Consider the following 72,089-nt stretch of genomic DNA (forward strand, 5'->3'; position numbering starts at 1 on the left):
AGCACAATGTACTTTTTATTTTTTATTTTTTTTGAGATGGGGTCTCACTCTGTCACCCAGGTTGGAGTACAGTGGTGCAATCTTGGCTCACTGCAACCTCCTCGCCTCCCGGGTTCAAGCGATTCTCCTGCCTCAGCCTCCCGAGTAGCTGGAACTACAGGCGCATGCCACCGTGCCCAGCCAAGTTTTGCATTCTTTAAGTAGAGACAGGGTTTCACCATATTGGCCAGGCTGGTCTTGGACTCCTGGCCTCAAGTGATCCGCCTGCCTTGCCCTCCCAAAATGTTGGGATTACAGGTGTCAGCCACCACGCCCAGCCCAAGCACAATTAATACCTCCTTTTACTCTGTAAAGTGTTTTAGTTTGGAAGATGAATTATATGGCACCCCTGCCACTGTGACCATCAGAAGAGCCCTTCCAAAGGCTGCAGACTGGTTGAGGCCCTTGCACTAGAACTGAGTGAGCAAATGAGCTGCAGAAAGCATGAGCCTAGAAATGTGGGAGGCCTCAGAGGGGATCAAGAAGCTCCACGGTGACATCCTCCAGGAGACAGAGCCAGCAGGGAGGAGGAGGGCAGGAAGCCAGGACAGTGCCTCAGGGTTGCTCCTAGCAGCATTTTACTGCTACTTGGATTTTTTGAATTAAAAAATTATGATTGAGTCATCACACATTTTTCTCATGTTTGTGGTTTGGAAGATCATTCCCTTTCCCCTTCATTTTTTAGTAAAATTCTTGAAAATGTCTGCACCAGTTGTGCTAAAGGGAAAAACTGGTGCCATTGACCACAGTGTTTTAAGGGCAGAAGGACAGTCCTGGGCCTGGGCTGTGAAGCTGGGGATGTGTTGGACAATTCCCAAGGAGTGGATAATAACTCAGGGGGAGAGGCAGGACGAGTGAAGTTCTGTGATAAGAAGGGGAACTGGAGCTGGACCTTGAAAGGTTAGGGAGGACTTGTGGAGATGAGAGTGGGGAAAGGTAGGTGTCCCAGAGGGAGCAGCATAAAGCAAAGATACTGTATGAGTTTCCTATTGCTGCTGTAACAAATTCTTGCAAACTCAGTGGCTTAAAGCAACCCAGATTTACTATCTCACAGTTCCGTGGGTCGGAAATCTGAAATGGGTCTCACTGGGCTAAATCAAAGTGTCAACAGGCTGTGTACCCTTATGGAAGCTCTAGAATTGAGTTCTTGCCTTTTCCAGCTTCTAGAGGTGGCCCATGTTCCCTGGCTCATGGCTCCCTTCCATCTTCAAAGCCAGCAACAGCTGGTCAAGTGTTTCTCACATTGCATCACGTTGACTCTGACCACTGTCACCTCCCTCTCTCATGTGATTACGCTGGTGTTTACACTGGGCCCCACCTCTGCATAATCCAGGGCACCCTCCCCACCTCAAGATCCTTAATTTGACCACATCTGCAGAATCTCTTTTGCCATGTGAAATAACACATTCACAGGCTCCTGGGACTAGGGAGTGGATGTCTTGGGTGGGGGGCATTAATTTGTCTACCACACACGCCAAGTAAGGACAGTGTCCTTGCAAAATAGGAAGAGTGAACAGTCCATTCCCCTGGATTGGAAGGAATGTATGAGGGAAGATGTAGAACCAGAAGGATAGACTGGAGATTGAGGAAGGGAGAGAAATGTTTTCTCAATTCTCTTCAGAGGGCCTAAGTGGCCATGGACCACATCCTTTGCTCAGGCTGCTATTGTGATGCCAGGGTGGCAGCCATGGGGCAAGGTCAGCCGACACCTCCATGAGGCCCTACGTGGTGGAAAGGCACAGCCTTGTAAACTCAGGATCCTGAGGAGCTCAGCTCGTTAAGAGCAGATTCTCATCTGGGAATCACCTTTGCTCTTCAGCAGCAGTAACAGAGCCCTTTTTTCAAATTAAATTCATATGTAAAACAAATTAAAGCAGAGTCATTCAGGCTGATACAGGGCAAAGGGTCCCCAGAACCACCTAGTCCTCTGCCCACAGAGGCTCCTGGGGCACATCCCCAGGATGCAGGACACACTGGGAAAACCTGTAGCAAAGTTCAGAAGGCTGAGTGGTGAACAAGGACTCAGAAGGGCTTGGAGGAAATGAATGTTCTAATGTGTGACGGAATAATATGGAAGTAGTTGCTCATAGCAGGGTTCACACATGGTCTTAGTTTGAGCTCCGCCAGAAGCTGACCCTCAGATTACGATTTGAGTGCAAGTAGTTTATTTGGGAAGTGGAAGGAACATGGGTAGGTGAAGAAGAAAGCTATTTGAGCACAGGAAGGCAGCTAGTAAGTGTGTGCTGTCATGCCAGCTACTGCAGTATGGAACTCGTGCTTAAGCTTAAGAGGAAACTCTGGGAAATGGTGAAAGGTGACAAAGCTGGGGAATTCACACCTGCCAGTCATGGCTTAAGGACTGGCCCAAATGGCAATTCCCTGGTTCTTCCCACTCCTTCCCTCCTGCAGGCAACAAAGATGGCTGATGGCAGTCAGGCTGACACCATGCCCTGAAATAGCAAGGGTCTCTGAGGGGATTTGGGTGAACACTTTCAGCTGCCTCAAGATGGTCTTATCAATGAGTCTGGTGACAGCAGAAGTGTCCATTCTGCCTACTTCTCCATCACCACCCATCAGCGTCCAGTTTACGATGAGACCACCCTGCACCCTGCTCTGCAGACCTCAGACCAACACTGACTTGGGGGACAGTTGTCATTTTTGGCTGCCTATTCCCCATGGCCCTCACTGCAGCACTGAGTTTTTCTATCACAAAATGATTTCCCCTCCATTGTGTAGGGAGAAAGAAGGCCTTCTCAGAGTCTCTGTCTCTTGGTGATCTGAAATGTCCATCTCCATGCGATCAAAAGGCATCCAAGTCTGGGCACAGAGAGAAGCATTCCTAATTCCAGAAGTTCCTGAGAGAACAGGGCCAGCTTTCTGGCAGAACAGAGATGTGAACTCAATGTCCTCTGGGAAATTAGCTTTAGTTCTGTACTGACAGCCTGTAATTATACTGACCAGGCTGGGGTACTTGAAATGATGACAAAGGCATGAATGAAAAATAAAAGATCCCTTTGTTTTTATGCTCATTATGCCTCTTTTTGATGACTATGCAAAAAAAAAAAATGGCTTTCAAACAATTAGCTTAATTAGCAGATTGTATTTTCATTCCTGGCTCCAAGCCATGTGCTCAGCAGTTGATGATAGCTGGGTAAGGATGAACTGGCCCTGCCTACCTTCCTCCTCCCACCCACCTCCATGTTCCAGAACATGGCATTTGGGGTTGGTCTTTACCTTGGCTCATCTCCCAGCAGCCCTAGGGCTGAGCTCATTGCAGTCTGTGGGCCCAGCTCTGCCTGGACAGCCCTGGCTCCTCAAGACAGGAGTCTATTTGTTTGAGGGAGGGAAGGAATAGGTGGAAACCAAGCTTCCTAGTCTGATAATGCAATCCAGTATAATCTGGTCCCAGCCTACATTCCAGGTCCACACACCCTTCCTAGAAGCCACCCCCACTCTCTGGCTCCATGTCTCTGGCCTGCTGTCCCTTCTCCCACCTTGCTTGTGCATCCCAGATTCTACCTGTGCCTCAGGGTGCCTTGCCTCCCCCATGAGGTCTTTCTTGTTTCCTTTAAGGCCTTTTGCCTGCACTTCTCCCATTATCCTCACCACTTTAAAATGGATTCAATTAAAAAGGCAATACATGAACTTATTCTTAATAGAAAGCATTAAGAAATACATAATTATCTGGAAAAAAAGTATGAACTCCTCCACCACTGCCTCCCCACTCCCCACCCCTTCCCTGAGGTAATCACTGGGAACAGTCGACCACACACTGAATGTTGTGTAGTGCTTGCTTCTTTTGTTTGATAGAATGCATCTTGGAGACTTTCCATATCCAGGACTTATAGGTCAGCTTAACTCTTTTCAGTGGTTGCTGAACTGCCCCATCTGTTACCAGCCCACTACGGATGGTCATGGGGTTACCGGGAATTTGTAACTAATGGAGTTAGAGTGCAGGTGTTTGGGAATAAATTTACTCCTTTTCCTCCTCCTCCTTTCTTCTTATGGAGTTAGAGTGCAGGTGTTTGGGAATAAATTTACTCTTTTTCCTCCTCCTCCTTTCTTCTTCTTCACCCTCCTCCTCTTCCTCCTTACCCTCCTCCTTTTGTTCCTCACATTCCTCCTCCTCCTTCTCTCTCTCTTTCTTCTCTCCCACTTCCTCCTTTTCATCCTTTATACAATTTAGAGGTCTTAAGTCCATTCCTAAAATGTCATTCTCACTCCTTTGCATTCTGACTTTCTTCTCACTCTAAATTATATATGCATACAAATATTCTAATTCTGAAATATTTTTAAAATATGGACAAGTGTAGAGAATAATATAAAACACCTACACGCACATTTAACAAGCAATAATATTTTGAAATACAGGCATATCTCATTTTATTGAGCGTTGCTTTATTTTGCTTTGCAAATACTGTATTTTTTACAAATCGAAGGTTTCCAGCAACTCTATGCCAAGCAAGTCTATTGGTCTCATTTTCCCAACACCATGTGCTCACTTTGTGTCTCTATGTCACGCTTCAGTAATCCTCACAATATTTCAAATTTTTATTATCATTATACATGTTATGGTGATTTATGATCAGTGATCTCTGACGTTACTATTGTAATTGTTTAGGGTCACCATGAACCACACCCATAGAAGAGAGTGAACTTAATAAATGTTGTCCGTGTTCTGACTGCTCCACCAACCAGCCATTCTCCCATCTTTCTCTCCTTGGGCCTCCCTATTCCCTGATTCACAACAATATTGAAATGAGACCAATTAATAACCCTACTATGGCTTCCAAGTGTTCAAATGAAAGGAAGAGTTGCACATCTCTCACTTTAAATAAAAAGCTAGAAATGATTAAGCTTAGTGAGGAAGGCATGTTCCTCCTCATGCTGAAATAGGCTAAAAACTAGGCCTCTTATGCCAGATGGTTAGCCAAGCTGTGAAAGCAAAGGAAAAATTATTGAAGAAAATTAGAAGTGTTACTCCAGTAAACACAAATTATAAGAAAGGGAAATAGCTTTATTGTTGGTATGGGGAAAGTTTTAGTGGTATGGGTAGAAGATCAAACCAGCCACAATATTTCCTTAAGTCAAACCTAACTCTCTTTGATTCTGTGAAGGCTGAGAGAGGTGAGGAAGCTGCAGAAGAAAACTTTGAAGGTAGCAGAGGTTGGTCCATACGGTTTAAGGAAAAAAGCCATCTCCATAACATAAAAGTGCAAGGTGAAGCAGCAAGTGCTGATGGAGAAGCTGCAGCAAGTGATCCAGAAGATCTAGCTAAGATCATTGATGAAGGCATCTACACCAAACAACAGATTTTCAGTGTAGACCAAACAGCCTTATATTGGAAGAAGATGTCATCTAGGACATTCATAGCTGGAGAGGAGAAGTCAATGTCTGTCTTCAAAACTTCAAAAGACAGACTGACTCTCTTGTTAAGAGCTAATGCAGCTGGTGTCTTTAAGTTGAAGCCAGTGCTCATGACCATTCTGAAAATCCTAGAGGCCATCAGAATTATGCCAAATCTACTCTACCAGTGCTCTATAAATGAACCAACAAAGCCTGATAGCACATCTGTTTGCAGCACGGTTTACTGAATATTTTAAACCAACTATTGAAACTACTGCTCAGAAAAAAAGAATTCCTGTCAAAATATTACTGCTCATTGACAATGCACCTGGACATTCAAGAGCTCTGATGGAGATTTACAAGGAAATTAATGTTTTTTTTCATGACTGCTAACACAACATCCATTCTGAAGCTCATGAAATAGTGAAATAAGTAATTTTGATTTTCAAATCTTATTATTTCAGAAATACATTTCATAAGGATATAGCTACCATAAATAGTAATTCCTCTGATGGATTTTGGTAAAGTAAATTGAAAACCTTCTGGAAAACATTCACCATTCTAGATGCCATTAAGAACATTCACAATTTGGCCAGACACGGTGGCTCACGCCTGTAATCCCAGGAATTTTGGAGGCCAAGGTGGGCAGATCACCTGAGGTCGGGAGTTTGAGATCAGACTGACCAACACGGAGAAACCCCATCTTTACTAAAAATACAAAATTAGCTGGGCATGGTGGTGTATACCTGTAATCCCAGCTACTCAGGAGGCTGAGGCAGGAGAATCTCTTGAACCCAGGAGTCAGAGGTTGTGGTGAGCCAAGATCATGCCATTGCACTCCAGCCTTGCCGACAAGATTGAAACTCCATCTAAAAAAAAAAAAAAAAAAAAAAAATCACAATTTAAAACAGGAGGTCAAAATATCAACATTAGCAAGAGTTTGGAAGAAGTTGATTTTAACTGCCAAGGATGACTTTTAGAAGTTCAAGATTTCAGTGGAGGAAGTCACTGCAGATGTGGTGGAAATAGCAAGAGAACTAGATTTAGAAGTGGAGCCTTAAGATGAGACTGAATTGCCGCATTCTCATGATCAAACTTGAATGGATGAGGAGTTGCTTCCTGTGAATGAGCAAAGAAAATGGTTTCTTGACATGGAATCTACTCCTGGTGAAGATGCTGTGAACACGGTTGAAATGACCACAAAGGATTTAGAATATTACATAATCTTAGTTGATAAAGCAGCAGCAGGGTTTGAGAGGATTGACTCCAATTTTGAAAGAAGTTCTGGTAAAGGTAAAGGACTATCAAACAACATTGCATGCTACAGAGAAATCTTTCGTGAAAGAGTCAATCAATGAGGCAAACTTCATTGTTGTCTTATTTTAATAAATTGCCACAGCCACCCCAACCTTTGGCAACCACCAACTGATCAGACAGCAGTCATCAGAATCAGAGCAACATCTTCCATTAGCAAAAAGATGACTTGCTGAAGGGTCAGATGATCATTAGCATTTTCTCAGCAATAAAGCATTTTAAAATTAAGTTATATACATTTTTAGACATACTGTCATGGTATACTTAATAGACTACAATATAGTGTAAATGTAACATTTACATGCACTGGGAAACCAAAAAAATTGCACAATTCCTTTTGTTCTGATACCTGCAATATCTCCATGATGCCTGTATGTCTTCAAATACTAAAAAAAGAAAAGAGAATGGAAACTAAAATCAGTTGCAAGTAAAGCTAAATCCTCTCCCTGTGCCTCGTTTCTCTCCTCCTGACATTTTTTAAGTACTCACCATTCTAATGCTGTATATTTTTTTCATCCTTGTTTTCATAGTTTGCTACTATGGTGGGGGGGACAAAATATGAAGATATCTAAGAGCCTGTATGGAGCATGGCACCAACCAGAGTGATAACCAACCATATACCACCCAGCTTATCCAGCATTGACCCCTGAATGTTAGTTCTGCACATAAGTAGTCTTTCATGAGCAATGCATTGTTTTGTGAGTCTTCAAGAGATATTAGCACACTCTATTTCCTTTTGCAGCTTGTCTTTCACTCAACATTGTGCTTTGAGATTGCTTCCTGTAAATACTTATAAGTCTAGCTCACTCTCATTAACATCATGCTTTCTTGATGGGGAAAGGAAGGAAGTTATGTCCAGGAACCCGGGGGTCATACAAACAGAGCCTGTCCTAAAAGGGCCACAGCTGGGCCAAGAACCTCACACAAGTATATGAGATGCTTTTGTGAGGACTGGGCCAAAAAAGGCTGTAATGCCCATTGCTTCATTTACTTGCAGAATTTGAGGTTTCATAAAATTTGGGAATGCCTATTGTGAGAAACAAACTCACTTGTCCAAACCCAAAGAATGGACTCAGAGACCCGGAGAACAGTGAAAGTGAGACTTTTAATGACCGTCTTGCAAGATCAGGTGTGTGATGGGCAGGCACACCCAGCACAGTCACAACAAACAACTTACCCCCTAGTGCTTAGGCGCCTCCCCCAGTTCCTCACAGGCTGACTACTATGGGGTCACAATCTTCCCGCACGTCACCTATAGGTTGTTGGGCTGGGGCTTTAGGTGTTTTCTTTAGTGTTGTCTTGCAGCATTTTGTTGCAGCCCACAATGCATTGCAATCTTAGTCAGCTCAGGGGCTCTTTAAGTATTTGACTTATGACTTAAGTAGCTGGGCAAGCTGATGAGAATAGACAAAGCGAGCTATTTTGCAAGCTAGTAAACTTTCATCTTAAACTAAACTTTTTGGTTTGGGTGAGGGCAGCTAACCGGGTGGGGGGTGGGGCAGGGAGGTGCGCGACAAGAAGGCATTGGCTATCCAAGCAGAGGACTAGTGTATCCTGTTTTTTTCTGTAGTTTGCTGACCTAAACCGATTCAAGGCACTTTGTCTTGGACCACTATATACATTATTTCCTTCATGATGAATATGTAAATGTTATATTTGCTGGGAGGAAAACAAAAAATTGGGAACAGCTGGACTAGGGAGGCATTTTGCTATTTTGTAAATGGACACAGGGTCCTCTCCTGGATATCTATTGACAGTCCTAAGAGAAGAAACACCATGTCCCAGTACAGGTGGGAAGGCTGGGATGGGGAAGGGAGGCCCTCTTGTGCTGCCTAGGTACCAATCCAACAACAGCACCAATAAGCAAAGGGCCCAAAAGGGAAGACCTGAGGAAATGAGAATGCCCTGTATTAATTAGTAGAGGGGGTCTGGATGCCAAAGAGAATGGGTTATAGAGTTAAAGGGTTGGAATCTGCTGTCTCATTTGTGTAAGTTATCAGAGGGTAAGAAATTCAGGCAGAAAGCATAGGTCTAGTCCAGGGAAAACCACTAAGCAGGAGAAGTCTGGATTTAGGGCCTCCCACAAAGATATCAGTGCATCTTTTCCTCCCTGCCCCCTTTCCCACCATCAAAATCATTATTCAGGAAACGGGCTGATATTAGTCATTTATACTCCCTACAAGGAAATCTCAGGGATATTTACATCCTTCTTCCTAAGTATGGCATGAGATATTCTGTTCCTGCTGGATCAGGTCCATGCACTGGGCTAAATAATGGCAGGCAAGAGAGTACACTTCCTGTAGAGGAGAACTTGTCAACATCTAACAAAGCTAAAGACTCATTTACTCTTTAGCCAGCCTAAGTAATCCCACTTCCATAAATTCACCTTTAAGATACACGTCCACGGATACAAAACAAAATGTGCAGGAGGTTTGTTATAGTGACATCAGTTATAATAGCAAAAATTAGAAATAATGCAAATGTCCATCCACAGGGGATTTGATAGAGTGACCTACTTGTTCCAGTTTCAAAACTGGAAGTCCCGTGTGCAGAAAATTCCCTCAGTCTCAGACAAACTTTGTCCCATTTGTCTTTAAGCATTTCTGGACCAACAAGGCATATGAGATTTCTCTTGTATTTCTCTGGAATCAGCCATTTCCTAAAAGAGCCATCATTAATTTGAGCGGGGAAGGATACTGTTTATTTTTATTTTTTGAGATGGAGTCTTGCTCTGTTGCCCAGGCTGGAGTGTAGTGGCATAATCTCAGTTCACTGCAACCTCCCCCTCCTGGGTTCAAGCAGTTCTCCTGCCTCAGCTTCCTGAGTAACTGGGATTACAGGCACCCACCACCACGCTCAGCTAATTTTTGTATTTTTAGTAGAGACGGGGTTTTGCCATGTTGGCAAGGCTGGTCTCAAACTCCTGGCCTCAAGTGATATGCCCGCCTCGGCTTCCCAAATTGCTAGAATTACAGCTGTGAGCCACCACTGGTACCCGGTCAGTACTGTCATTAGTAGCTAAGATTTGGTGACTTGGTGCACTGAGGTGTTATTGCTTCTAGGGCCTTTCAGTTGACAGAGAAAAAATAAAAAAATATATATTATATAGAATATATATAATTATGAGTTTATATTTATACCAATTCAAATGTAACATTTCAAGTTTTCATTAAATCTATTGTATTTTGTGTGTAAATCACTTTTCTCTTATTCTAAAAATCTTTTGATTCTTAATAATATTAGAATATATTTACTTATTTTCTTTATTCTCTAATATACATAGAATAGTTTCAGGAATTTACTTCTTTGCTTTAATCTTACAATATACCTAAAATTTTTCCAAAGTTAAAAACCACTATTACTAGTACTAATACAATTCCAAAGTAACTTTAAATATTTGTGTGCAGTTTTTTTTTTTTTTTACTCTTGGAATATTTTTCACAGAGGACTAGAACGAGAGAACTGTATCAGAGATGTCTGAATTTTTTTTCTTTTCTCGGCATCTCTGTGTTACTAATTTGTTATGTGGTTAGGTTCCTTTAGCCAAGCCAGATATGTTTTCAATTTTAAAGTTTGTCTTTTTTTTCTTTTTGATTTAATTTATTTTGTGAATATGCAAAATTTGAATGCAAAGTCAAAATTATGTGAAAAGCTGTATTCAGAGAAGTCTCATTTTCACTCATATCCCCTCCTTCACTTTTCCCATCCCACCTCCCATGGGCAACAAGTTTTATTAGTTTCTTGTTTATGTTTCCAGTGTTTCTTTTTGTAAAACTAAGCAAATGAATATGTGTGTATAACATATGTGTGTATACATTCTTATTTCTCCACCTTTCTTTTACAGATGGTAACATACTATATACACTGTTCTGCAGCTTGATTTTTTTCCATTTAACAACATGTATTGTAGTTACTCCATATGAGCACATGGAGGTCTTCCTCATTCTTTTTCACATCTGCATAGCACACCAAGGGTGCAGATACTGTGGTGTCTTCAATGGCTCCCAGTGATTACTTCTGAGAAGGGATTCAAGGAAAGGGAGGGTAGGAAGGACAGAGGAGAGGTGAAAGACTTCTACACTTCTATATTTTATTCTATATAATTAATAATTATTTAATGTTTTCTAATAAAAAATTAATGCATTCCTCTTCTAAAAAAATAGACTTAGCCTAGGCAACATGGTGAAACCCCATCTCTTAAAAAAAATTTTTTTTTCGCTGGGTGTAGTGGTACACACCTGTCGTTCCAGCTATTTGGGAGGCTGAGGTGGGAGGATGGATTGAGCCCAGGTGGTTGAGGCTGTAGTGAGCTCTGATCATGCCACTGCACTCCAGCCTGGTTGACTGAGTGAGATGCCATCTCTAAATTAAAAAAGAATTAATTAATAGGCTTTATCTTTTTAGAGCAGGTTTAGGTTCACAGCAAAATTGAGGAGAAGGTACAGAGATTTCTCATATACGATTTGACTCTACAAATGCACGACCTTTCCCGCTATCAGCCTCCCACACCAGAGTGGTGCAGTTGTTACAAATGATGAACCTACATTGACACACCATTATCACCCAAGGTCCATAGTTTCTATTAGGGTTCCCTGTTGTTGTATTCCTTTCTTAATTAAAAGAATTTTAAGTAATGAGGATCATGGTGAGGTGTGCACTAGGAACATGTCACAAGAACCAGTTGGCAAGCCCACCCAGTGGCCAAATTTGAAACAGTTTGACAATGACTACAATTTATTATAAAACACTGAACAAACAAAGAACCACGAGACCATAGTAATAATTTTTAAAGAGATGGGAAAAAAGAAAAAGTATTGATTGCTGCCATTGAAGATAGCTAATATATCAAGTCCTTATTCTGAAAATTTATAATTAAAGAACAAAAAGAAATCTGTCCTGCCTTATTTGTGTGTAGGAACTTTAGTTCATCCCCAGTTGATTAGGGAAAGCTCTTTTTTACAGGAAAATGCCAGTTCCTAAACAGAAGAAACAATAGATTTAGAAAGGCACCGTCTGACAATCCTCCAGTATAATAACCAATTCAGGCAATTCATGGAGGTTGTCTTAGTTCACTGAACTGCTATAACAAGGTACCACAGACTGGGTGCTTATAAACAACAGAAATGTATTATATTTTTCTCAGTTCTGGAGGCTGGGAAGCCCAAGATCAAGGCACTAGCTGATTTAGGGTCTTGTGATGGCCTGCTTTCTGTTTCACAAATAGAACTTTCTAGCTGTGTCCTCACATGTTGGAAGGGGCAAGTCAGCTGTCTGGGGCCTCTTTTATAAGGGCACTAATCCCATTCACAAAGTCTCCACCCTCACGACCTAATCATCTCCCAAAGGCCCCACCTCCTAATACCATTACATTGAGCATTAGGTTTCAATTTGTGAATTTTGGGGGGACGCAAATATTCAGGCCATAGCAGACAATGAAAGGCTGTTGGAGAATACATATAGACACTGCCAAAGTATCACCCCATAGATTACAAAGGGAGAAATGTGCCTTTATAATGGAGAAATCTGGTAGTCACTAACTCAACTAAGTGATTCAATATAGCGTCCTTTACCGTGGGACAACCTAACACTACGTATCTCCTGAAAGATGGAATGTGAAGGGTACAACATTACCCAAGATGCCAAAATTGTTTAACTGAGAATCAGTCAAGCTTTTGGACAAAATTTGAATCTAAAAGAAACCCAGGGAGGTAGAAGAACAAGTCAAGTGAACCATAAAGAAGCAACTAAATTAATCTAGATATGAGACATTCTATAAAACAGCTGGCATGGTCTCTTTAAAAATAAATTCCGTGGGGAAAAAAAGTAGATTATTCTATGCTAAAATACACTAAATAGACATAACCATTGTAATGCATGAAAGTTGATTAAACTTCACTTGTTTATTTTAAAAAGACATAAAAGACATTTTGGGGAACAGGTCGGGAAATTTAAATTTGGGTCTAATGTTGGGTGATATTAGGGATTAATGTTAATTATCTTAGGAGTCACAAGAACCTTGAGTTTATGTAGCAAAATATCTTTATTCTAAGGAGATGCATGCTGAAATAATTAGGGGTGAAGTATGATGATATCTGCAATCCACTTTCAACAAAAATAAAATATATACACACAGACATAAGGCAGTGTTATGTCTGTGGTGAGTATAGGAGTGTTCTAGGTGGTGAGTATAGGAGTGTTCACAGTATTATTCTTTCAACTGTGCTGTATATTTGAAATTTTCTTATAATAAAATGTTGGAAAATGCAGTTGTAAAAGTCAAGCATCAAGCCCACGTTTTCAGTTGAAACTTTCTTTCAGAGGAACCAGATAGCCCAAGTTGCTGAGGGAAAGCTCTATGTCACAGAAGAATTGAGGTAACAGATGTAGAAGGAAGGGTGGATGGAAAAAACATCACTTCACCAGCACTATGAAAATGATTGATTCAAGCAAGGAGTATTTCTTATTACAATCATCAGACGAATGGTTGATGGGACTAAGCATTCGTATGGTGCCACAGGAACATTACACGGATCATCTCTAGTGAAGAACTCAGACTATTATCACCTTTTCCCAACAGTGAAATTTAGGCTCACTCAGGAAGGTATAGGAAAACAGCTCCGCCATGATGCAGTGACCTGGCATGACCCACACAGGCAAAGGCTTGAGCCACAGCTAATCTGAGTCTTGGCAGAACACCTTGTGATCCTCCCAGAACACGAGACGGTAAGAGGCAAGTAAAGAGTGGTTGTGGGGCCATCTCCCACCTAACTCCCTATCTCCCCTGGGAGGCAGTCATGGGAGAGCTTCTCATGGCCTCCCTGGCATTGATGAGGTATGGGGCCTTCAGCTCCACCACTGTTGCTCCCTGCCTCAGAACATTGCTGCAGAATATAACTCTACTTAGCTACAGTCTACATTTGGTTCCTCAGCGATGGGTATCCTACAACTTGCATTGCAATTATCTGGCCCCTTTTGTTTCAGTGTCATCTTTTCTTTTCTTTTCTTTTCTTTTCTTTTTTTTTTTTTCAGGCAGAGTCTTGCTCTTGTCACCCAAGTTGGAGTGCAGTGGCACTATCTTGGCTCACTGCAACCTCCGCCTCCCAGATTCAAGTGATTCTTCTGCCTCAGCCTCCCGAGTAGCTGAGATTACAGGCACTTGCCACCATGCCCAGCTAATTCTTTTGTATTTTTAGTAGAGACAAATTTTCACCATGTTGGCCAGGTTGGTCTCAAACTCCTGACCTCAGGTGATCCACCCTCCTTGGCCTCCCAAAGTGCTGGGATTATAGGCATGAACCAATGCACCCGGCCTCTTTTTCTTTTTTGAGAAAGGGCCTTGCTGTATTGGCCAGGCTGGTCTCGAACTCCTGGCCTCAAGTGGACCTCCCATGTTGACCTCGCAAAATGCTGGGATTATAAGCATGAGTCACCATGCCCAGCCTCAGTGTCATCTTTTTGGTGTGTGAGACAAGAACCATGGGTAACTGGCACCTTTAGCATACTTCCTTTCACTGTCTTAGTAGGTAATAAGCTGCCTAATCTAAAAGTGGCCTACTGTGACTTTACTGATATAGCCAGTCAGGTTTTAGGCTTGGTCTTGCCTTGTCTTGTATGTGAGTACTTGAAAAAAGGGTCGGCCGGGCGCGGTGGCTCAAGCCTGTAATCCCAGCACTTTGGGAGGCCGAGGCGGGCGGATCACGAGGTCAGGAGATCGAGACCATCCTGGCTGACACGGTGAAACCCCGTCTCTACTAAAAAATACAAAAAACTAGCCCGGCGAGGTGGCGGGCGCCTGTAGTCCCAGCTACTTGGGAGGCTGAGCCAGGAGAATGGCGTGAACCCGGGAGGCGGAGCTTGCAGTGAGCTGAGATCCGGCCACTGCACTCCAGCCTGGGCGGCAGAGCGAGACTCCGTCTCAAAAAAAGAAAAAAAAAAAAAAGAAAAAAGGGTCATCCAGGCATTATGGCTCCCCAAAGTGCTGTGCTATGAAGCATGCAGCATACTCTAGCCCAACTATGTTCATCTTCAACATGTCAGTGTCATAAAAAAGGAGACTGTGCTAGACTAAAAGACATTTAAGGACATAATCAGATGCAATGTCAGGTCCTTGATTTGAAACTGGTTTGGATAAATCAGCTATAAAGGGTATGTTCTGATAAATTGGGGAAATTTGAATATGGTTTGAGTATGAATAAAAATTTATCTAAATATAAGATTGGAGCCAAGTGGCTTACTAAACTGCATAGTATGATTTTATTTTGGTTTTAAAATGTGTATAGAAAAATATCTTAAAGGGTGTATCAATCACCAATTGCCACAATAATGCTGTGTAACAAAATAAATTTCAGTGGCATGCAATAATAAGCATTTACTTCATGCTCTCTCATCTGTAGGTTCTCTGTAGTTATCTAGGCTGGCCTTGACTGGGCTGAAGGTTGAGCCTAGGTCTACTCCATGTGCCTCTCATCCTCCTTGGACCAACTCCTACCTGAGGCACATCCTTTTCTTGGTGAGAGGCTAGAGTGCAAATTGGCAAGGTCAACTATGTGAGAACACATCCAGCCTCTAATTGTATACTGTTTGCTAACATCCCATTGGCCAAAGCAAGTCACATAGCTAGGTGCAAAATCAAGGGGCAGAGTGATTTAGTTCACCCACCACAAGGCCACGACACAGTGTGGATATATAATACTACTACAGGGGAATGGAGAATTGGTACCCATATTTTAATCTACCACAAAGGGTATGCTCTAGACCAAAGTTACAACAGTAACAGTTAAGTAGTAGAAATATGATGTTTAAATTTTTAAAATTCTTACTTATTGGCATTTTTCTAATTTTCTGTAATAAACATATACTGTATACTGAAATAATAAAAATTTTAGTTTAAAACTTAAACAAGTAAACAGCTACTTAGAAGTTCCACCTTATCACTCCAAGCCCTCTACCTCCAATTTCATATCAACTGGGAAGACATTACTCTATTTAATTAAACGTACCCACTTCTGGAGAGGCTGTTCTGTTCCAGGCACTGGGGTTAGGGAGTGGGGGATTGTGGAAGGGTAGGGGAAGGAGACTTCTCTCTCTCCAGGCCACTAGATAAAAGGTCATGTTTGTTCACATTGGGAGGGTGACGGCAAGGAAGGATGCCAGACCGGTTGGCCTGTCCCTGGGACTTGTCTCAGGACCTCCAGGAAGAGATTCTGAACTGCAGGCCCTCGTGTGTGTCTCCCATTTGTCAACACTTTGACCTGATCCTTTCAGAATCCACTTTGTGAGGCCCCAGCCTTGGAAGCCACTGCCCATTGCCAGAACATGGGGAGTAGAGCAGTGAGCACTGAGTGGGCCTGGGGCCGCCTTTTTCCCTGGCACACGTCCTGAGGAGGGGAGGGTGTGGGGGCACCAGGCAGAAGATATGCCACTGCTGCGCTAGTTCTCTCTCCCCAGAAGCCCTCACTCTTGATTTGCTCAGGCTGTTCCCACTGCCTGGGATCCTGCTTCCCCTTCTTCTCTTCCTCCTTGCATCTTGATTCCAGTGTCACCCTCCAGGCAGGAGAGTCTTAATCCTCCTCACACCAAACGATCCCCTCCTTTCTCTGTCTCTTCTCTATCTCCAGCCTTGGGTTTCAGCCGGCTTTGCTCACACTTCCATCCCAGCAGCCATGGCTTGGGCTGGGGCTCACAGCCCTCACACTCAAATGCTGTTCACTCATTTCATTAGACAAACATGCTGAGTACCTACTATGTGCCAGGCCCTGCTTTAAGGCCCTGGTATGCAACTGCAAATACACCATTCTGGTGGGAGAGATAGAAAACAAAAAGAAGTGATTGGGAAATAATTAACCCATGAACAATCTATATTGGTGTCTGTGTCTGTCTCTCCATGAGACCCAGACCCCACCTCTGATCTCATTTCTAGTTTCTGGTGCAGGGTTGTGCTTATAGCTTGTGCTTACTCACCACTTGCCGAGTGATCAAGTGAATAGACCGCAATCAGTTGTGGATGGCTTGTGTGGATATGATAGCCTGGTGGCCTTAGACCATGGAGATCAGCTCCTTCTAGCTAGCCATTCACTCTCAGAAATAGTCAATGCTTCCCTAAGCCCAGGGCTGAGCCTGGGTTGCCTCAATTCCCCTCTAAAGCACCCCACACACATAGCGCAGAAGATGGCTGCCTGCCCACTGACCCACTACCAGGATCCCTACCCTTCTGACAAAGTTGAGTGTGCCAAGGGCAACCTTGCCCCCAGGACTATAACAACAACAAATATAAATCCCTGATATGACACTTGGGCCTCTCTCCAAGAAGCAAATATTCAAGTCAACAAGTGTTTATTAAGTACAGGCAGATGAAACTCATATAGCTCCCCATCAAGGAAGCATGGGGTGGGGGCAATAAGCAGACACAGACATGGAAAATTTCAATATAGTAAAGATTAAGTCATCAAGGACGCTTCCAAGGCCTATCAAGACTGGGCTGGAGGACTGAGTTGGCTGGAGGGCATGAGAACGGGCCAGGCACAGGATGGCCAAGGGTGCTCCCAGCAGAGGTGGCAATGGGAGCCATGGCAAAGGCTGGGATGCCTGTGGCTGGGGAATAGGCAGCTAAGCTGTCCAGTGTTTCTAAAGAATAAGATGCCCAAAGGAAGCCCTGCTTTCCCAAGACAGGATATGAGGGACTTTCTTGAATGATTGCTAAGGTGTGTGACCTGTTCTGTCCTTGGCTCTGCTGGGTGCAGTGCTTGGGACAGGATGAGCTAAGATGCTATCTTTCTTTAATTTAAACATTAAAAAAAGTTCATTACAAAAGATATACATGTTTATTATGTAACATTTGGAAGACGCAACAACCCATAAGGAAAAAAAAAAAGTCACCTACAGTCTTCTCCAAGAGTTAACAACGGCTGATACTTTTTCCTGAGAGTGGAGCACCCAGCATTTGACAGGTCTCACAAGAACCCTAAGAAGCAGGTACTCTTAGCTGCATTTGCTAGATGGAGAGAGGGAGGCCTAGGAAAGATAAGCAATTTGCACAGGACCACTCATTAGCAAACGAGAGCCCACATTCCAACACAGGCAGCCTGAGTTCCAGAACTCTTTCTTAACCATTAGGACCATTTTGGTTTACGGCTGCAGTTCCAAACTAGTTGCTGGGGAGCCCCAGGGCCCTGCAGTAAACTTATGGGGTATTTCAAATATTTAATGGAAATACAGCAATAGCTATCGACCACAGATGAACTACTGCTATTAAGTTGTTTGGGTCCAACTACTTAACAAATAAAACCGTTGGGTTTTTATTTGGTGGGGCGGGGGATGGTGAGGCGTGTCTAGGGGCTTCATAAAGAATTGCTGAGATACTAAAGTTTCCATGAGCTGAGAAAGTTTCAGAACGTCCAGCTGATAGTATTCTATGCAGGTGTATACCACTTTCTTTTTCACTTACAAAATGAACTCATGACATATATGGAATTTTATAACCTGCTTTTTTTTCCTTTCACAATCTGAGAATACTTATGCATGTACTTAAGTGATTTCCTTTTATTTAGCTAATATTCCGTTGTTGGATAGATTGTTTTTCAAATTTCTATCAATAATGCTATGTGAACATTTTTGTAAATAAGGGAACCATATTGCTCAACCAAAAGGCATGCGTATGTTTAAGACTTCCAATATGTGCCCAGATTGCTTTCTAGAAAGGTCTTCTCTAACTGCATTCTAACCAAGTGCGTCAAAATAGCAGTTCACCCATAGTATATTCACCCATCTGTATATTATCATTTAAAAAATACTTGCCATTTAATAGATTAAAAATGCGTTCTCGTTATTGTTTTAATGTATTCCCTCAGCTGCTAATGAGTTTGGCAATTTTTTTATTTGTTTATTGGCCACTTGTGGTTCTATTGTGAATTGCCTATTCACATTCTTTACTCATTTTTCACTTGGAATGTTCATCTATTTCTTATTGATTTGCAAACCTCCATCCAATTTTAATGAAAAGCTTAAATCCCCAGCACAGCTGTGAGAAATGCTGATGGCTGCAGTTCTCTGCAGATCTAATTGTTTTAATAAGTTCCACTAAAGACTCAAAGCTTAATGAAGGTATAGATCTGATTTGTGAAGCTTAGAAAAGCTATGTAATTAGAAGTTTCCTTTCTCAGTCAAAAGCCAACTATATTTATCAGTTCAACTTCCTACTTTTTTCCTGTTTTGACAAATAGATTTAAATATAACCTACTGGTCTTGGCAGCATGGTAGGGAGGACATTAGAACCATATCTGGTTGTTATGTAACTCTCCAATTAATTTAGGGTCTTATTTTCTCTTTTGGTTCATATTTTGTCTTTAAAGGGAAGGCTTCAGATCTCTTTGGTTCATTTCTGCCTTAGCTGCCTCTGGAACCAGAAGTGAGGCTGTCACCTAGCAACCAGGGCTCTGCTTATAGAAACAGAAGCCTTGGCCCTGGCCAAGAGAGGAAAATCACCAGTTGGAATAAAAAGTTTTATGTTTGAACTAGAGAGCAGCCAAAGGCGCAACGCCTAGCAGGATGCAATTGCCAAGCTGTCCTCCCAGAGGAACCCCAGGCTCTCGGAGGCCCGGACACAGAGTTGCGGAGGGCTGATGGCTTCAGCCACAACCTCTGGGAGCTTTGCTCACCATCCGGAGGGGCAATGGCAAGTGGAATGCTTTTGACTTGGATCCAGAAAAGAGGTTTTAACTCCCCTACCCCACAACCCCTGTGTGATCTGATCTCTTGGGTCCCTGGTCTGTTCTGGGGGTCCACAAGGCTTGAGGCTTCCTGCAAGCATTTGGGGATGCAGGCTGCTCCCTGCCAGTTCAGTTTTATCACCTGGGTCTGAGCAGGAATGTGTAAAACCACTCCAGAACTGGGTGTGGTGGCGCATACCTGTGATCCCAGCTACTCCAGAGACAGAGGTGGGAGGATTGCTCGAACTCAGGAATTCAAATCCAGCCTGGGTAACACAGCGAGACCCCATCTCAAACAAAACAAAACAAAGACTTCAGGGGCTGCCACGCTGTGAAGCTGGGGGATAATAACACTTCCGGGATGTTCTGCATCCATCATCAGAAGTACGGAAAAGCTGAAGTCACTAAAGTTCCGGAGTCACTAAGATTCTGAGTAGAGGAAGGGACTCTAGCTGGCTGGCTGGACTTCAGTATATTGCAATCCCACCGGCAACACTGCCCTTATTTAGTAGTTACAACATTTTCCCTTGAAACCCCATCCCCTTCCCCCTCCGCACACCCCCTTCATGGACTCCCACCTCCTTATTTTTCCTTCTCTTTCTCCAGGACATGCCCTGGCCAAGGGAATATTACTGGGCCTGATCAGAACACAGGCCTTAAATATTCTTCTGTGGTTTGGCTGGTTCTTCTGCCCTCTGTTATGAAAAGAAAAGTCCCAGGTCGCCCCTGGTCCAGGGAGAACAAAGAGATACATTTTACAGACCTAAACTCAGCTGTGGCCTTAAATAGAGTCACACCAGCCAATCTCTACACCAATAAACAAGAAAAATGAAATGTTTATTGTTAACCACTAAGATTTGGGGACTATTTGTTAGGAAGCTTTATTGCAGCAATACCTAACTAATACACTGCTCATTACTCACTGTCACTGTTTCCTTCTACATGTCCTGGTACTTGTATCTTCTGAGGCCCACTTGGTCAGCTTTTCTTTCAATTCTTCAGGCTTTACCACATTCCTCTAACAAATTCCTCTCTTTGCTAAAGTTACTGGGAATGGATTTCTGTTGCTCGCAACTCAGAATGCTGACTGATAGAGTTCATCTACCAAATCTCTTCTCCAGAATTGACTATGCCTCCATCTGAATTCAGAACCTTCCTCATACGATCTGAATGGTCGTTTCCAGCCTTTTCCCCGTCTCCTTTTGTCTTCAGGGAGCCTCTGCTGCATCCAGCTGAAACAACTTGTGTCCTGAACAGGTTTCCCTCGTTCCTCCCTGGAGGACTTTGCACACATTTGGTCTGCTGGCAGCATTCTCTCCATGTTCAACTGCTGAAGTCCTGTGAACCTTCTAAACATCTCTTCTAGGAAGCCCTTCCTGATTCTCCCCTGGAACTCCCATATCCCCTCTGTAATACTGGATGCACTTGCCCTAGTTGCCCTAGTCTGGATGGTGCTTACCTTCCTCTGAAGAGCTGCTGTGGTTTATTACCTTACTAGAGGAGAGTTTATGGAGACCAGCACTCAGGGGAGTCAGAGAAATCCCAAATCTTTTTCAATCTCACTCAACCCTATTAATCACTTTCCAGTGGGATTTCCTGACACTTGAAATCAAGGGTCCTGTGTTGTCTACTTTTGTATTCATGTGCCAAGCTCAGGGCCTAGAACAAGGGTGTGCTCTAAAGGGTTATTGGTTATTTGAATGCAGGAATGAACAAATGTCCATCTTTCCTAGAATCTGAGTACATAATAGAAATATATTTCTGGCCAATCACGTGGTTCCTTTGATCTGGATGAAACATAGCCATGATTTTTTCACCTTGTCCAAAGATGAAGTTGGGTCTTGGGCAACCATCAAGACCTGGGGGTCAACCACAGACCAAACATTATTGAAAAACACCAGATGAAGCACCCAACACTTAAAATTCACTCAGTTCTTCATGTTACAGCTGATGGGACCACAATGGCTTATGCTTGCAGGCTCAGTACATATAATCCATGAAACTGAGGTTTGGTGTAGGGAAGCAGGAATCTGAAACCCATGCAGACAATAAAGGGAAGGATGGGAACTGGACTCCAGACCTCCAAATTGTCAGTTCTCTATTCTTTACAAGGATAGAACGTTCCATGGCAAAACAGACTAGAGAGCCTCCAAGCTGGGTTTTTCCATTGGGTCTTCCTACACAGCCTGTTAATAGGGAGGGCATCACCGTTCCTGTGCCAACCTCCACAGTCACAAAGGCTGCTATTCTGTGGCCAGGAGGATTCTTAAAATAATAGTGCTGCCTGCCTCTGTGGGCTGGAGCCAGCTGTCTCAGCACAATTGGTTCCTGAACGACAATTTCCTACTTCTGGTGATAATTGGTGTCATGGTAACTGGTCAGCCATGTCCATTTCTGTCCTGGTAGCCAGGGCTTGGCCAGGCAGGGGAGAGACCCAGAGTGAAAAGAATCAGGTGAGCATCATGTGATGAGATAGGAAAGACTTTTAGAAACAGAAAGATTTGAATTCATATCCTAACTCTGCCACTTGCTTGTCCTGTGGCCTCCATTTTCTCATTTGTCGGGTGGGAGTGATCACTGCACCCGCCTCAAAGAGTTGATGTGAGATGAATACTGTATCTGACATATAGTGATGGTTGGTGGATATTGTGTTACTGCATAAGATAAGAAAGAGGGCTGCCAGAGGCAGACCCTGAGACAAGGAGTTGATTTGGTGGTGATTCTAGGAAACACCAGTATGAGAGTGGGGAAGTGAGTTACAGAAAGGAAGACAGTGATACAGAGGACTTTAATGTGTAGGTTATCCCTGAGAACAGTGAGAGTTCAGACCCACTGGGCACCTTTAAGAGTCAGGGTGGAGCATGCCTCAGCATTGTCCCCCCAGCAAAGGGTGAGGAAGTTGAGGTATTTATCCACCCCAACTCCCATTCACCATTGGTCGTGGCTGCTGGGGAGTGGGGCTTAACTTTCCAGCACAACTTGCTCTTTGCAACAGCTTAATGGGCTCAAGAAGCCTGAGAAAGCCTGCTTTGGACAGCAAGTTGCAGCTGCTGGGAATTGACATATGGGGTCCATGTGCATGGGAAAGGTCAGCGTGGGGCACCCACATCATGTATTACAAGGGTCCAAAGCTCATCAGGAGAAACGGGGGCTGTGATATTACGTCTGAACTGGGCTAGAATTAGGATGCATGGCTGGGCGCAATGGCTCATGCCTGTAATCCCAGCACTTTGGGAGGCTGAGGAGGGCAGATCCCTTGAGGTCAGGAGTTTGAGACCAGCCTGGTGAACATGGTGAGACCTCGTTTCCACAAAAATACAAAAAAAAATTTAGCTGGGCATGGTGGTGAGTGCCTGTAGTCCCAGCTACTCGGGAGGCTGAGGCAGGAGAATCACTTGAACCCTGGAGGCAGAGGTTGCAGTGAGCTGAGATTGCACCACTGCACTCTAGCCTGAACTACAAGTGAAACTGTCTCAAAATAAAAACAAAAAATTAATTAGGATGCAAAACCTAAAAGCTTGGAGCTGGTGGAGGGAGGCTGGGAAGGTGGAAAGTGAGTCAGGAATGAGGTGAGGGTCCTGGACATTTGTCATCAGCTGCCCCGGAAGCCTCAAACCCTATATTCCTGGGTGCCAGCTACATTTGTACCAGATCAGCTTTCTCTCTATTGGGATGACCTAGGGCAATGTGGGACGGTGTTGAGAGAATTTCTTACTCTTTCCAAAACACAAGGGTCACTATTTCACACACACACCCTTACCCAGCACTTAGTACAAGCTGTTTAGCCTTAACCACAGCATGGGAGTGGGCGACGGTGTGCACGTGTGTGTGCCAGTTCTGGGGGGAGAACCTTAAGGACGACCACTTTTCTCATCATCGGCAATGACTACAGATTGGGCTAAGCTGAATAGCACACTAAGACATGAGCAACCAGGAAGAGATGAAGAATGGAATTAAGAAGTCTTGTGCATCAGAAAGGTGCTGAATTCTGTGTGAATCCTCCCAAAGCACACCCTCCCTTACAGGTCAGTAGATAGAAGCTTTTTGAGATGCCTTAAGCTGTTAAAATCCAGTGTCAGAAATTCCCACTGGGTTTGAATTTGAATGGATTGCTTGAGTTCCCTGAATGCTTTGCAGATGGAAATACAAATACATGTATATATTTGCTAATATATATATTATACATAATATATATAATATATAATATATTATATTTAATACATATATAATATATAATATATTATGTATATACACATATATATATATGCTAGGCTTTGTGACTTCTAAATGTAAGGATTATGAAATGAAAAAGTGACACCGAAGTGCCTCATCATCCTCATGGGAAAACCACCCAGGAAAAGAACTTCTAGAAGCCGAGTTCCCAGTAGAGCATTCCTCGAGGTTTATAAATGTACTGATAATAGTTATCATTATTATCACAATAATAATTCTCATTATTGCTATTTTAGCAAGTACCATTGTTTGATAACCTTCCATCTGCTCCTTATCTTGCTTTTCATATAACTTACTGCATTGAAAGCTCAGAAATTCAGATTCCTGAATTCCTGAGGAATTCAATGCACTAAGTTATAAGAAAAGCAAGGAAACAAAGGCACTGAGGTTAATTGATTTGCTGTGGGTTGCAGAGCAGATCAGTGGTAGAGCTGGGATTCAGCACCAGATTTTTCTGGTTCCAAAACCTATCCTTTAAATTATTCACTCCAAGTGCTGGGTGACATAGTTGAAATGGATTTCCTTTTAGTGGTAAAATGTTATTCTTGTTAGTACTTCTTGACCTCTTCATCTATTCTTCACTGTAGTCAGAATTTTTATCCCCCACAGCACCACATGAAACCTGTACTTTTCATTCAGCTTTGGGATTTAGTGATGGTTTCATGCCAACCAACTGTCAAGGCCACTGATATCCTGAGCCAGAATTAATTAATTTGAAGTTACACTTACAACTTGGGAGATTTAATATCAAAATCAGGGTTTTTCGCTGTTTTTGAAAAATTACAGAATCAACAACACTGATATGGCCCTCCCTTCAGCTCACCTCAGTCCCCACCTGTCCCTGCTGTATCCTGGCCACTGGTCCCAAGTGACAGGAACCACAGAGTATCACACCTTGCATTGCATATTTTCTTAGAAATAAATTAGGTTTTTCTAATTGTACCTCAATTATTTTCTCTCCTTTCTGGCATTCATAGTACTTGACTTTCTTTATTATTTTTTTGAGACAGGGTCTCACTCTGTTGCCCAGGCTGGAGTGCAGTGGCATGATCACAGCCCACTGAAGCCTCAAGCCATCCTCCCACCTCAGCTCCCCCGAGTGGCTGGGACTAAAGATGTGCACCACCACACCTGGCTAATTTTTTGTATTTTTAGTAGAGACCGGGTTTCACCATGTTGCCCTGTCTGACCTTGAACTCCTGGGCTCAAGCAATTCGTCCACCTCAGCCTCCCAAAGTGCTGGGATTACAGATGTGAGCCACTGTACCTGGCCTACTATCTGACTTTTTGGTGCATAAAAATAAAGGATTCCCCTCACAAGCAGTTCTTCAGCTATACCAAGAGCCATTCTGAGTTCTATCCTGTCTTCTCTCCTGTGCTCTTATCCTGCTGAGTGGCACAAAGACACCAACTCAGCTTCAGGCAGACTTTTGTAGAAATGTCGATCTAACAGTTGTCACTGTGACATCCAGCAACTGTCTCAACCTCTCTAGCTTCTGCTTCCCTTATTTGGAAAATAAGCCCTGGTTACTTTACCTAAAGACAGTCAAAAGCCAAGCCAAATGGCTAAGTTTGCCCAATACACTGATAGCCATCTGCCAAATGAGCGAGCTACCAAATCATCTGATTCTTTTAAGTATTCTGTTTTCATTTGCCAGTTTTCATCTTGTTTACATAATGGGATTTTATGAAATATGCAACTTGTGTCTGCCCTAGCACTCTGCTTTTTGGCTGAAGACCGAAGAGCCCAGAGAGAGGGAAATTGAGGGAAAAGCTGGGGAGACAGGACTAGAGAGAGGCAGGCTGGAGGCTGAGGAGGCATAAGGAGAACACATTCTCCTTATACTCATGACAATATGCTCTGTAATATGACCAAGAAAGCATGAGGAATATGCTCATCAGAGTTCTCCTTATTAGAGAATATATTAAGCTTCTCTCTAGCCCTTTAACTCCCCCTCTTTATCTTCAGGCTCCAGCAGCAGCAGCAGAAAGTTGGAGCGGGGACATTGGATGTTCTTTTAAGACGTTGTTATAAAGATGGAAAGAATTCAGCCAATTGGGAAATATACTAGTGCTTTCCTTACAGGATTGTGGGAAGGATGAAAGGAGCTCATGATTCTGAGGTGTATAGCGACAGCACCCCACAGTGACTCCTGTTATCACACACTCAGACGGGCACCGCCTGCAACCCAAATCCACCATCCTCCCCACCTTCACGTGCCGTCAAAACCAAGATTCTACCCACATGAGGGTGACTAAAAGAGACCCTTCAAGGTTGTGGAATGGAAGGAATTAAGGCTGTCCTGAGAGTTAAAGCATAAAATCAGCTCATTAAGGAATGTGCAGAAGTGCAGAGGCCCAAGAACAAGTTCCAGGCCTGCAGTGGAATTCACCCTTTGCAAGGAAAATGGGTCCATCGACAGAGGCCACAGTTAACCAGGGAAGCCTGAAAGAGGGGAAGTAGAGGCTGCACATTGTTGGTGCCTGCCCACTCTCTGCCCTGGGAAGCCTGGGGTCATTAAAACATCACATTACATCAATAGCCCCGCATTGCCAGTTCCTGGGTAGCAAGCCACTGTGGGATAACACGGCTTCCCAGGATCAATGCCTCCAGGGAGAACATGTGCTCCTCTGGCTGATGTGAACCTCCAGACTGCTTAGAATTAGTCGATTTCCTTTCCAGTTTGTTCTCAGGTCCCTCACTGCTTGTTTATTCAAGCATCCAAGAACTTCTGGAACTTAAAAGATTGAATTTCTGAGCTTACATGGCCGAGGGCCAGACCCCGACGAGTGACTCATTCTCCAAAGTCAGTGTCCTCTGGTGGGGGTCTCTCTGTATGAGCAGCACCTGGCCCTGTGGTGGCTGTGGGCACTTCCCACTGGTAGTCACAACCACCTCAACACGGTGCCAGCCTGCCTGCTGCAAAAGAGAATCCGGCTTCAAGCTCACCATGAGGCACCAGCAAATTTTGTTCTTGATCAGGACTTATGGCCTTATCTAGTAATGTTGGCAAGGAAAGGGGAAAGTTTCTTCCTATATTAGTTTTAAAATCTAATTTAAGACAATTCTGTTGCCTAGACAATGGCATATTAAATCGTTCAGCAAAAGCAAGGATTTGTTAAAAACTGTCCCTGATCTATAGAACAAGGGAATGTAATAAATCTCCCAGAATTTTTAGCCATGCTTACTACACATCATGCTCTAAAATTGCATTAGGCATGGAAATAAGATGGGGTGGAGGGCTGCAGGGTCCTGAAGCAGTAGGACAGGATTCCAGAGCAGTCTGGCCTCTTGGTGACAAGTGAGTCTCCCAAGTATGTGTCCAGGAGAAGCAGGGAATAGGGTGTGTATTGAGCATAATTTGTCCAGGAACTAGGCTAGTAACCTTGACTATGTAATCTCCTCTAACCCTCACTGTCTGCCTATGGGGTAGATCATTTTCTGGGTTTCAAAAATCTCTGTTATAATAAGTTTCCTTGGGTGGCAAAACAGAGAAACCAATTCCAGCTAGCTTGAAAACCAACTATCCCCCAAGCAGTTCTTTGGGTATACCAGGGGCCATTCTGAGTTTTATCCTATTTTGTCTCCCTTACATGTAGGGATACTAGGCAAATACTAAGTCCCACAGAGTGACAGGGAAAAATACAAAAGCCTAGGTATGTAATGGGTTACACCATTTAGGTTTGTGCAAATGCACTCTCTGATGTCCACACAATGTTGAAATTACCAGAACGTGTTTCCATCATTAAGTGATTCACGACTCTGTGTGTGTGTGTGTGTGTGTGTCTCACTAATGCAGTTAGACTGTGTTTAGCTTGCAGAAAGTGAGGCAATTAGACTGTTATCTGGGCCTGATATTTTCACAGCAAGTCACACATGCCAACAGATACATGGTGAGGTCCTGTGCAGCCTAGTAATTTTAAAGAGCCTCAGAATCGCTTCAGTCATAATTCCAACCAAGGCTGGAGAAAGGCAGGAGACTTTGGCAGATCTGTGGACTCAGCAGTGGGTTTGCTGACCACCTTTCTGGTGCACTGACACTACCATGACTCACCTCGCCAAGGTCTATATCTCTCAGTTCAAGGACAAAGAGTGTGATAGATACAGCCAAGATTGGGTTCTCCCCCTGGATCCATCAGGCGTGGTCAAGGGGGTGGGTATGTTTTTTGTAGACAAGCCTATGAGGGCTCATCCATACAGGATTCATGAGCTGTTCCCAGGGGAGCAGAACTTGTGAGCCAACAGCCACTTTGGTGGTGGCAAAGTCCCCAGTGTCATAACAGGAAGTATTGAGATTGGTACAAAATCAGCATTGCCATCTTCCCTAGTTTCTCCCAGGCATCTCTATTATGGGGGCCTACAGTGTTCATCAAGGCACTTATTTAGGGGCAGCAGAGAATGTGGCCTCTGAAATTTAGCAAGCCCCAACTATTTAACTCCCAGTGGCCTGAGATGGTTGACAGCAAGACTCTCCTTTGCCAAAGTTATATATCCATTCTGTTGCTGTCACACTGCTTTCAAGTGACCATCCCAGCTTGCCTGGAGCTTGTGTCCTTCTTGAGGCACTTACTAAAGTCTGTAGATGATCTCTAATCCCTGAAATACTCTGATATTTTGCTGATCTGTCCCCAAGTCTCCACCACTGACCACATGGTCTGGCTTCTGGGAGACAATAAAAGGTCATCTAATGGACTGCATTGTCCCTGTATGTAAAAGGTCTGTCAGCACCCCACACTGGGGTCAGGGATGCCTCACTTCTTCCCACTGCACCTCAACTCAGCTGGTTCCACATATTATGGTGCACTACCTTGCAGCCCATTCCTGAAACTCATCTCTATATTAATAAGATGGAGTGCTGCTAATGCATAGATTTAGTGCTTACTGTTCACTGTGCTGGTGACCTACACTAAATACTTTACATGCATAATCTCACTTCATTCTCACAGCAACCTGATGAAAAGCCACTGTTTTTCTATTTCTCTTTTTATTTGACAAGTGAGAAAACTGAATTATATAAAGATGTCACAGTTGGCCCAAAAATCGCACCTAGCAAGTTGCAAAGCAGGATTTGATTCCAGAACTTAAGTGCTTAATCTCTGTGCTGCTGCTCCTCTGCTTGTGAGCAACAGAAAAGCAAACTGTAGCTGGTGACTCTCTTCACCCATAGCCGCATAACAAGCCACTCCGAACTGAGCGGCTTACACCAACGGCAAGGATTGTTTGCTCACAAGTCTGGGATTTGGCAGGGCTCAGCAGGGTCAGCTTATGCCTGCTCCACATGGCATCAACTGGGACAGCTGGATTGAGGCAGGAAGATCTACTTCCAAAGTGGCTCACTCATATTGCTGGTTAGGCAGTGCTGGCTGTTCATTCTTCTCCACTTGGGTGCCCCTGTGGGCAGCTTGGCCATCTCCTCAACATGGGGGCTGGGTTCTAAGAGCAGGCACCATGAGAAAGAAAGTATAAGTGCCAGTTTCTTAAGGCCTGGGCCTGGAAAATGGCACAAGGTACTTCCACTGTATTCTAATAGTTATGTAATTACCAATTAACAGAATCTGGGGGTGGAGGGTATTGACCCTGCCTCTTGAGAGGAGGGATATTAAAGAATGTGGCCAGTCGTATTCTCAATCTACTACACTAGCTCAAGCAAAAGGGAAGTTTATTAGAAGTCCTCATGTTAACTCATCAATTCCAGAGGGCCAGGAACCAACAGAAGACCCAGCTGCTTCATCACTGGGAGTTATGTCTCTCCTCTCCAGAACTCTGCCATCAAAGAGACTCGGCTCTGCTGTCTTCCAGTCTCTGTGTTTCTCATTGCAAAATCCCAGACTCCTCAAAAAGACAAGCAGATTGGCTCACTCTGATCCTCTTACGGACTGAATCTTTGTGCACTCCCAAAACTCATATGTTGAAATCCTCATCCTCAATGTGATGATATTTGGAAGTGGGGCCTTTGAGAGGTAATTAGGATTAGATTAGATCATGGGGTAGGACCCTTATCCTGGGATTAGTGCTCTTATAAAAAGGGAAGGAAACACAGGATCTCTCTCTCTCCTCCCTTCCATGTGAGGAGTGACCAAAAATTGGAAGTATTTTGAAGGCCAAGTCTCATGGGAAAGTGTAAGCAATTGATGGGCAACCGCAGAAGACAGCTGTCTGCAAACTAGGAAGTGGGCCCTTATTGGACACCACCTCTTGGACTTCCAAACCTCCAGAACTGTGAGAAATAGTGTTTGTTGTTTAAGCCACCCAGCCTGTAGTAATCTGTTACAGCAGCTAGAACCTAAGACAGATGAGTTGTCCATCCTGGATTCATCACCTGTGGCCAGAGGGTCCATGTCTGCACTTCAGGCACCTTCCCAGAAAAGGACAGTGTTTACTGCCCTGTTTTATAGATAAGTAACTGGGAATCTTGTGAGTGTAAGTTATTTGGCCAAAGTCACATAACTGATAAATTGTAAATCCTATATTTATGTTCATGGTCTTTCTGCTTCCTATAAAGGGCCATAGAGTAAATAAAGCATTGGAGCTAAGCAGCCCTTGCATTTAACAAGTTCCCTTGGTGAAAATGGTTAGGGGGCAGCTGAACCGTGTTAAATAATACATCCCTTGTCAATGTAAACTCAATCCCTTTGTATTAAAGTCAAAAGAGCAGAGTGTTCTCTCTATATATAATTGTCCCTCCCTCAGAGTTTCTGATTCAGTAGGTCTAGGGTGGGGCCCAGAGACCAGCTTTCTAACCAGTTCCCGGGTGATGATGATGCTGGTCCAGGGACCATATTTTGAGAACCACTCATCTAAAAGAACAGACATCTGCATTATAGGATTTCTTCTTATTGGAGCTTCTGGAGTATACTAGTTAAGGATGGCTGCTAACAAATATTCATTTCCCCACCACACTTTCATGGGGGGAGCACGCTTCCTTGCTCCACCAATGTTGGCTGGGCCCTGTATCTTATTTTGGCCCCATAGTTGATGTCTACCCCTGTTGCCTCCCAACTTTGTATTTGGCCATGTTATTGGCTTTGACCAATGGGATGTTAGCAGATGTGACATAAAATATACTTATGTGGTTGGGTTTGCCTTCCTGTGCTTCTGCCATGAGAAGAGCTTCTGAGGGTAGCTCAGTGGTCCCAGAAAAGCGAAAAACTCAATGATGCAGACCTGAACCCAGCGTTAGTTAGTGCCAAGTCCTACAGAGCCCAAATTAGATCAGGTCACCTGCAGACATGGGAGAGAAAGATAAATGACTACTATGGTAGGCTACTGAGGTCTAGAGTGGTTTGTTACATAGCATTGTTGTGATAAATGCTAATTGATGCAGTGACTGATGTTGGACCTTTCCTGTTCTTCAAACTATTCCTTGACTCCCTTCATTTCATAAATGCCTATACCAAGACCTGCATGAAATCTTGAATTTTTTTTCAGATTTCAGTATTTCAATCTATATCAATTCATCTAAAGAAAGTCATCCTCTGCCCCCCAGGAATGAATGAAACCAAGAGATTATTTTAAAATTTCATTTAAAAATAAGAAGGGATGAACTATGCCATATTCTTTGCTGGCTGTGTAAAGTTATCAAAGTAAACTGGCTTAAAACTGACATATGATCCTGAACTCGGAAAAAAGCTAAAGAAAATGAAAGCCAGCATTGAAAAGACAGCACATCCGGAAGGAGCAAGAATTTACTGCCGAGGTAATACATTGGAATGTTCTGGAAGGAAAATCTATCTGAAATGGCAAAAAGTGACCAAAGTTGTAAGTATTTCAAAGGCCAAGTCTCATGGGAAAGTGTAAGCAATTTCCTGGTTTCTTTGCTAGGCCCCATTTCACTGGGTGGAGATCACTGTATAACATAAAATTCTATGGAAATAAATCTACCTTTCAGTCATGGAAACTGTTACTTACATTTCCCCTTCAAGACACTCAGTGGGAGAGACCTCCTAAAGGCTGAGTCCTGGCCAGTGACTTTCGTTAGGATCTAAATGGATTACACTCTGACTTGCGCATCTTATTCTAAAGCACATGAAGCTAGAAACTGTAGCTTTCTGTGAGGAGGAGAAACATCCTAGGGATCACACTGTGTTCCAACAAGCACTTTAAAGCTTCTAAAGAATCCACTATGGCAAAACAGAGCAGGCCAATTATATTCTAGAGAGGAGGAGTAAGAACACAGATCCAATGTCAGAGGACACATATGGATCACCTACTGTTTGCCAGAAACGATGCTCAATGTTGTACGTACGAAGTCTTTCACTAATAACTACAATTGATATTTGCAGCCTGCTTCTGTGGATTGGGCTGTGCAATGTTCCAGTGGTTGACCCATTTCTCTCCCTTGCTCAACAAAGTTTTAGAAAGATATTCCTTAATCATAGAATGTGCTAAATTAGACCATAGCAGACAATATAGAAATTGTGTGTGTGTTTGTGTGCATGCATGTATGTGTGGGTGCGTGGGTGTGTAGTCTTGACAGACAGTCTTTGCTCCAGGGAAGAGACAGTCTTTGACAAATCTTTATTTACCAGGATTTCAATCTATTCCAGAGTGTATGTCATATTAATATTTATCAAGAAAAGTATTATTGCTATTATTGAGATATACTAGCTAGCATGTATTGACTATTGAGTGTACACCATGCACTGGGGACATCTCATTTAATCCTCATATAAACCCAATCATTATATCAAATTCCCAATTTCTCTACTGATTGCCCTGTTTATATAGATCAGGAAACTGAGATGATCAACTTTCCAGGGGATCCAACAGCTAGTAAACCATGGGGCTGGAACTAGGGCCCAGATCCCCCGAACCCCAAGGTCCCTACTCTAAACAGCCTCCCTAAATGGCCTCCATTTTATCTTAAAGGAATTTTTTAAATACATAAACCTTCAAGGACAAGCGAAAGAGACAACTGGACAGTCTGCTAGAAGTGGGAAAGCAGAGGATGCATGGCACCTGATGTAGCAGACCCTAGAAAGCTGACTCTTTGGCCAGCGTGGAACAGACACAGCCGGAGTTGCCCCTAGGAGGCCTCAGAGACTCAGGAACAACTGGCATCACTGATGCTTGGCAGTGAGGGGAAAGTGAGGCTAAATGGCTCAAAGTCTGCCTAAGAGTCAGTTAGGCCCCAGCTTTCCTTTCCACTCCATACAGCCAGGTGCCTGTCCCCCGTCACTGTAGCAGAAAACGATCATTCTGTTATCTGGAGAGGTCAATGCTGGGGGTTTCTGAACTGGGGGCATCAGGCACAGTTTAGGGCAGGAGTACTATACTGAAAACAAGAGGTTTAAATAAACATTTATACATGTGAAAGATGAGACCCAGCCTACTCCTCAACCTTCCTCCCAAACTGGCTCTGAGAATGGGGCAGTCAGGCCTATATACTCCAGGTGGGAGGCTGCAGCAGCCTTCTCTGAGGAACATGGGCAGCCTAGGAGGGCAGAGTGAAAGACCTGACATCAGTGATGCCTGCAGGGAACCTGCCCAGCCAGATGGCTCCATGGTGAACCCCATCATCTCCAGTATCTCCAGTAACAACTAGGGAGCGCTGATTTCCACAAAACAAACAAACAAACCCTTATTTTACTCTTTATATTATGTGCTTATATAACTTGATGAACCTAACTAACTGAATGCTCCAATCAGCTTCTTAAATATAAACAACCAAACAGGGATCAACAGACATCTTAGAAAAGACAGTAAATAAAACAAATAGGTAGAAAGAAAGAGACTGCTGACAGAAGAAACTAACAAAAATGTATCACAAAAAGAAAAAACCAGAATTGCATCTTCAAAACAACATAGGATGCTAATAAAAAAGGGAAAAAAACATTCAGAGAGCAAAGAAAGCCCTTAGACATAAAAAGCATGAAAATAGAAATGAAAAATAAATGGAAGGTTTGAAAGAAGAAGTCAAGAAAATTGAGAAAAGTTCCTAGAAAGTAGAGGAAAAAGTGAAAGAAATAGAAAATGGAGAAACTATTAAATGAATGAATGAATGACAAATACAAGATGCACAAATAATAGGAATGTGCCAGGGAGAATCAAAAATCATAAAAGAGGAAAATTCTACAAAATAATCCAAGATGATTGTCTAGAAGTGAAGTACACAGGTTTCCAGATTGAAAGCCCCATTATATTGGAGGAAATAGACCCCACATTGAGGCATGTCACTGTGAAATTTCGAAATGTTAGAGACAATCCTACGACCTTCCAGAAAGAAAAGACATACAAAGAACTAGAATCAAAAATGGCTTATGGCTAATCAAGAGCAATGTAATCAATATTCTAGAGGAAAATTATTTTTGACTTAAAGTTCTACACCCAACCAAAGTATCAATCTCAAGTACCAAGGTGAAATAAAGACATTTCAGACATGTGTCATTTCAAAAAATTTCAAGAGTCCCATGCACTCTTTCTAAGAAAGCTTGTGGAGGATGAATTTCAATAAAACAAGGATAAAAACTAAGAAGAAAGAAGGGATAGGATCTGGGAAACAAGGGATCTCAGGAGAGAGGCAAAATTGATGGTGATAAAGGAAGATTCAAGAATGACAGGTGTGCATGAGGTGAAGAGACCAGCGAAGACTGAAGCAGTCAGAAGTCATGAGGAGGGGGTTTCATCGAGAAGATGAACTGAAAGAAAATCCAATGAATCTGAACATCCTGAGAGGAGAATTGGACAACTGGAGAAACTTTTTGGGGTTGAATGAATGGTAAGTACATAGGAAACTAAGCAAACAAACAAAAGTAATGCTTCATTAAAGAAAACATACTGTTTAGGAAAAAGAAGCTATAGTAGAGCACTCTGTGGCTCAGCTGTGAAGACTATTTTCACAGTCACAGTGAAAGTCAAACATCGAAGGAACCCAAGTTATAGTTGCATTACATTGGAAGGATGGGGTGTGTGTGTGTGATGAGGGCAGGGAGCAAAAGACAGCTTGATCTCCATCTTCCTAGTGTAAGGCAAACCCCAATTTCACACAAACCAAGAAGTAGGAAAAGAGCATAATCTTTAGAGAATTGGAGGTAAATACCAAAAGCATCAGCTGAGAGTTGAACATGTTTTTTCTTTCCTAAGGAGTGGAACAAGAGATAAAAATGAAGGAGTGCGGATCTTCACGACAAAATCTATTTTGCTCTTTCTATTATGAGCTTATATAACTTGATGGAAAGTTAATAATTAAAAGAAACAAACTACATTAACTTAAATGTTTTTCACTGCAATAAGTACTTTAAAAAATAACCTAATTAAATCAGCCCTCTCTTAGGATGTATAAAGTCTTGTATCTTTTCAAGGACAGTCACGCATTACGTAACAATGTTTTGGTCAGCAAATGGTGGTCCCGTACAAACAGTGGTCCGATAAGATTACAATACCATATATTTTTCTGTACCTTTTCTATGTTTAGCTATGTTTATATTCACAAATACTTAGCATTGTGTTACAGTTGCCTATAGTATTCAGTACAGTAACATGCTGTGCAGGTTTGTAGCCTAGGAGCAGTAGGTTATATTGCATACAGCCTAGGTGCATAGTAGGCTATGCCATCTAGGTTTGTTAAATACATTCTATGATGTTCACATGATGACAAAATTGCCTCAAGATGCATTTCTCGGATGTATCCCCATCATTAAGTAAGGCACGACTGTAAATAAATCCCCTACTGAGGAAGAGATGATGCTATTCACTCAGCACCATGGGAGGCCCTATAGGATGATGGGGACCACAGAGAGCCTGGATTCAAATGCTACCCTCACCACTTTCTAGGCTTGTGGACTCTAAGTTATTAAAACTCTCTGGGCCTCAGTTTCCCCATCTGTAAAACGGTAATACTAACACCTGCCTGATTTCAAAGGATTATAATGTTGAGGGTCAGGCACTAGATAAATATTATAAAGCATGAACAAAGAAACCATAGAATCATATTGGCTTTCTATTGCTGCTATACCCAATGACCACAAAGTTAGTGACTCGAAAAAACACAACTGTGTTAACTTAGGGTTCTGGAAGTCAGACGTCTAAAATCAAGGTGTCAGTAGAGCTGTGTTTCTTCTGGAAGCTCTAAGGGAGAAACCATTTCCTTGCCTTTTCCAGCTTCAAGAGGCTGAATCATTCTGATTCCTGCCTCCATCATCACTTCTCCCCCCGACTCTCACTCCTGCCTTCTTTTTTTTTTTTTTTTTTTTTTTTGAGACAGAGTCTCACTCTATTGCCTAGGCTGGAGTGCAGTGGTGTGATCTTGGCTCACTGCAACTTCCGCCTCCTGGATTCAAGTGATTCTTGTGCCTCAGCCTCCTGAGTAGCCAGGATTACAGGCACCTGCCACCATGCCTGGCTAATTTTTGTATTTTTAGTAGAAGCAGTGTTTTACCATGTTGGCCAGGCTGGTCTTGAACTCCTGACCTCAAGTGATCTGCCTGCCTCAGCCTCCCAGAGTGCTGGGATTACAGGCTTGAGCCACTGCGCCCAGCCCCTGTCTCCCTCTTTTAAGGACCCTTCTGGTTACTTTGGGCCCAACCAGATATCCAGAATTATCTTCTCACCTCAAGATCCTTAACTTAATCACATCTTCAAAGCCCCCCTTTTTTCCATAAAATGTCACATATTTCCAGGTTTGGGGGACTAGGACATGTACATCTTTGGAGAGCCCATTATTCTGCCTATCACAAGGATGAAGTTGATTTTCAGAAGTAACAAAAAGTTAGATGATTTTACTATTCTCTCCCTTTTAAAAATGTTTCTTCAAAATTCGAACAACAAAATTTGTTAATTTTAAGAAGTTACTGTTATTTTTTTGGATCTGATAATGGTTGGTTCAGATTTTTTTGATTTCTTATTTTTCAGAAACATGTATTAAAACATTCACAGATAAAATGCTATGATGTCTTGGATTTGCTTCAAAATAATCTTATATTGAAGGAATGAGCAGGAATAGAAGTAATCAAGTTGGCCACAAGTTGACAATAGAAGAAGCTGAACAATAAGTATGTGGGGGTTCACTGTGCTTTGTCCTTATATGTTTAAAATTTTCCATAATAAAAATATTTTTTAAATTCACCTTTATATTTGCCTTTTATTTCTCTGCTAATTTCCTCCACCTCTAGGCTTAATATTACTCTAGTCACACACTTTACTTTTACTCCATATTTTATTTCTTCATTTCCTCACCTGAGGATGATAATAATAACAACATACTGTGCGATATTTCATTTAACCTTCACGGCAATCCCTTGTGCATTGCTATTGTTGTCTATATTTATCTCCATTTTGCAGATGAGGGAAGTGAGACTTAACAATATTAAGTACCGTGCCTGAGGTCAGGAAGTCATAGAGCTGGAATCCAAATGCTTGGTTCATAAGGTTGCAATGAAGGACTTCATGAGGTGACTTATATGAACCACCTAGCATGGGCCTCATACAAACAGAGAATTTTCATGTGTGTCACTTCTTACGACTATAAGAGAGATGAAGAGAAGATAGGACATGTATTGCCTCTCACAGTAAGAGCTTGACTTCTTCTGTGAAGGGGAAACACAGATCTCACCCAAGGCTGTGGAGGGAGAGCCACAGAGGGTGAAGCATCCTTATCACCACACCTGCCGTCCCTTGGTGCTCCACGTGCTGCCTCCCCCTGACCCCCCAATACTGTCCCTGCTCCAGCACCCCAACTCTCCCTGCTGCCATTGATTTCCTTTTGGACAGGTGTGCGGGGTGGGAGGTTCAAAGAGAACAAAAGAGGAGAAAGAAAAAATTTGCCAGGAACATGAAACTTGCCCCACTTTCCAAGCTCAGCAATTCTGCCTCAGTAATTCAGCAACATGGATCACCTGCCTACCTCCCTGGAGACTAGGTCCTCCTGTCTCCAGCCACGGACACCCCTCCCACCCAGCTTGGCCCTCCTTTTTAATCTCCTCCTGCTTCTGTCTAAAGGGGGAAGCCTCTCCTCAGCTGATTGTTGGGACTAATCTCACTGGGCCACAGAGGCCTTTCCCACCTGTCAGTCAAGCAGTGGTCTTCACCTCCCAGGCTCCAAGGTAGCAACAAACACTGCAACACTGCAAAGTCGGTCATCACAGCCTCCAGGGGTCGTGAGCAGGAGAGTGATTCTCACAGCTCTATCTCTCCTTTTCTTCCCTGTTCATTCATCACCCTGTAAGTGGGACTCCCTTCCCCGGAGTTCATTTGTGACAGTGGGTGGCCAGAAGAAAAAACAAAAGGGGAGTCATACACAGGAAACAATGTGTAGAACGAAATGCTTGCGGGCAGTTAGAAATGTCCTTCACCTAGCTATGCACATGCTTGGCAAGAAAAGAACTGTTTCTGGAGTCCCCAGTCCAAGGGTCAGATTTGTATCAGTCTCCCAGTAATCAAGCACACCTGGATTTTATCCTGATCTTAAAAGTGGAAATGACAAACAACAAGCAAAGCTCCCAAAAGACAGGCAACTTGGTGGATGCTCACGGCTGGTGAGCAACAGCACAGACACAGATCAATCTGATGATTCAACCCAAGCTCCTTCTACCAGGCTTGGGGGTTATTCAGAAACTGTTTTTCAATTATTCACAGGCTGCCTCAGGAAGTTAAATAGGATGTGCAGAGGGTTCCTCAGAGAGTCATGAAAGCCAGCAGAGTTGAACGCTTCTTGAGATGCTTAACACTAGAGAGGCGGCTCCCAAAGAACCTGGACATAAACTGACACCAGCAAAATTTTTAAACATTTGCTGAACAAGCATTCAGAATTGCTACGCTAGTGGTGTGAGCTTTATTTTTAATGAGTGTATGGGTAGATGGGGATCTCTTGTAAAAATGACAGTCAGTCCTGCTGAGGCTGTTTTTGACACGTGAATTTAAAATTCCATCTTCCTTCAAAACGGGTGACAGATAATAAAAATATTTTGTGATGACAGCTGCCCTGACTGGGAATTGGGGAGGGGTGAGTGGTCGGGAGGAGGTAGGGAAGCAAGGAGAGTGTGGCTGCGAGGCATCGAAGAGCCCCAGCAAGGAGGGCTCTGTGTGCCTTGCCAAGAAGCTTAGGGCTACTGAGGGACTGAAAGCCACATGATTGTGCCTGGGCAAAACAAACGTTATTCATTAACTTCAAAGTGCAAATGGCCAAGACATTGTCTATTGGCATCCAGCTCCGCTTGCACCTGCTTCTCTGTCCTCCCCAGGGTGGTGGGAGCCGGGGGCCTGGGAGGTGCTCATGCTGACAGGGTTCTGCATGCAGGTTAGACTTCACCACAGAGATATATTCATGGAGAACTAGAAGGCAGAAGGGAGGTAACAGACATTCTTCCTTTGACAGAAACTGTTCTGGACAGAAAACGTGCCCCTAGACTTCATAGGCCAGAATTCTTGTAGTAGGCCATGGCTTCCCTGCCAGTTACCTCACTCAAGGCTGCTGAGTTGCTGGGGAGTTGGCAGCAGTTTCCTACATATTTCAGACATACTAGAAGCAGCAGCAACTTTCTGACTCCCTGCACCACAGGTGCAATGGTAAACCCTACTGGTGGCTGACTTTTGCTCCTGTAGCTCTTCTGTTAATTTTGCCAGCAACTAATTCCACAGAGCCTCTGGAAAACCCTGATAGGAGAGTCACAGCATAGCACTGTAGGGTCTTAAAGCAAAGCTGTGCCCTATTCCAGAAATAACTACTTTCCTTTGGAGAAGCAGTTCCTACCTCACTGCTAGGGCTGGCTGTAGAAGACCACATGATCTGAACGGGCCATTGTGAACTAGATATTCTCTGATTGCCCAAGTCACAAAGGTGGCTTTATGTATGCAGCAGCATGGCATCATCCAGTGACAGAAGTAATATTGGTCTCAGTCATGTCCTGAAGGCACCAGTAGGTGCATAAGCAGGATTCCTATAGTACTTCTCTTCACTCCCTCAGTCTTCACCTATGGTTTCATGGGGAGTTATTTATGATCAGTTGACTGAGGAAGAAAAAACTCAGACCAAGTTCATGAATGGATCTGCACAGGTTGCTGCACCAACTAGATAAGGAGTGCTACACATTATACAGAACATAATGGGGAGGGAAATTCTCCCTCTGGGCGATACTTTAAACAAGACCATTGGTTGTTCATTTTGCCTGGAAAGAAAGATGTTTAAAAGTAAAGATCTATGCTGATTTATGGTAGGTAGGTAATGATTTGGTTGAATGGTCAGGGATTTAGAAGGAACAAGACTAAGAGATTGGCGGCTATAAGGTCTGGAAAAGGGATTTGCAGATAGTCCTTTTGGAATGGGCACAGTGTGAAGATATCTGTATCCTGTGTGAATGCTCACCTTAAGATGCCCACAGCAGGCAAGGCTTTTAATAATCTGATAGACAAGATGAGCTATAGATGTCAGCAGCCTCTTTCCCTAGCCACACCTGGTGAACAAACAAAGTGGCTATGGTGACAAGGATGAAGTTTTTACATGTTCTCAACAACGATTTCTCTTCTCCAAGACTGGCCTGCCCAACCTACCAATAGCAAAGATCCTGTTGATGATATAACATCAATTCCCAGAGGAACTAACTGGACACTTTGTGGCAGGTGGATTATATTGGACCCCTTTCATCATGGCAGGAGCAGCTATTTTTATATTTACTGGAATATGTGCCTGCCCTGCTTGCAATGCTTCTGCCAGCTCCACCATCCATGGCTTTACCCATTGTTACAGTATCTGCATAGCATAGGTTAATTGCAAGTGGTGGAGATTGACTACATGCCTATTTCTAGGGCAAATAACCCTTGGCTGATACCATGGGATGTACTAACTAAGACTGATGTTCTGTATTCTTGGGTCAGTGAGTTACTTTGGAACAAGATGAATCAGCCTGCCAGAATAATTGGACTGATAGTTTGCACCTGGTTTGGGGGTATCCTTGGAAGGGGGATTTCAATTACTAACACTGGCCACATAGCTCCAGCATGCTTATACGACCAGCTCATTTTAAGATACCCCAACCACAACCAAGCTGTCTGCTACCAAGATGTTTGACATACATACCCATGGTGATAAAAGACCTGGAGACAATGCATGTCCAGTGTGACCCAGCATTATGAGGATAAAGAATTCTGCACCTGAGCTATCTGGGCCCCTTTCAATGCATATCCATTTTCTGCTACTATTGTACCGTATGTACAGATGTCTATTCAATAGTCAAATGGAATGTGTAACAGGTATTTCTGTATGTGAATTTGGAATTTGAGGGAAATATTGGGGAAGAAATATATCCATATTTAGAAATCATAAAAACACTGATGTTATTTGAAACTATAGGAGTAGATGAAAACAGAGAAGAAATCTGAGGACTGAGCCAAGGCCCCTCCAACATTCAGGAAGAGGAGGGGACACCAATAAAGGAGCTAAAGGAGTAGTGACCAGAAAGAGGAGAAACACGAGGAATATAGGTAGCCCAAAAGACAGTGAATTTGGTGTTTTAAGGAAGGAATGATCAATCATGTCAAAAGGTGCTGAGAGCTAAGATGTGGACTAAGAATTGATCATAGGATTTTGTAATATGAGACCATAATAAACATGCTTCCAATAAAGTGAATTGAAGAGAGAAAGGAAGGTAATGCAGAGAAGAGTGGGAACTTGGACAAGTTTTTTGAGGAATCTTTTGAAGAAATGGTAGGAAATCGGAAGCCAAAAGAGATTGTTTTAAGTGAGAGATATTACAATATCAGTTTTAAGAAATGGTAGGAAATCAGAGGCTGAGAGAGATTGCCTTAAGGAGGAGATATTACAATATGTTTTTTTGATGTGTAAGCAATCAAGCAGGGAGGGAGAAAGAGATAGTACATTATCACTTCTCTTTTTCTTTTTTTTTTTTTTTCTGAGACGGAGTCTCACTCTGTCACCCAGGCTGGAGTGCAGTGGTACGATCTCACTGCAACCTCTCCCTCCCAGGCTCGATCAATCCTCCCACCTCAGCCTCTCAAGTAGCTGGGACTACAGTGCATGCCACCACACCCAGCTAACTTTTTGTATTTTTTTGTAGAGACGGGGTTTTGCCATGTTGCCCGGGCTGGTCTTGAGCTCTTGGGCTCAAGTGATTGGCTTGCCTCAGGCTCCTAAAGTGTTGGGCATTACAGGCATGAGCCACTGCACCTGGCCTATCACTTGTCTCTTGTAAAGTGAGACAAGACAAGAGGAATTGAGATCCAGGAACCAAGTGGAGAGGCCTGCCTTAGCTGGGAGCACCCACAGTTCAGAACCATGGGGAATGGCAGAGTGCGGTTGTAGACAGAGGTGGGGATGGAGCTGCAGATGGTCTTATCTGACAGCTTCTATTTCCTCAGTGAACTAGGAAGCAGCAGCAGCAGCTAAGAGGGTGAATGAAGGAGGAGGTGTGAGAGAGTTAGAGAGAGAGGAGAAAGTGTGAAATAGTCATCTAAGAGGTCAGAAATGTAAAGGCGCACTTGCTAACAGTTTTTAAGAATTTAAAGTGACACTAGTCAACAGGATTTTGTGGAAATTTTTTTCTTCTCTAAATATGTACAGCTACTTGGGTGCAAATGCAAAGTAGGTAAAGCTGGTTGTAACTGGGACTGGGTAGCCAGGTGAGTATGTCGGAGGGAGGAGCACAGGGGATGAGGGTGCGTGCATGACATCATTATGATGGTGGCTGTGGAATCTAAGCCAGGGCAGGAGAGAAGTGAGGACATGAGGTGAGGGACAGTGTGAGGGTGATAGGACCAATCCTTAGAAACTCCAGTGGAACCAAAGAATTATTGGCATCAGAGAGCTGCTTGAGGGATACAATGGAAAGATATGATGTGATGTTCAAAGAGTGGGGTCTTAGAATTGAGATTTTTAAGGTGGTGGAGTTACTAGTAATGGCAAAGCTGATAGGCTGAAGTGAGGTGGAGGACAAGATCTTTCCAGGTGATGACCTCAAGGAACCAAGATGCCAGGGTGCTGGTGACTTGCCTAAATAAATACTGAAGCCACCAAGAATGATTATTCCAACAGTGGTAGAAAAATAGTGAGCCAGGAGCCAAAATCTTCAGTGAACGAGGGGCAGGAACAGGAGAACGCAGGAGGAACACTTACTTCAAACGAGCTAGAGGACTTCAGGGAGCAAGGAGGAAGCAGCAATGGGGAGCAGAGGCTGCCTGGTTCGCCTCTAGCTGAGACGTATGCAGGGTTTGAAATACAAGTCTAAACCACCACAACTTAGGGACAATTGTGGAAAGCAGTGTCCTGAGGGTGCATGAGATAGAATCTTCTTACTCCAGTAAGGGACTTGAACAGGCTACACTGCAGGATACACATGGAACTAGATGTGCAAACACACACACACACACACACACACACACACACACACACACCCCCTAGGCCCTCCTGGTGGCAGATCTGTAGCAGTGTTTTTACTCATAAAGTCAGCATGGTGCTGGGAAGCAGGTGAAGGGCCCAGAAATCAGAAGACCCCCATGGCCTCACTGCTGCCCCCTCAACATCACCACTGTGTAGCTGGTGCAGCCAGGGTCGCTCACTTCATTGCAGGTAGGAAAAATGAGGCTCAAGTAATTAACTGACTCAATGAGAAGTGGCAGAGCCAGGAACGATCCCTATGACTTCTGACATTTTCCAACCCTGTACTCTTTGCACTAGCCGGTTTCTTCCAAGTTTCTCAAAGATCAGAGCTATCTGGAGAAGCTTTGGAAACACAGATTCCCTGGACCACATCTCTGGAGATATGGATTCAGTCGGTCAGACACATGACCCAGGAATCAGCATTTTAACAGTTGCTCCAGGTGATTTTTTGTTTGTTTGTTGTTGTTGTTTTTTGTTTTTGTTTTTGTTTTTAAGGCAGAGTCTTGCTCTGTCACTCCAGCTGTAGTGCAGTGGTGTGATCTTGGCTCACTGCCACCTCCACCTCCTGAGTTCAAGTGATTCTCATGCTTCAGCCTCACAGGCAGCTGGGACTACAGGCATCCACCACCATATCCAGCTAATTTTTTGTATTTTTAGTAGATATGGGGTTTAGCCATGTTGGCCAGGCTGGTCTCGAGCTCCTGGCCCCAGGTGATCTGCTTGCCTCAGCTTCCCAAAGTGCTGGGATTACAGGCATGAGCCACTGTGCCCAGCCTGCCCCAGGTGATTTTTACTATGACAGAAGCTTAGAAATGCTGTAGATTCCCACTGTCTTCTCGATTTATTTTGTGCAGTTGAGAAAATTCCCTCAATTTCCCAGCCTGTGAACTGGGCACCAACATGATGACCATTGTCCTGTACTAGTTGCCTAATACCTCTTAAGTGCAATGTCTTAATTAAAAAGCTAGAGACCCAATTTTCCAGCTAATGGAGTAGAAAATTAATACCTATATAGTACCAGGGTTTGGAAGGGAGCTCTGTGGGGGGATATAGGTTTTGAGGAGATACCAATCCCAACTTCATCACTTACCAAACTGGAGTAAAGCCACATTATTTAGCCTTAAGCCTCAACTTCACCATCTGTAGTAGGGGTATGTTTCATAACTACATTAGGAGGTTTTGCAAGGCTTGAAAATATTGTGTAAAGGTCTGTGTAATATTTATACAGTTGGCATTAATATGATAGCTGCTAGTAACAGAAGTAATAATAACAGGAGTTGTTGTTATTGAGATTTCCTAATCCAGCTTGGATCATTCTGTAAACCAGACAAGAGGATCTGCCCCCAGAACGAGTGCTCACTGTAACACCCATTATCAGTGGGCTTGGGCAACCCAAGAGAGGCTGTTCCAATCAATACACTAACATTTGCTTTGTCCTCACGCCTCACGCCCATGTTGACACAAGTGTCCATTAGAGGATGGTGAGCCGCAGCAGAAGCAATGGGCTGGAAGGAGGCGGCAGCACGCTGGATTTGGCACTCGAGGAGACAGTGTTTTCATCAATTGCAGGTTATTAATTCTAGGTTAAGGTTGGGTTGAGGTCATGTGCATTATCATTCTTGGACCCAACCTCGGAAAGAGTGTGGGGTTCCCAGCTCAATAAAAAAGTTGATCAAAGCTTCACATTGATCTCAACTGCAAGTGCCACTGCCAGTAATTTTACTGTATGATTCATGCTGTGTGGTTGGGGAATATAGAATGCCCTTCTCTCTAGAGAGGAGGGAAAGCCACAAAAGATTGTTTGATTAAGCTCAACAATCGTTACTGAACTTGAGTAAAAGTTCTGTCTCTGAAATTCTAACTTACAGCCATTTCTTCCTTCTGAAAGCAACCAAGATGAAGACAAAAAGAAGGGCTGAATTGATTTGGATCCTGCCTGCCTTTCAGGTAGCCACTTTTTACCTAATTTCTTCCATTTTTTTCTAAATTACAAAGAGTAACAATAAAGAGTTACATACATAATAGTTTGTCTATATAATGGAAAGCTGTGCAGTTGTTAAAAACGGTGCTAGGATCCCTGTTGTAAACTTTGAAATATTAGATCACAAAATATTGAGTGAAAAAAGCAAGATACAAAACTGTATGTTTAGTAGTAGTCCATGTCTGTAAGGGAGAAATGTGCACACACACCACACGTAGGGAAGGATACACACGAAGTTTAACACTAACCATCCTTAAGTCAGGGTTCCCCACTTTAGCTACATAACAATGATGAAAACTTCTGTTTCCAGTGGGGGGATATTCTTAATTTCCTTCTTTATAACTACTTATGCTACCCAGGTTTTCTTCATTAAATATATGTTGTTGGGGTAATTTTTAAAATGTAAGCAATAAAAAGGGACAGCCCCAAACAGGGACTTCAGCACTCCTTGTAATGGTTTTTTAAATGGCAATACCTAAAGATCTAACATGGCCAAGCTCGGTGGCTCACGCCCCTAACCCCGACACTTTGGGAGGCCGAGGCTGGTGGATCACTTGAGGTCAGGAGTTCAAGACGATCCTGGCCAACATGGTGAAACCCCGTCTTTACTAAAAATACAAAAATTAGCCGGGCGGTGTTGGTGCACACCTGTAATTCCAGCTACTCGGGAGGCTGAGTCAGGAGACTTGCTTGAACCTGGGGGCCTGAGGTTGCAGTGAGCCGAGATGGCACCATTGCACTCCAGCAATGGGTGACAGAGCAAGACTCTGTCTCAAAAAAAAAAAAAAAAGAAAGAAAGAAAGAAAGAAAAAGAGAAAGAAAGATGAAAGAAAGAAAGAAAGAAAGAAAGAAAGAAAGAAAGAAAGAAAGAAAGAAAGAAAGAAAGAGAAAGAGAGAAAGAGAAAGAGAAAGAAAGAAAACATCTAACAGTAGAGCAAAAGTTAAACAAAATATGGTACGTCATACTGGAATATTCACTGGCACTAAAATTTCACTTTGAAGAATCTACAGTACCATGGAAAGCACACGTGACTGACAGGCTCTCTCCATACCACTCTAGTTCTTTTCTTCCTGTACGAGGACTGAAAGATGAGGAACTATGTTCTCCAACCCCCAGGATGGTGTGGGTCCCATAGGTGACCAGATCTGCTGAGCAGATACCTCTGCTCTTGCTGCTGCTGCTATCAGATCTCAGGCAGGTGTGTCCAGGAAGCCCAGGCTGACACCTAGGTTCCATTCCATGAAAGAAGCTGTAAGCCACTAAGCTTCTAAAATAAACCCCTTGCTAATTAAAATAGAAATAAATGTAGGGGAAAAGTGTCTTACCTTATTTGTTTGCCTTCTTTCTAAAAAGCCAGATGCAAAACTCTCTAACTACAGCATTATCATAGCATTTTTGAAAAAGAATAAAAACCCTATGCAGAAAAAAGACCAGAAGGAAATGCAACGAAAACATAACGGCAATTGTCTTTGAGTACTGAGGATTATAGGAAAAATTTTCTCCTTTTTAACATTTCTGTATTTTCCCAAATTTCTCTAGTGCAAATATGTGTTATTTATAATTTTTAGAGACTTTTTATAAGAAATGAGCAACTGTCATTTGATTCCCTTCCTAGACATGCAAAGAGGATTCTGTGGTCTCTCCCCCTGTGTGTCCCAGTGTGGACATGCCTTAGCTGGAGGCCCTGCTTGTACCAGCCTCTCCTCCTCTCTTCTTTCCTCTTTGGTTCTACTGTACCTGTTCTTCCTCTTCCTGTTTAGTATTGACATTCATGGACACATCTCCTTTTTCAGATAATTGCCTTCCTTCAATTCCTCCATCCGAGATTAAATAATAATAAATCACAATAATAGTAAATAATAGTGATCATAGAGATAATCATAATCAAAGCAGAGACCTTTGGCCCAAGTTGAGTAACTAGTTTGGTTTATTCTGCATCTTGCATTCCCGGATGAAGCAAACTTTTGTCCTTTTCCACCTGGAGCTTTTAAAGTGGTGAGATCATCAACAGCACTGACTGAAGCAGCAAGCAGAAAAGTATCTTCATTCACAAGATGCAACTGGTGAGTGCTGCAGGGGCCATGCAGGTGGCTACAGCTTGCAACCATCCAGCCACCGTGCCAGGGTGTCGGAGTACTGGCAGTTCCGGGACCAGGTGGGCCTGTAGAGAGAAGTGAACAGGAGGGAGGGGCTCCTCAAAGTCAGAACTCAGGGTCTCCAGGGCTTCACAGCCCCACTCAGGCCACTTACACCTGCCTGCCCCCTTAGAGACTTTGAGTTTGCCACCCCTGTGGTGGGCAGCATTATGAAGGCTTCTGTGCATCTCCAGTGCTGTCTCCATCACATCCTGGCATGAATACTGGTGCTTCCTCCATCCTAGTGCGCACATCAGCCCCCACCTCATTCCATAAACTCCACATGGTGAGATGAGGAGGCTGAACTGTGAACTGTGAAATTCTCCCCCAACCCTGCAACGGAAGTATCATTTGCTTCTCTGAAGTGAGCTTCAGAGTTCTGTGACTTTCCAAGTCACATGATGAGTCTTCGGCAGACCCTAGGCCTGCAAATAGAACCTTTGTCCCCTGGGCCAGGGCCTCTTTCACCTTTCCATGTACCTGCTTCACTCTTCACCTTCCAAAATTCCTTCCAACTCTTTAGCCCCACCTAAGTCAGCTGCATTGAGTTTCTCTAACCTTTTTTCCTGGTGCTTGTAATAGTGATTCCCTCGTTCTGGGTCCCCGTGCCAGCACCCAAGCTTTAGGTTCTCCAGTCCCTATCTCCAGGGTGGGGAGTCACCCAGGCCAGCTTTAAGCCATTAGAAACCCTGTTTGGTCATCCCATCCCTCAGTGGGAAGGTCTCCATGGGTCTTCCAGGTCTCCATGGGTCTTCTCCCTTCCTATCTGCCCCAACCCTCCAGAGCTGACCAACTGAGCTTTGGAGAACACGTGGCTGCCTGTTAGCTTAATAAGAGCTCCCTTTACTGGGAACCTGAGCAATAAGAAGGCCTTGATCTGTCTGGCTTAGCATAGCTCCACTCAGTGCCATATACTAAAGATGGTTTTAGTTCATTAAGGCTTACTCTAGAGAATCAGCCAAGCTTCCACATTAATTGAAAACTTGGACCATATATGAAAGGTATTTCGAACACTCCAAAGATGGTCAACATTAATAAGGGAACTTTCACTTTAAAATTACAGTCTATTAAATTAGTGATGAAAATGGGTTAATGATTAAATAGTATTGAAATCAATGACTAGCCATTTAAAAAATATAAAGCTGCATCCCTACACCTCACTTTTTATACCAAAATAAATTTCAAGAAGGCCAACATTTTAAGCATTAAAAACATAAAATCATATTCTATTTTTAATTTAACCAAAATTTAATATAGGGCTTAATTTGTGTGTGTGTCAGCACTGTTGTAATACATGGCTTACAATTTTGGAGTACAAAAGACCTTTCTAAGAAAGAGATGTCACATAAATCCAGAAGCCACAAAGGAAATAAACAAGGGATTTGATTTTGTGAATCTGTGGAACTCTTGTAGGATAAAAATACCATAAAATCAAAATACAGATAACAAACCTGAAAAAATAGTTAACGCAAATAAAATGAATAAGAGTCTAATAAGCCTAATTCATAAAAAACATATAAAAGACCACATGCAGAAAAAAAACCATTAACAACCCAATAGAAAAATGGACTAAGAATATAAGTAAACAGTTCACAGAAAAATAGCCAATAAACACATGAAAACATGTTCAACTTCCTTTGTAATTTCAACATGCAAAGCAAAACAGAATGATATCACTTTACACACCTCAATTTTCCAAAACTACACAGGTTTTTAACACCTCAGACTGGTGAGCTGAGGAGAAACAGGCCCCTTCGTGCAGTGTTGATGGAGGGGCCCCTTCTCTGAATGGCAGTTTAGCAACTGGTCTCTCCAACGTTTAAATGCACCAAATAGTCTAATAAATTCCCTTCAAGGGATTTCTCTGAGGATACAACTGAAAGAACATAAAAGTTCTAAAAGCAAGATGCTTATGATAGAATTTTGAAACAGCAACAGCAGCAACAAAAATGAAACGAACTAAATTTTCATCATTAAGAGAACTGGCAGATAAATTACCTGCAACATCTATACAGCGGGGCACTAGCAGCCGTTACAGCAATGACAGAGACCTTTAAGTAGTAATAATACCGATTCGTGAGCTCTATTAAAAGATTAGAAAAAGCAAGGAGCAGCTCAGTGTGGACACTGGAATTCCATGTGTGTTTTAAAATATCTGTGCATACATTTTTCTCTGATTTCTAAGAATATTAACACCGGTGACCTTGAGGAGGCTGCTAAGAGGGAAAGGGTTTATTTTCATTTTTAAAAATAATAAATAGTAAATTTAAAAATAAAAATGTTATGAATGACTTCAGGGTAGTGGCCCCAAATGTAGCCTCAATTTTTCAACAAGCACATGGGGCATCCATTATGTGTCAGGCACAGAGCTAGAGGCTGGAGATATAGAAGCAGGAAAAAAATCTCTTGTTGAATTTTTTAGGTTGGTGCGAAAGTCATCACGGTTTTTGCCATTACTCTTAATGTCAAAAACCATTACTTTTAATGTCAAAAACCACAATGACTTTTGCAACAACCTAATAGTTCCAAAGTACCTTGAAGACACAGAAAAACAAAACAAAACAAAAAAAGCAACAACAAAAAGGCTCGGCCTCTGAGACAGACATAACCTTCTGGATCAGATTCTGGACAAAGTCTCTGCTGCCTTCAGGGCCCATGATTTATAGTAAGGAACACCACCTATGCTTCCACTAGTGAAATTTGTCCACCTGCAGGCCTGTCCTTTCTCCCCCCACCACCCTACACTGACTCTGCTCAGAAACCCTGAGTTAGGACTCACTGGAGTACTGGATAACTATGCTTTGGTTGCCTTCTACATAACCAGAGCATAGATCTTCTGTGTCACCCATCCCCATCTCTTTGAGTAGCCTGGTGACCTGAGGCTTGGAATAGCACAGATCCAGGATTGATCATATTGCTGTGACCACAAGTAGGTTATTCTACTTCTCTATGCCTTGGTTTTCTCATTTTGAAAATGAAGATAAGAATGCTCACTGCAGAGGGATTTGTGAGGATTCAATCATGATGTGCATATAAATGCAATCAGTTAAGAAATTGCAGCTATTATTATAGGATTTCCTCTATTGTAAGACATCTTCTATTCTAAGATTCATCAATGATTTAATAACAGCTTTGGGGGCATAATACATTGATTACAAAATAAAGCCTAGTTTCAGAAATACTAAGATCTGAAAAATTGTGCCATCTGGAACTTAGGAAATATGACATTCTTTCTAGATCTATCTGGAGATTACAATGTCCAGAATCAACCAGGCAGGTAACTCCATCCTTATTCAAGGAAGAGTAAAGAGGATAAAGCTAACATGGGACCTATGGGGAAATATCACAAAAAGAAAAGGGGGCATCGTAATAAAATTTCTTTATTAATTTTTTTGAGACAGAGTCTCGCTGTGTTGCCCAGGCTGGAGTACAGTGGCACAATCTCAGCTCACTGCAACCTCCGCCTCCCAGGTTCAAGCGATTCTCCTATGTCAGCCTCCCAAGTGGCTCAGATTACAGACGCATGCCACCACGCCTGGCTAATTTTTGTATTTTTTAAGTAGAGATGGGGTTTCACCATGTTGGCTAGGCTGGTCTTGAGCTCCTGACCTCAGGTGATCCACCCACCTCAGCCTCCCAAAGTGCTGGAATTACAGACATGAGCCACCACTACCAGCACATCATAATGAAATTTATTATGAAATAACGTACTGCAGGATCCAGAAGTAAATTTTATAGAACTGACATCCTTAATAAGATGTCACCAGATATGACCTTTGGAAAAGTCATGGGAGTTAAGAGACACTAAAAAAAGACAATAGTTTGAATTTTTAAGGCAGATGGATAAGCTAACACAGAATTGCAAAAAAGTAAATAAAATGTAATAACCAAAACTCAGCACCCATTCATTATTAAAAAAAAAAACTTTAACAAACTAGAGATGAAAAGGAACAGAATCTGATTAAGAGTATCTCCAGATACTTAAAACATCACATGTAATGATACAATATTGAACTTCTTTACCTGTGAGACTAGAAATGAGACAAGGATGCCACCATTGTCACTTCTATTCAACAGTTACTGGAGATCCTAGCCAATGCAACAGGGCAAGAAAAAGAAAGAAAGGATATTGCAGAGCCAAATGTGAAAGATAAAACAATAAAGCTTTTAGGAAAAAAGGAGAATATCCTCAAGACCAAGGAATAGGCAGATATTTGTTAAAATAACCATAAAGGGAAAGCAATAATAAATTAGACTACATTATGACTAAGAACTTCTATTTATCAAGACACTCTGGAGAAGGTAAAAAAAAAAAAAAAAAAAAAAGAGCCAAGCATGGTGACATGTGCCTGTTGTCCTTGCTAGTTGGGAGGCTGAGGCAGGAGGATCACTTGAGGCCAGGAGTTCCAGGCTACAGTGAGCTATGATAACGCCACTGCACTCTAGCCAGGGTAACAGAGAAAGACCCCATTTCTTTTCTTTTCTTTTTTTTTTTAGATGTCTTTTATTAAAAAAAAAAAAAAGATAAAAAGGTAACTCACAGAATGAAAGACAGTTGCAATACATATATCCAACAAAAAAACTTTATCCAGAATATATAAATGTCTCCTACAAATTAATAAGAAAAAGACAGCACAATAGAAAAACTGACAAAAGATTTGAAGAGGCACTTCACCAAAGGGGATATATAAATGGCCAATAAACATTTTGAAACTTCATCAGGAAAATGCAAAGTAAAACTATAATGCAACACCACAACACAGTCATGAGAATAAACTGGAAATTACCAAGCGTCGTTGAGAAGGTGAAGCAACTGAAACGCATAATTTCTGATGGTAGTATACATTGATAAAAATCCCTTTAGAAAACTGTTTGACACAATATGCCAAATCTGAAAATACACTTATTCTATGACTAGCAATTTTATTCCTTGGTAAAAACAATAGAAATCCTTTTACATTTGCATTCAACAAAAGGTAAGTATAGACTGTCCATGGCAGCACTAAAAATGAAGAAACTACCAAATGCCCACCAATAGAGGAATAAGTAACCTGCGGTGAATCCACACAATGGAATACCATATAGCAATGAGAATGAATTGCAACCACACACAAAAACATAAACAAATGCAACACTCGGTGAAAGAAGTCAGGCATACACCCAAACTCTTGTAAGTTTTAGACTTTTCTAAGCAAATATCTGGCTAAAGAGGAAATTAGAGTTGCAGTCATTTTGGCAATAAATATACAACAATCAGTTAATATACCAAATATATAAAGAGCTCTTTCAAATAATATAACTTGAATTTTAAAATAGGTAAAGAGCAAAGATGAAAAAAATTACAAAACAATAGTAATATATAACAAACATGGGAGAAAATGCCCTAATGGGATATCATAAAAGACAAAAGAAGGTAAGACAAAATTGTTATTCGCTTTTTTATTTTTTATTTTTTTTGAGATTGAGTCTCACTCTTTTGCCCAGGCTGGAGTACAGTGGCGCGATCTCGGCTCACTACAACCTCTGCCTCGTGGGTTCAAGCAATTCTCCTGTCTCAGCCTCCCAAGTTGCTGGGACTACAGGCATGCACCACCACACCCGGCTTTTTTTTTTTTTTTTTTTTTTTTTTTTTTTTGTATTTTTAGTAGAGACAAGTTTTCACCATGTTGGTCAGGCTGGTTTTGAACTCCTGACCTCAGGTGATCCAACTGCCTCCGCCTCCCAAAGTGCTAGGATTACAGGTGTGAGCCACCATGCCCAGCCAGTTATTCACCTTTAAATCGCAAAAGTTTTATGATTGGTGAAGATGCAGTAAATCTACATTTTACTAAACCCTTTAAACAAATACGGGCCTGCTGGATTTCACAACATGCATCAAGAACCTTAAAGGTATTCAAAAACCTTGTAGGAACTTATAGGAAAGAAACAATCAGAGATTATCATAATAAACACAGATTTAGTTTGAAGATGTTCATCCTAGCATTCTATAGAACCCTAAACAAGATTTGGGTGAAAAAAGTACAATTCAAGGCAATTTCTGATAATTGTTTCCTTCCCTCTGTGGCCTTGAGGTTGTGGAACTCAATGGTTTTCTGCTACTTACCTTGGTGAGTCAGAGCCTTTTAGTTTGGCACTGCAGATGCGCAACAGCCAAGATTTGGCCAAGATTCAGATTAGAGATCATGAGTGAAAGTCGTTAATACAGGCTACATAAAAATGTATGACTTACCATGCTCCCATCCCTTGTTTTCCTTTTACAATGGTCTTGGCACATTTAATTGTCTTCTCTAAATTAGGATTCAGTAAAGCTGTGAGGAAAATAAAATGGAAGATACCATGCCCCCATGTGACAGCTAAGTTAGAGTGATATCAGGGAAGGTACAGGGTGCTCACATCAGACAGTCTTCCAATAATAAATCAATCCTTAGATTTTTATTAGACAACCCTAAGAAGGTATCAGGATGTAGTCATCTTTTTACCAGATCTATTGATTTTTTAACTTGTAATTCTCATAAAATTTTTTCCATTAAAATATATTGATTAGGCTACAGAGAATCAGCTGATGCCCAGGATCATGACCTGTTCTCTTTACTTAACCTATCTGTATCCTTGTTCCGCTTTTAGCCTCTAGGGATTTTTCTTACTTTCTTGCCAACTCAGTCTGGGACTTTAAAAGAATTGTTTTTTCTTTTCTTTGTTTACATTCTACCTAACGGGAGAGTTTCTCAGGATATACAGTCCACCATATTTTTATCACAACACACAGTACCACCTCTATTACAGACAGATAATTTTATGTGTCTCCCATTGGATTCTGGAGAGATGGAGATAAGATAGATAGATAGATAGATAGATAGATAGATAGATAGATAGATAGATAGATAGATAGATAGATTTCTGCCTATGAAATATAAATTACAGACCTACCATATTTCTCTTTTTGCGTTGGCTACCAGGAAGCTCTGGGTGACACTGGATGTACCATCATTTCAATTTAAATTAAATGAATTTAATTAATTTTAAAATGTTATTAACTTACACTTTTAATGTGTATGTCTCCTCAACTAGACTGTGATTATTATAATTCACTAAGGGCCCTGCCTGGCATTTTATATACATTATTCCATTTTATGTTCACAGAAACCCTAAGTTGTTAATGTCCCCACTTCACAGATGGAAGGGCTCTAGAAGTGACTTATACAAGCTCATGTCGTTCTTAATGGCAGCAGCTAGGATTCCCACCAGGTTCCCACAGAGTTCCTGTGCCTTTTCCTCCTACTTTGCGGTCCTGCCTCTCCTTGATTCAGAGAACTTTCTTACTCCTCTCTGGAGCTAAAGGTCAATCATGGGGCCCAACACAGACAGGTACTCCCCAGGCCACATGAGAAGGCTGCAGGCCTTCACTCCAACCCCTCCACTCTGTCTCCTAAAGACCCAGCTCAGAAGCCACAGGCTCTGGAATGGTTCTCACCCATCAGCGTGGAGGGAGGTTTGCTCATTAGGGAGGATGCTGGGGTGCTTAGACAGAAAGACTGCCTCAGATGTGAGGGAGACCTGGCGCAGCTGTGTAGCCTCTTGGTTTAGCCCCAACTCAGGAGTCGCACTGCTTAGGTCTCCCTCCCAGCTCTACCACCGCACAGCTGTGTGGTTTGGGGCATATACTTATCCTCTCTGGGCCTCAGTTTCCCCATTTGTAGAATGGGGATAACAGTACCCACCTCATGGGTATTTAATTAGATTTATTAGATGAATTAATTAGATGAATACTTATAAAAGGCTTAAAAGAGTAGCTGGCAGTTAACAAGCACTAAAATGGCAACTCTGTAAGGCCTGGCACTTTGTAGGTGCTCAATAAATGCTCATGCAATGAGTGAATCCTGGCAACCACCTCCCCTTGATCACAGGTACTTAGGACCACCTAAAAGCAGTGGGCAAGCTCCCCTTGGCATGCCCAGCTCCTGTCTCCTCCCAGTAACCAGTTCTGCCTTTCAAAGTGGCAGCAACTGCCCCCTTAAAAAAGGGAGAGGTGGCCGAGCGTGGGTGAAATCAGGCCAGCTGGGGCCCTCTGCTCCCAACCTTCAGGCTTTGATGCCTGCAGCCTCCTCTCAACTTCCCAACACCTTCTCTGCCCATTTCAACAGGGGTCTCCATCACTTCATCCTAGGTTAGCCTGCCTGACTCCCCACAGCCTGATCTCGCTGTGCCCTCAGCAGTGCAATGCTCAGCCTCCCAGGGACCCACGCTGGATATGACTCCTGCCACGCCCTCTTCTTTGTAAACTTTGTAAACTCTGGCCATCTGGAAGGCAGGCCTCTGACACAGTACCACAGCCTCCAGTGCCCCCACACAGAATGGAAAGAGAGACTTACCGGAACATGACATGTGGCAGCGGTTCCTGCCATGGTCACCACACCAGTCACTGCCACGAATCTGAAAGAGGCCAAAGCCAATGTAGCCATCTTGTGTGTTCTCGTAGATGGCCATGGGGTTGAACTTGCTCTCGAAGTAGGCTAGGCACACCCCTAAGATGGAACAGAAGGTGTGTGACTCTGAGGACAGCTGGAGTTGGGGATGCCTGGCCAAGGAAGGGAGGGCAAGGAGGTGAGAGGCGGGAGCACTAAGGGGGCCTACTCACAGTTCTCAAGGCTATAGCCCTCAAAATAATCCAGGCCTCCATCGTGGAGTTTCTTAGCCACTGTGCAACGCCCCAAGATGTAAGCACCACTTGGAACCACCAGGTAGCCAAGGAGGGAGAGAACCACGGATGCCTTCATCTTCTCCAGGCTCCTGGCAACTCGGGGCAACGGTGGCCAGATGAGTGAGCAGAGTCACAGGGACACTGGTCCTCTGAAGGGAAAGAAGGGCACTGTGGGGCTGGGGGTGGAGCACACTTCAGTGTCATCAGAAAAATAGGAATCTCACCTGGTAAGCCATGACACTTCTTCCCATCCTAATTCTCTGCTTCGTGTCACTGCAAATCTGGGACACCTGAAACTCCACCCCTTCTCCTCCTCTTGACCTCCTATTTTCTAAGGATATTGCACTCTTGAGGCCCCCCTCCCAACCCCAATTCTTTCCATCCAGCAAAACCCATTGACTCCTTCTGGGTTTGTATCTCACTCATTTCACTCTGACATTAGATACAGATGCTCATGACCTTTCTTCCCTTTATTGTAAAAGTAGACTTTGGTGATTAAATACATCTTGGAAAACGGAAAAGAGAAATTAAAAAAACAAAAAGCATCATGGCCCCACCACTCCAGCAGAACCACTACTGACCTGTTGAGTTATGTCCATTACCACCTCTTATGCGTCTTATTTCCAGTTGTGTCTTTGTCCTTTACACAGTCTTGTCCCTATATTTTCTATAAACCAAACTCCCCTGAGTTTTTCCCTTGCTGTCCATGCGATGAGACAAGCCCAGACCTGCCACATACTAGCCAGGCAACAGACAAGTCATTTAGCCTCACAGTGCTTCTGCTTCCTTGTCTTTAAAAGTGGGGTCACTTGGGAGGGGAAGGCACTCAGAGAATGGACTCTTGAGTTTAGCCTTCTCCATTTCTTTTCCATTTTAGGTGGCTGTCGCCATCTAAACTCACAGCAAGCTGAGTCATAGCCCAGCCTTCTCATCTCCAACCCTCCGGGCCAACTCATGCAGGTGGTGTTTTCTACCATGACTGAGAAATGTCCCCAAAGCAGGTACAAAATGTCACTTGAAGAACACTGCTAATCCCCTCTTCTTACCACAGCAAACCCACAGTTGGCTTTCCAAGCCCTGCGTGATCTGGCTTTACCCCCATCCACCCTTTATCAGGACCAATCTATTCAGTAAACTCAGAATTCTCATGGCGCTCCCTCTCTGGATGGCTCTGCACCTCCCCACTCCGTTCCTCTGGCACCCGCGCCCTCATGCATGGTTCTTCCCAATGCACAGGGCCCTACCATGCCTTTCCCCATTCAAATGTTGCTCCATCTTGAGGCCTTACCCCAGGTGCCAACTTCTTGGACCCTGATGGATCCTCCATAAAAGTTCCATTTGCCCTCTGAGCCCCTATTGCTCTCAGATTTTTTCCATGACCCCCTGCAGGTGATTGTCCTGTTTTGTGCTCTATCCCATTCCTCAGACTAGAATGTCCAACTGGAAATTGGAACTCATCTTCCTCCTGGAATACCTCATAGCCCCTAGCACTCCATCGTTATACATCAACTGGACAATTCATTGCACCTTCCTGTTTGTCACCATTCGCAGGTGCATGTCCTCCAGGCTGTATACACCTACACCAGGGGTTCTCAACCTTGGCACTTGGGCTGGAATATGCTTTGTTCTGGGAACATCCTGTGCATTGGAATTGTTTAGGAGTACACCTGGCCTCTAGATGCCAGTAGCTAGATGCCCTCAAGTTATGTCAGACAAAAATGTTCCTGTGGGACAAAATTGCTCCCTGTTGAGAAATGTCTAACTTGGACAAAAGTTAGAAATAAGTATATTCATGAATTAGAAGAATTATACTTCAAACATTTGTTCAAACTCTCAAGCTGCATGATTAGTTGCAGACGTGACCAGTACACCAAATACAGTATCTAGGAGGGCCTTGCATTTAAGAGCTCAGACTTGGGAATCAGATTGCCTGGGTCCAAGTTCCAGCTTTACCCCTCAGTGGCTGAGATATCAGCGATCCCATTAGTGATCTTAGACAAATTACTCAACCTCTCGATTCCTCAGTTTCCTCCTCTGAAGCACAGATTATAATAGTACTTAATTGTGTTGATTGAAGAGTAAGTGGATTAAATATGCACAGCACTAGATTTTACTTGCGAACATTTTTCTTAGCTCTGGTTGCACCCCTGTCCTTGTATACCTATGTATCAACCCTGTAAGTTGTGCACATGTACCCTAGAACTTAAAGTATAATAATTTTTAAAAAGTGACTCTCAGTGCATGTTTCATTTGCCAACAGAGCAAACAACATTTTCTGGTAATGTCTGTCTTCCAAAGGGCAGGCCTCATCTCAACTCATAGAAGGCATACTGAGTCCTCTCCTCCCCTCTCCCGCAGAAGCCAGTTCATCAGGGTGTGCCATCTACACTTCTTCCAGAACCTATTCACCCGTCATCTTCTTTTCTGCCATCTTCCTAATCCAGACCACCATCATCTCTAAGGTGGAGGTTTTCTAACTACACTCCTCTACTACATACTCCTCTCTGCTCCCCTAAACCCACTGCCCACACAGCAGTTGGAAAGGTGTTTTATAAAGCATGTGTCCAGTCACATCACTAATCTCCAGTGGATTCCCCTTGCACTTTGAATAAGGTGCCAACTCCTCAGCCTGGCTGACAAGACTTTCTGATGCAGCCACTGAGCACTTCTGCAGTCTGAATTCACATCACTCTCTCCTTTGATCACCTTCACTCTGCCATAGTCACCTTGCGCGTTTCTTTTCCTTGAATATGCCAGTTTCATTCCCCTCAGGTCCTTTGCACCAGCCATTCCTTCTACCTGGAACATAACTGCCCTGACCACCACATATGAACTCGCTACCTCAAAGAAGATTCCTTGATCACTGCCCCATCAAAAAAGACGGTCTTTATTTTCTTCATACCATTAATCAATATCAGGAATTCCATTGTTCATTTATCTGTACACTTGCTTATTTTCTCTCTCCCATACCTGAGTGTAAACACCAGGAATGCAGAAACCTGGTCTGTTTTTTTCTCTTCATTATCCCCAGAACTTAGAACAGAACCTAATACAGAGTAGGTTCTCAATGAAACTTTGTTGAATGAATGAGTGAAAACCTCCTCTTCCCAACTGAACTGTCATCAAATGAGCAATAAGTGAATTTGCTGATGAGCAGCTCCTGCAGCTGGGTGTTGTCATGCCCGTTACCCTCCTGCCCGCCATATACCCGCCTACCAGTCCACCAGCCCTTCCAAAAGGCGGCTTTTGGTGCCTTTCCAAGGGGAGGGGAAGAACAGCCACTGCAGCAGCTTCGACGTGTGTCACAGGGAAGTTGCTCCACCTACATTTGGTTCCCTGGATTTTTCAGATGCTACTTCATTAATCATCCACTTGTCTGCACCCAAGAGTTCTCCATGACGTGCTCTTCTAGAACCCTTTCTATGACATCAGTTGCTATGCACCAAGATATTCTGAAAAAGGGAAGGTCTGTCACCATCACATTTGTATTAGTTTTCTATTGCTGCTGAAGTACATTACCACAAATTTAGTGGCTTAAACAACACAATTTGTTATCTTAAAGTTCTATAGCTCTGAAGTCAGAAATGGGTCTCACAGGGCTAAAATTAAGGTGTCAGTGGGGCCGTGCTCCTTTCCAAAGGCTTTAGAAGAAGATTCATTCCCTTGCTCATTGAGGTTGTTGGCAGAATAAAGTTTCTGCAGTTGCAGGGCTGAGTTCCCTGTTTCCTTGCTGGCTGTTGGCTAAGGGCCATTCTCAGCTGCTGAGCACTGTCTGCATTTCTTAGCTCTGTTGCCTTCCTCTATCTTCAAAGCCAGCAAAGGTGAGTCAAACCCTCTCACACTTTGAATTTCTCTTGCCTCTTCTTCTGTCATTGTATCTTTCTGACCCACTTTTCTTCCTCCCCTTCCACGTCTAAGGACTCATGATTAGATTGGTCCAGCCAGACCATCCAGGGTTATCTCTGCTTCTCAAAGTCTTTAGCCTTAAACACATATGCAAAGTCTCTTTTGCCATTCAAACTAACATAGTCAGAGGTTCCAGGGGTTAGTGTTACTGAACAAAAGGGATTCAATGCCTTGGAAGCCAACACTATGACACTGGGTGTTTGAGAAAAGGCTTTTTATTGAAATATAAATATTTAATTTTAAATATATTGTCAATATATTGTCGATTTCCAAGGAGACAGCAATGTCAACCTCAAATCTATCACCCTGCAATGCAGTATTTTTATTAGAAAGAGTTTAGGGAGTGAATTCTAAAATTAGTAGGTGATTTGGTGGAAGAAAGGGAAGGGCTGGAAAGTCCTGGGTCATGTGCAGTTATCTCTTCATACTATTTCATGGGTCTCCTGTACAATTTTGGGTATTAACTTTAATATAAAGTTAGAAATTAATCTGTGGCATCAGCAAGCTTTTTCTGCCTAGACTCTGGTCGGCCATCTTGGTTCCAGCTGATTTCAGCCAGTTCTTTTATCTCATAAGGAGAGGGAGTTTCAGTATTTCAGCAAGTTGTTTCTTTTCTTACCTGCCATGCTGCAAACTCAAGAATTTCTGTTAGTCATTGGTTCCTTTAATTCTTTGGGGCATGGCTTCATTAGGACACCTTTGGGAGATCAGTATTCTGCCTGCTACAGCATTCTTCTGGGCCCCCATAGGACTGCCTTCTAGGTGGAATAGTGGGAGAAGCCCTTATTTAGGTTTTCTAGTCACCATAGGGCCATGGTCAAGGACATCCTCTCTTGGGGCCTGGGCAACTTCATCTGTGACTTGAGGGCATCAGACTAGGTTATCTTTAAGATCCTTTTCAGCTCCAAAAGGTAAGAGATATTGAGATGATTGAGGGCAAATTGGCCTTTTGAAAACACAGTAGTCTTTCTGGCTGACTCAATTAGAACTGGTAATTAGTCGATTAATTGAAAATTAATAATGTAGAGAATCACAAAAGAAAAACTAAAACCAGGCCATAAACACTGAGGCTTAAATCCATACATGCCTATTTTCTCAACAATCTTTAGTGTTGGCTCAGCTGGAGACTGGTTGGCAGAGAACCAAGGTGTTTTCACAGAAATCAGTTAATCGAGAAACATTCCATCTGCAGAAACTCCCACCTCTGAAGGCATAATAGCAGAAATGTTCCCCTCATCCACAGTGGTAGACAGTTTGCAAAAACAAAAAAAAGGGCCACAATTTTATACTCTTCTCTGTATCCGTGCCCCTTGGCTTTGTAACTTAGCTGCTTCCATCAAGGGCTGCCATCCGCTCCCCACCCCAGGGGTTGGGTTGGCCTGTCTTGCTGTGACAGTAGATCACAGTGGAATGAGGTGGGGCTGATCCTAGGCATCAGGAAGCCTGGTGGCCTCTGCTCACCCTGAGCTCTACCTCCACCACATGAACATGCCTGGCCTCATCTTGCAAGACAGGAGTGGCACCAGTCACCCCTATTGCTACAGTGGATGACAGTTAACTGCCACACATGCAAGATCACCCTGCGCTGGCCAGCCCCCAGCTGACCATAGATACATGAATGATGACAGCCATGATCAATCAAGTCCAGTCAAGACAAGCAGAAGTGTTCAGTTAACCCTCAGCCTAGTAAGCAATGATGAATATTTCTTGCTTTTAGCCACTGTTGTAAGTCTGGGGTGAGGAGGTTACACAGCAATTGATAACGGACACATCCCCTCAGCTTCGTGCTCTCACTTTGGCCTGTGCCTCCAGGCAACCATCTGTCTGGGCCCTTAGCACATGGGCCATCTGCTCTGGAGCCTATTGACAAGCACCAACTGTTCTACGAAATCGACTGGGCAAGCTGTACTGCAATCACACAACTTCCAGCAAAGGTCTTATTCCCAGAGGGAAGGGAATTGCCCTTCTTTCCTGATATGACATTTACCTTTCCCAGAAGAACTGACCTAGGAGCCCTCATGGTGCAGGGGCCTCCCCAGGCAAAAATCCCAAGGTTTGCTGCCCTGTCATTTGCCCTGTTGAGTTACTGGGTATGACTGGATGGAATAGGCTTTGTGTTACCAATGGGGTTTAGTGCACTGGCTGTATACACTGAGCAAACTGGGCAGAATCCTCTCTTTCTTAGAGCTATGGCTTATGATATTGGCCACATCCAAGCACCTGAAAATCCTTCTTAGACCCTTAAAAATGTGCTAGAAAATGTGGCAAGTGTTAGGCACATCAAAGTGAGCTCATAGCACAGTGTGGTACTTACACAGGTTAAAAAATAATCATCAGCAGCCCTCTAAGAAACACCATAAAAGAAGTTCATTCACAGTTCTGTGGGGGCAAAGAGAAGAGAGCCCACCTGCCTAGGGTGTAGCAGGTTGGGGACAACGAAGCCTCCACTGAGCAAGAGATGTGGAAATGGTGTGGAGGTTGGGCAAGGGGACCACCAGCAGGGTAGGGTGGAGTGTGCTCGAGACAGCCCCTGCTCCTCTTTGGTTGTCTCTGCCCCCTGCCCAACCAGCACCCCCACCGGCCAGTGCCTTTGGAGATACTGAAAACTTTACCTCCTGGAGAACAGAGAATGGAGGCTGGCATTTGTTGAGTCTTGTTAACATGTCAGTCATAGGGCTAAGGGAATCATATGAATTAGGTCGTTTAATCCTCACAATCCTCCCAACAGTTAACTATTATTGTGATTATTATGCACATTTCATGAAGAAACAACTATGGCTTAGGAATGACTTGTCTAATCAGGGCAGATGACAGGGTTAGGGTTCCATTCCAGAAGTCGTGCTCTCAGCCCCTGCTACCTGCTCTCAGGAGCCAAGGTGCTGCTCCATGTGATATTCTGGGCACGCTGCTGCTTCTTCTCTTTGTCCTTTGCTCCAGTGGATTTCTTTCTACTTATTTATCCTGAAATTTGTTGAGTTCCCTGAATCTGTCAATCAGATACGTTCATTATTTCTGAGACAGTCTCAGGCACTGTCACCTCACTACAACCTCCGTGTCTCAATGTCTCATATTTCTCATGTCTGTATCTCTGGACCGCATCCTGGATCATTTCTTCAGGTCTATCTGGCAGCTCAGGAATTCTCTCTTCAGGAATGTTAAATCCGCAGTTAAATCCATGAATTGAGTTTTCCATTTCTTTAATTTGTGGGGGGTTTTCGTTTTTTGTTTTTTGGGTTTTTGTTTTGTTTGGTTTTTATTTGATACAGGGTCTCACTCTGTCACCCAGGCTGGAGTGTAGTGGTACAGTCTCGGCACACTGCAACCTCTGCCTCCTGGGCTCAAGTGATCCTCCCACCTCACCCTCCTGAGTAGCTGGAACTACAAATGTGTGCCACCATGCCTGGCCAATTTTTGTATTTTTTGTAGTGACAGGGTTTTGCCATGTTGCCCAGTCTGGTCTCAAACTCCTAGGCTCAAGCGATCCACTCACCTCAGCCTCCCAAAGTGCTGGGATGGCATGAGCCACCACACCCTGCCTTTGTTTCGTTAATTTGATTGTTCATTATTATACATTTTGTTTAGCTCTTTTTCCAATCTGCTTTTTTACTCTGGTTTTCAACCTTGCTTTATTTTCTAGGAACCACAGTAAACACACATATTTTATCCTGCGACTCATTGTTCCAATATCTGAGGTCTGCCGTGGGTATGATCTTATGTTCTATTTGTTCAGTCTAGCTGGTGGCAAAGACTTACCAGAAGAAACAAAAATTCTTTCTCTGCTGTCACTCGGCACCCAGGTTTAAGACAAGCCATCATCCTCACAGTCCCCAGGGCAGGTACTAGCTCACATTGCATGAATGTAGAGTGCTTTGGAGCCCCACGTTTATGGGGGGTCTCCAGCTAGGTTCCACCTCTCCTCCCCAAAGCATCACAAAGCTGTGCCTTCAAGTCAAAAGCCAGCTATGGTAATGCACTTACCTCTCTGGATTCCACTGTCACTGAATTTTAGGCTGGAGTGTTTTGTTTTTGTTTTTTTCTCATAAAATTTTTGTGCAGCATTTTTAGTTTTGTTCCACAGAAGGATCAATTTGGTTACCCAGCCTACCACACTATGAGACACAGATGTAGCATCTTACTACCCTGTATAAAAGAAACACCTTACAAAAATAATACCTAGCATCTATTAAATACTTACAGTATGCTACACTCTGGGCTGAGCCTTTTATGTATCATCTTATGTAATCCTCACAGTAACCTTCTCAGCCTCAGTTTATAGGTAAATATATTGAGCTCAGGGAAATTACATGACTTCTCTAAGGTCACAAGCTACAAGAAGCCAGTTGCCTTTCTTGAGAGGTTACTGTCCCCAACCACCCTGCTGCCTTGCCTGGGTGATGCTTTATATATACTACTTTGCAAAGAGATTGCCTCTTTTAGATTATTGGAAATGTTTCTCCTTTTGTGTTGCATTTTTATTCTTAAAATACTTTCCAAATGCAAATTTAAACTAAAATATTAACATACACATGTTAAAACTATGTACCCTGAGATTCTTTTATGTTCACAAGATTGGATCATTGTGAGGAGGAAGAAGAAGAGGAGGAGGAGGAGGAAGAAGAAGAGGAGGAAGAGGAAGAAGGAAAAGAAGGAGGGGGTGGGGGAGGAGAGGGAGAGGGAAGAGGAGGAGAAGGAGGAAAAGAAGAAGAAGGAAGAAAGAAAGAAAAGAAAGACAAAGAAAGAAAGAGAAGGAAAGAAAGAAAGAAAGAAAGAAAGAAAGAAAGAAAGAAAGAAAGAAAGAAAGAAAGAAAGAAAGAAAGAAGGAAAGAAAGAAAGAAAGAAAGAAAGAAAGAAAGAAAGAAAGAAAGAAAGAAAGAAAGAAAGAAAGGAAGGAAGGAAGGAAGGAAGGAAGGAAGGAAGGAAGGAAGGAAGGAAGGAAGAAAGAAAAGGGGGAGGATGAGGAGGAGGAGGAAGGTGTACATGAGTGGCACTCCAAATTGGGAGTTATGGATTTTATCATTGGGGAAAATTTTGTTACATCTGGAATCAAAATATAACCAGTGCCTTAGGCTTTTCCATTGCAAGTAATAGGAAACCCAACACAAACTAACTAACAAACAATACAAATTATATAAGTATATATGCATGTATGTGTACATATGTATATGTATGTACATAGATATATACATATACATGTATGTGTGTATATGTGTATATATATACACACATATACATATGTGTATATATATGTACAAACAAACTCAATCCAAAACAGATTTAACATGGCTGGATCCAAGAACTCAAAGTTTTGAGTAATCTCCTCCCCCTATCTCTCTGTTTTCCCTGATGCTAGCTTTATTCTCATGCAGGTTCTTCCCGTGCCTGGGCAAACTTGAGTACCAGAGGACCCAGGATGGCACGCCCCTTTGACTGGCCAGCCTACGTCTCCTGCCCCATACCCCGCCTGCTGCACGTAATCAGCACCATGCCCTGCTTTAATTGGCCAAGTCTTTATCAAATGACGTCTACTGTAACTAAAAATAATAATTTGTTAATTTGCTTGATTTGTTAACAAGTAAAAACTACAGCCCTGAAAATCTCCAATATAACTTAATGAATTCCTTCCAACCACAGTGACAAACTGAAGAATCTGATTTATACTTTCAGTTGAAGACTGAAATTGGGAACTCATTCTGTGAGGGACACAGTGGTGGATCAGGCTCCTATCTTCCAGCTTCCTCACCTGACACAGCAGAGTGCCACCCGCCTTTCTTTAAGCCACCAGATTGCCACCTGACATGAAGGGGGCTGACTATGGTTATCATGAGAAGAGAGTGAAGGATTTCTGGAAACACACTGATGACAAGACCAATGGCCACGCTCTCTGTGTAGAATGAAGGGCCATATCTCTACAGGCCTAGAACACCTATACATTTACAAAGTATCACATGACCACAATTTCTTTGGATCCTTACAACAGTGGACCTAGAGAAAAGCACAGCAGATGCTCTTAGATCCATTTGACAGATGGGGAGAGTTGGCACAAGCAGGACCACAGAGCCACAAGTCGGGGAGCTAGGTCTAGAACCCACAGCCCAAGCCCTGTGCTTGCAGTCATTGAGTCCTTCTCCTCTGCTGATGGGCCCACTCCCTTTGCATCCCCTTGCTACCACCACACACATACACCCCCAGACCCTGGGGCCCTAGGCTTCAGATCAACAGGTACAGGTTCCAGAACTACCCAAGGTCAGGATTATCGGGCGGCAGGGGATTTCCCCGAGGCTCCCCATGTCCAGCCACACAGGCAGCTGCCTTCATTCATACTCCTACCCTCTTTGGGGTGAAACACAGAGAAGACGAAGTAATTAGGCTACGCGTGCTGATTCCGGCACCAAGGATTAGAAGTGATCACTCAGGCCTAGCCAATCAGTGACAGAGATGGGATAAGACCCCAGCCAGTGGCAGCCCTGGGCCTTGGAGGCTGCAATCACTTGTAAAGGGAGCTATCTCTTCCTGTCATGGCTAACTGTAACGATTTGTGAGCCTGGAGCTGTGATCACTTTTTCCATCATGGAGAAAGGGCCTGCCTGTATGTGAGACCAGTAGAAAGGAAAACAGCAAGAGATGGAGGATAAAGACTGACACCTGATGACATGATGTCAAACCTTTGGATCCCACAAACTAAAGCCAGAAGACTCCTTGTACTTGCCAGTTACTTGGGACAATAAATTCCCATTTTGTGTGGAAGCAGGTTTGAATGAGTTTTCTGTCACTCACAACCAAAGACCCCCGACTGATAACAGTTTTGCTCCCTCCCCAGCCTGTATGAATTACAAAGAGAGAGCTGTGGTTCACATGGAGAAATCTGGAGGACACCCTCTGACCAGGATGTCAGGTAGTGGGAGAGCCTGACCTTATGCGTCCCTGATGTCATGCAGGGGGCATACAACATCACCTTGGGGCATTCTTACCAGAAACATTTAACCTGAGTAATCATGGAGAGACAAACTGCAGAACTGAATTATAAACAGGATGTTCTAAAGACTCACTGTCCACAGGACTCAGGATCGTGAAGAACGGAGGGAGGTAGGAACTATACTTCACTAAGGGAAGCCAAAGTTTCATAATAGCCAAAGACAATTCATAATAAACCTTGACTGAATTATGGATTTAATGCTTAAAAATAGCTATCAAGGACATTTGGGGAACCCCTGAGGGCATCCGAGTATGGACTATGCATTGAGTGGTGCAGTTGAAATAAAACTGATATTCTTGGGTTAATTATGGTATTGAGGTTAGGAGGGCAATTGTCCTTATTTTTGGGAGACCCAACTGAAGTGTTTAAGGGTAAAATTTTATTTGTCTGCAAACAAGTGTTTTGCCAAGGTGGCTTGGCAAAAAGGAAGTGTCTGTATATATTGAAAAGAAGAGATACGTGGAAGAGGAGTGCCAAGATGGTCAGCCAGCAAACTTGTCCAGGGGGCAGAGAAGTGCCCATCACACCACCCTTTTAATATGAAAAATAACTGAATTTTTTTAAGGGATTAAAAAAAGAACTGGAGGCCGGGCGCGGTGGCTCAAGCCTGTAATCCCAGCACTTTGGGAGGCCGAGACGGGCGGATCACTAGGTCAGGAGATCGAGACCATCCTGGCGAACACGGTGAAACCCCGTCTCTACTAAAAAAATACAAAAAACTAGCCGGGCGAGGCGGCAGGCGCCTGTAGTCCCAGCTACTCGGGAGGCTGAGGCAGGAGAATGGCGTAAACCCGGGGGGCGGAGCTTGCAGTGAGCTGAGATCCGGCCACTGCACTCCAGCCCGGGCGACAGAGCCAGACTCCGTCTCAAAAAAAAAAAAAAAAAAAAAAAGAACTGGAGCTCTAAAGTCAGCCAGTCCTAGCTGTACCACCTCCTGGCTGTGCAACCCTGAGCACATATTTGTCTTCTCCAGCTACAACCCCTCCACTGCAAAATGGGGATGATAATGGAATCTACCTCAGAAGCTTGTTGGGGGAATTAACTGAGATAAATATATGTAAAATACTTAACATAGTGCTTGACACATATAAAATGCTCAATATATTATGTTTTAATAACAAAAATAAGAAAAAGGAGGGAAGAGGGAGAAGGAAAGGGGGAAAGGTAGAAGAGGGAGGAGAAAAAGGAGAGGGAGGAGGAGGAGGAGGTGGTGGTAAAGGGGAAGAAGAGGGAGCAAAAGGAGGAACAGAATTTGCTTCCCCTTCCCCTCTCCAACCAGTAGCATTCGGCCACCTCATTTCATGTGACATAATTTGATTATGAAAAGAACAAAAAGAGAAGGAGGACACTGCCAGGAAAGGTGGGCCGGTTTCTTCTAGACAGGACAATCAAAATTAAGGGAAAGACTTTATCTCAAATCTCTCACGGTAAAGTGACTATGTTATGAAAGCCAAACATTTAACGAAGCCTTAAACAAAAGCTGCCTGGTGACCACCACACTGACCTCCTAACTCCAAGATTTTCTGGAAAATACCAGAGGGCAGATTACTGTCAGCTGCAGAACCACTGGCTGCTCAGCTTCCATTCCCCAGGCCTGACATCCCAGAGAAAGACATCAGTCATGAACTTCCTTTGTCCTAAGACCACCAGCAAAGCTCAGGGGACCCCTCCTCCTACAAGCAGAGAGCACTTGAATATATAGTAAGTCTGCCTTTAGCTCCAGAATGTGGAAATGCATGCCCAAGGAGGACCCCATCGGCTGTTCCTGCACAGCTTGTTTTTTTAAAAAAAGATCTTTTGTCAGCTGTAATTCAACAGTGAGATAGAGTCGGCTGGTTCAAGTCTCACGTTTCTTACAGAAGTCAGGAGCCCTGAATTGGGGCCCTGCTCAACCACCTTTGACTTGGGGATGTGCAACCAGCCCTGAATGCTTGAGTCTCACTTGCTGTCACGGGGCTGAAGGCCTTAGCTGGACATCCCAGGAGCCTTCCCCCGACAGATGGATCTACATCTGTTCTGCAGACATCATCAGATACTGAAGTCTATAATTACATTTGTATCTGCATCTGTAACTGTACAATATCTGCAAAAAGTGCCTGGAGACAAGAAAAGATGCTGGCCGGCCTATCCTACAGACACTCAGAAACACCTGAGGTAGAAGGTCCCCTTTAAAGCAATCTAGTTTACACGTTTCAAAATCATTTCTTGCTGTGAAGCCATTGATTAAAAAAAATCAATCTCACACAGAATCTTTTACTACTAGCTTATCCTCCTTGCTTCCTTTCCAAGTGGCCCAGAGGGGCGATATCAGGGCTTGAGGATGGTGTATCCTGTCCAGCTTGCTGTTCACACATGAGCAAAGCAGTCATAGGACCAGAACCAGAATCCAAGGCTTCTGGGTTCCAAAGACAGAGGGTTGGAAATAAATTTTGTTCATGCAGCCAAAGCCGCTCCTCCCTAAAAGAACCCCAAAATTATTTAAGCACAGGGCAGAGATTCCTTAATCTCAAAGAAGGTAGGACCTGTCCCTGGCCTATGGGTGGGTGTATGACCCAGTTCTGGCCAGTAGGATGTAAGGAGAATTGTGTTGGGGAGGGGAACGTCTGGCAATGGTTTCCTCTTCTGTAAGAGAGACAAGAAAGGAGAGGGTCCCTGTTCTAGGCAACCCTGCTTCCTCTTGGAACTCAGCTGCCTGAGGCATGGTGTCTAGAACTGCTGCCACCATTTTTTGACATAAGGAGTCTAAGAATGGCATTGATACCAGTTCAGAGCCTGACATCACTGAGCCCCTGAGCCAATATCAGCAGCTACCTACCTCCAGACTCTTTCTTACGCAAGAAAAGCAAAGCTCTGATGTGTGAGCCCCCTTTGGCCACTATTGTTCCTTGCTACTGAAAGCATTGCTGACTGACTCTAAGGATTTGTGTAAATCTGCAACACGTTTATTTTCTAATCTAGGCATTTTTAGCTGTGGTGTTGCTTGCCTAGTTTAAAATACTCTACTGGCATCAGAAATAAAACAGCCCTGCTTCTGTGTACTCATTGAGTGCTTGTCAGAAGCAAAGCCTGTTTGCAGCCTTGAGAAAGACCAGTTAAAGGAGGGAAGTGGAGGTGTTTACCTTTATGAACGTTCTCTGTGTCACCCATGTCAAGACAAAGCCACCCTCAGCTGCCCACAATGCACTGAAATGGAGAGAGACATCAGGCTGTGCCAAGAGACATACTGTGAGGGAGCAGGCAGTGACCCCTCACCACCCAGAGGTTCCAGCCTGGGGGAGGCAGAAACACAGTGCCCAGTCATGAGGGGCTTATGAGCCCACATCACAAAGGGGATGAGATAAAACAGCAGGCACCACCTTGCCCCAAAGAGACCTCCATGAGGAAAGAAGGCTGAAAGGCACTAAGGAGTCAGGGTCAGGAAAAGAAGGGACATAGCCCCAGACCTATGTGACTATGGTGAGCAACTGTCCCAGTTTATCTGGACTGAGGGTTACCCAGGACTTTAAAAATGGGAATGTCTTGGTTGTGGAGCCTCTAACAGAAGTTACGTGAATACAAGAGATACACCTGAGATAGAGCCCCCGCCTCCTCACCCCTCACACTGCTGTCATGGGGAAAATAAGCAGCTGAGCAAGCCTGGCCCGTGGTTTGGAGGATTCAGGCTGAGTGGTCTTCAATCACTTATGAGGTCTAAGTGAACAGAAGTCAACCAATAAATGAAAGAATGACTCCAACTGGGTAATTACCTATATGTATATGACACTTCTGTTTCTAATATGAAACAGAGTATGATCATCTTCCAGTGACCAAAGTGTAAATTTTATCAACTGACCAACACTGGTGAATCCACCACCTCCATTGCAAGGCCCCATGGGGCAAAGGAAACACATTCGAAAACGTGAATTAAAAAAAAATCACACCCATCTCATGCTTTGGCACTTTCTCCCCAGTGCCAAAGAAGGGCCCATAGGAAGTACCAAGGAGAAGCCACGTGGTGTTGAGAAATAGTGAAACCTTCCCTGCGGTTCAGGCCTTGGGGCCACGGTTTACACAGGTCATTTCATTGCATGCTCCCGAGAGTCCTGAGAAATGGGTACTTGTACCACCCCCCATTTTACAGAGGAAGACCAAAGGTCACACAACTAGTAAGTAATGGCTCCTCCAGACGTCATCCTTTTAAACACACACTTAGCTGCTTTTATGCTCCAGAGACAAGAGATGTGGCGGGGTCCTGACACTGCTTCTTAATAGCCTTGTGACCTAGGACAAGAAATGTCACTCTCCAAACCTCAGTGTCCCTACGTGCAAAATGGGGCTGAAAGTGGTGCTAACCTCTTCAGGTTGTATGTAAAGTTCCTGGTCCACCACAAGGTCTCCATGAATGCCAAGGACAAGGAAGAAGAGCGCGCAGGGGTGCAGAGCAGAGGGGGTATGAGCAGTCCACAGTGGCAGGTTGAGGAGGAGCCACTAGGCAGAGGTTGAAGGGTGAGCAGGTCAGCCCAGCAGTTCTCAACCCTGAGTGTACATCAGAGTCACCTAGGGAGTCACACCCTGAACCAGCTAGATCTGAATGAACATCTGAGAGTAGGACCCAGACAGTATTCCTACAACTCCCTAGGTGACTCCGATACGCAGCCAGGGTGGAAAGCCACTGTCCTAGCCCTTTGCTACACAACGTGCACACCTTGGAGAAGCACCGGCGTCACCTGAGAGCTTGTTAGAAATGTAGAATCTCAGGCTCCATCCCAGATTGACTGAATCGGAATCTGCATTTAACAAGATCCCTGGGTGATTGGTGTACACACTAAAGTCTAAGCATCCCGGAGATAGCCTTTGAGTCATACAGATTAGGAAAATAAGCAAAATGCCAGGCAGGCTTTGAACCTGATTAAAATCCAAAGTGCAAGTTGGAGGGGAAATAAGGGGTGGTTATTTACAATGATCGCTCATGGATAACCTTATCTCCTGGCGAACGCAAAGGGCAATGGTGGTAGGTCTCGGTGCATTTAAACTTCAATGAATCTGTGATTGCAGACATTCAGGAAGTCAGGGATTCTGCTGGCCGCCCAATGTTTGCTCATCCGCCACTGTATCGGCCAGAAGACTACATTATCTGGTGTCAACAATGCACATGCTGGGCCCTGGCCTGGGATTAGCAGAAAAATATCAGCTTGTGTGAGGCTTTGGAATTAACACAAGGAAATAATTCCCGAAGGGCCTTTACTCACCCCGAATGAGCAGATCTCCATCCCTGGGCAAACAGGGGCCACTGAGGCAGGCTCTGAGGAGAACAGGTAGCAGCCGGCTCCCCAGTGAGGGCACGAGTTTGCCCTCTGTGGATAAAGCGAAAGCCTATCCACAGAGACAGAGATACTGGAAGAGACATTCCACACTTAATGGTCTCTTAGAGCAGCAGTTATCAAACTGGGGTGCT

General features: G+C 43.4%; 1 protein-coding gene and 1 long non-coding RNA gene across 3 annotated transcripts; one reads left to right on the plus strand and one right to left on the minus strand.

Annotated features, from left to right (window-relative positions):
• Positions 1 to 21,601: 21,601 nt before the first annotated feature.
• On the plus strand, positions 21,602 to 36,620 carry LOC105480268 (uncharacterized). Its single transcript, XR_986384.2, has 3 exons — positions 21,602 to 21,856; positions 23,296 to 23,428; positions 36,487 to 36,620. It is a non-coding gene; the product is annotated as an uncharacterized lncRNA (long non-coding RNA).
• Positions 36,621 to 46,852: 10,232 nt separating this feature from the next.
• Positions 46,853 to 59,187, minus strand: LOC105480269 (lysozyme like 4). Of its 2 annotated transcripts, none has more exons than XM_011738864.2 (5): positions 58,993 to 59,187; positions 55,714 to 55,925; positions 55,448 to 55,600; positions 53,308 to 53,386; positions 46,853 to 47,104 (listed from the first exon to the last, which is right to left on the minus strand). In XM_011738864.2, exons 2-5 carry the CDS (start codon positions 55,850 to 55,852, stop codon positions 47,035 to 47,037), a joined length of 441 nt encoding a protein of 146 aa, XP_011737166.1. In that variant the 5' UTR covers positions 55,853 to 55,925; positions 58,993 to 59,187; the 3' UTR covers positions 46,853 to 47,034. The 2 variants fall into 2 exon arrangements, with proteins under 2 accessions (XP_011737166.1, XP_070947596.1); XM_071091495.1 differs by having other exon boundaries at positions 59,103 to 59,182.
• Positions 59,188 to 72,089: the final 12,902 nt, after the last annotated feature.

This window comes from Macaca nemestrina, chromosome 2 (assembly GCF_043159975.1).
Source record: "Macaca nemestrina isolate mMacNem1 chromosome 2, mMacNem.hap1, whole genome shotgun sequence".
NCBI lineage: Eukaryota > Metazoa > Chordata > Mammalia > Primates > Cercopithecidae > Macaca > Macaca nemestrina.

What these genes read in the sequence shown, in the direction of transcription:
- LOC105480269 (XM_011738864.2), bottom strand. Translation starts at nt 55,852, where the DNA reads ATGAAGGCATCCGTGGTTCTCTCCCTCCTTGGCTACCTGGTGGTTCCA. An exon ending in GGGCTATAGCCTTGAGAACT is followed by an intron (nt 55,601 to 55,713) that starts GTGAGTAGGCCC and finishes GTTCCATCTTAG; the next exon opens with GGGTGTGCCTAGCCTACTTC. An exon ending in AAACAAGGGATGGGAGCATG is followed by an intron (nt 47,105 to 53,307) that starts GTAAGTCATACA and finishes TTCTCTCTACAG; the next exon opens with GCCCACCTGGTCCCGGAACT.